At 40.5% G+C, this 60948-nt stretch overlaps 1 protein-coding gene and 1 non-coding gene across 4 annotated transcripts; one reads left to right on the top strand and one right to left on the bottom strand.

Moving 5' to 3' along the window:
• Positions 1 to 2028: 2028 nt before the first annotated feature.
• rela (v-rel avian reticuloendotheliosis viral oncogene homolog A) lies at positions 2029 to 32734 on the bottom strand. Of its 3 annotated transcripts, none has more exons than XM_031899972.1 (11): positions 32630 to 32734; positions 26664 to 26699; positions 17517 to 17671; positions 13445 to 13593; positions 9877 to 9968; positions 9422 to 9556; positions 7481 to 7585; positions 4977 to 5189; positions 4803 to 4880; positions 3425 to 3487; positions 2029 to 3332 (listed from the first exon to the last, which is right to left on the bottom strand). In XM_031899972.1, the coding sequence occupies exons 2-11, from the start codon at positions 26671 to 26673 to the stop codon at positions 2761 to 2763; spliced, it is 1572 nt and encodes a 523-aa protein (XP_031755832.1). In that variant the 5' UTR covers positions 26674 to 26699; positions 32630 to 32734; the 3' UTR covers positions 2029 to 2760.
• A 412-nt stretch (positions 32735 to 33146) lies between these two features.
• On the top strand, positions 33147 to 33220 carry trnai-aau. Its single transcript has one exon. It is a non-coding gene; the product is annotated as a tRNA-Ile (tRNA).
• Positions 33221 to 60948: the final 27728 nt, after the last annotated feature.

Raw genomic sequence — 60948 nt, 5'->3', positions numbered from 1 at the left:
TCATTTCACATCCATTGGGTGGACCATACCACTTGAAATGGATGGGAGGCTGTACCGTACCACTTGATGCGGACGGACCATATCACTTGATGTAGACTGTACTACCCTGCATCACTTGTGTGTGTACACTCCATCAACGTAACCAGTACAGCCCATCTACCCCCCATGTCAAGCAGGGGGAGACCCTATAACTTGTGCAGGGGAGGACAGACCGTACCACTTGAGGTGGGGCCATACCACATTACACAGATGGGGGGGGGCAGACCATACCACTTAAGGCGGATATAGGGGTGGACAGTACCACTTTATGCACACTGGGGGAACCTTCCACATGACGTTATCGGAGGCGAATTAAACTGTACCACTTTATGAGTACTGAAGGGAACCTACCACTTCACGCGGACGGCCTAATATTTGCAACCCCCAGCGATTTCACCTTTCCCCTCTACTTTATGTTTTTTTTTTTAAATGAGAAATGATGGGGACTGAAAAGTGTGTTGAATATGTCACACCAGAGGGTCTAATTTATGAGTACTGGCACATTTGCATCTGGGCAGTAACAAATGACAACCAATAAAATTCTTGTTCTACGTGCAGCTGGCTAAGAAAGAAAAAAATAAAAAATATTATCACTGATTAGTCACTATGGGTAACAACCCAGATACAAATTAGCACAGTTTTTATAAATGAATCCCAATTAGTTTTGTTTGCCATAGTCAGCTTCAAACACCCTTGCCACCATAAGCCACAATTTTTATAAAAAATAATGTGTCTGGCTTGTGTGGTTTTCCTGCCTAAAAAGTCTTGTGTGCCATTGCCCATGGGAAAATGAAAGAGGGATTTGCTGTAAAAAAAGGCGTGTATAATGTAGATGAGATTATAAATTTCCCTTGCTGCTGTTAATGGGTTTTTACTGTTTAAGGATTTTATCTCCCTGACCTTTTTAGGCAACAATCCCAAAAAGTGAATTCATTCTGCATGCTCCTCATGCTCCTGTTCCACGAAGATGATAACTATAACAGAATGGAGCTGGGGCGCTATGTGAGAGGCCATGGTCTAAAGATGAATATGTACAAATAGGAATTCAAAGACTTCCTAAGATTATTAATGAAGTAACATGGGTTTAGGAGGATAAGGTGGGGTTCAGGCTTCTGAGAAAGCTCAAGAGCTGCAAATTATATTATTACTGAAACCAAACTTAAAAAGAAGCATTAATATCAGATTTCAACATAAAGTGCTTGTATTTAAAGGAAACCTATTAAAATGCATTTTTTGCTCAGATACACTTTTGGGTTATTATATTACACAAAAGTTTGTTTAAAGGAGAAGGAAAGGCTAATAAAGAGTTAATCTCAAGCTGCAGGCATACCTTCAGTTGTCTCAATAGTGCCCTTAAGTCTCCCCATATTTCTCCTGTTCAGATGATCAGAAGCCAAACAGGAAAGAAAAATGCTGAGCTGTGTAAAGAAAGTTCCCATAATGCCTCACTCCTGCACAGACACCCAGACCAAGTGTACATGCTCAGTTTGTAAGACTATGCGTCCGCTTCTTGCTGATTGGCTCAGATCCACATTCCTAAGGGGGGGGGGCGAGTGAGTTCTTTGCATTCTTGAGGGAGGGGGAGCAGGAGAGAGGAGACAGTAGAGAGCTGCCTGTCTCTGGCCCAGGAATTACAGACACAAGAAATCTTTTGACAGAGAAGTCAGTGCAGCGTTTCTGTGAGTGCTTGTGGCTGTATTTACATAGACCTTTCTGATAAAGCTTACTTAGTTTTTACCTTTCTTTCTCCTTTAAAAAGATCCTTTCTTTCCAACTTCATAACCTAAAGAGACACTATCACCTCCAACAGCACCGATTAAACAATCACCATCTTAAGTTTAGCCATATGTCTAAAGGGGTCAATCATAGGGCCACCATGGGTGGCAACAAATAGTCCTTCTGCCCCTGAATACAACAGGTAGGGTTCAAAGTAAAAGACTATGAGAATGTTAAAGGGATACTATCACCCGACAAAAAAAAATCCAGGCATAATATGAATAGCTTTTATATTTAATTCTGCAGCCCAAAGCAGGGAATGATTCTATTGGAATGAAGAAGACTCTAAATAGAAATCAATCTAACAGCTATGGGAAGGTTTTAGGATTTACAAAAGGCCAGTTTAGCAAATCACAGCAAATTAAATCTTTGCACCTTTAACCAATATCACACGAATCGGAAATTTTTTATAGATGTGATCGCTCTGCTGTTTGCCAAGTTTAACCTTTGATGTCCACACCTAAAAATACCCATTCTGGATGTCTATGAATGGATAAAAAAAAACAATTATTTACAGGCAGAGAGTACAAGTAAACAGGCAACTTTACTGCGATTCATGTAGGCAATGAGAAGGATTATATTGAACACCCATGAAAAGCAGAATATACAACCAAACTTGCTTATAAATGACTGATGAGCGGTACTCATAAGACAATCCTTTTTTACTCTGCATAAATAGTAGCAGAGGTCAAAAATAACTTTAAAATATTTGATAAAAGTATCTACAGAAGTCTGTTAAGAGGGCAAATACAGGATTACACCACCTGTACTGTTCCTCCATATTCTTCCAAAACCAAAAAGTCAATGTCAGCCTGACAGGGCCAGCACAGTCTGTTATATTAGAACATTTTCTGGAGTCCTACTGCATCTGAACAAATATACAGGATCCAAATTATTTTAGGCAGGTCTCATGCTTAGTCTTATTGCTCACATTAATAAAGCAATTTATTTAATGTTCATGAAAGAAGAGAGGTCAAGGTCTAATAAGGAGGTTATAGACTCTACTCCCTGCTGCATATCAAAAACCCCATTCATTAGGACACTGTCAATTCTTTCTTCACCATCATCTTCAATGGGCCGGTTGCTCATAAGCCGAGCGATGGAATCGGGATAGGACATGAGTGTACCTTGACTAGTCCCAGGCTCTTGTAAACCTGCTGAGAGTGTCCCAGATGTTTGTGACTCACTAAGAAGCTGGCTAAAATCACTATTGTCAATAGAACTCAAACTGGTACAGCGGCTCTCTGTGTCATTTGGCAACATTTCTACTAAATCCAGATTTGCATCGCCTGAGAATGAGGGGTAGTTTAAAAAGGATTCTATGCGGTCAGGATCAGACTGAGGGGGAGGCTGTGATGAAAATCCTAAATTGCTGAAGTCGCTGATGTTGACGGTGGATAGACGAGTCGAAGCTGAAGTCACACTGTCAACCTTCAATACTGGCATGGAAAATGAAAGAGAAGGCACCATTGGATTTGGAACTGAAGGGCTGGGTCTAATGGATGCTGTTATAGGCTCTGGAATAAAATGGACAGAACATATTGAGTGCATGTTCCAAAAGAATGGGAAGTGGTTTAAAGCCATGAACATTTGCAAGAACAGATCTAACCTGACTTTGTTGGCACTATACGATTTGGCACAGCAATTCTGCGTGGGGTTCGTGTCTCTCCTCCTAAAAATTAAACGAATGAAAAATATAAAATGAATGCCTCATCCATAGACAAACATGTTATAAAGGGCAATTCTGTATGGAAATTTTATCATAGACATGCAAGGATTTTTCCATGCATATATTTAATTAAAATCGCTTTAAAAAGACAAACTGCATGGTGATAAGCTTATACTGAAAATCTTGCAATATTTGCATCTGCATTCTAATTTCCCACCACTGCAATTTACACCATTTTCATTTGGGCTTCTGTAACACACTGAGGGCTTAATTATATGTAAGAAGAACCAGAAAAAATGCCTCAAGGGTCACTCAAGGATTCCAAAGCTTTACCCTGGCAGCCGATAAGCACATTAGTATTAAGAAATGGAGAAATGAATATTTGTGTGCTCAGTAGACCACACTGGGCTTAACACTACATGCAGCAGACAAAACTAAACATTTCACAAGTTTTTAATTCATCTGAATGACCATATGGCTTCTATAGTGAAAGTATTTATACAGAACCGACCTGGATTCAGATTTGGCCATAAAAGAAAGAGGGTTTATTAAACATTACTTGAATATGACTATGCAAAACACCACTGCGACCAATGTTTCTATTAAGTTGTGTGCTTGTGCACCAAAATGTTATGGGGACACCACTGATCTGAGCACACCATCACATGCTTGCATGCATCACAACACCACAACAACAGTGTAACATGGTACTTCCTGACCCCACTGTGCTACTCAGCTTTTTGGAGCCGCTAGGTGGCAAAGATGCTGTTTTGGGTGAGTACGGTGGTGCAGTTTGAGAGGGTGACCACTCGCTCCAGCAGTTATAAATTAAAGAAACAGTAGTTTTGCTTCAGAATCACTACTACTGGTGTAGTGTATGCTTCAGAAACCCTACTACAGTTTATATAAATAAGCTGCTGTGTCGCCATTCAAAGCTCAAAAAGGAGAAAGGCACAGGGTACTCATAGCAGATCAGCTCTGTAGAATAGAATGAGATTCTACAGAACTTTTCTGTTATCTGCTTTGTAACCTGTGACCTTTTCTCCTTTTTTTCCCAGCTTGAATGGTTGCCTACATGGCTACATTGCAGCTTATTTATACAAACTGTAGTGGGGTTTCTGAAGCAAACACACCAGTTTTTTTAGTGCAGGGCAACAGTACATAATTTTTTAAAAACCCTTTATTTTTTGGTGTTACTTTTCTTTTAAGTACACGGGTTTCTTTGCTTTTTAACCTAATTTAGTGAAGTAATAGGAAAAAGCTTATCTGAAGGTAATGACATTTTATAATGTGTAAACCTGATTATACAGTTTCTTACCTGCAAAAGGATTCTTCACATAATGCTTGAAACTGTCAAGGGTCCTTTTCCGTTTTTCATCAATATGGTGGGGGTCAACTACAAAAGAAAAAGAAAGGCAAAAACTGTTAAAGAGAAATATTAAGGCAAAACAATGAGGGACAAGAATATGAGAGAAATCAGTCAGACGCATACCTTCATCTGGAAGATACTGAAACTCCATAGGCTCACTGACTTCCTTGTCTGATGGCCGCCTCAGCTGCATTTGCACTTTGACAGACTGACGTATTTTTGTGTCATGGAAAGCAGGTGTTCTGAAGACAATGGCTACCTGGCGGTGAACATCTGCTTGTGAAAATATGCCTCGAGCTTCCCAGTTGCCCAAAACGAATAGCACCTCGATATCTTCTGGGGGCCATAAAAAGATACACAGTTACAGTAGTATATCATCTTTATTGCATAGTAAGATATGCCATATAAATATTCCACCACTACTATAAATTAAAAATGCAGGTCTCTATAAAAATATATTGCACAAACAAGCTCATATGTATATCCCTGCTTCATCAGAATAAACCATTTTCATAACAATATACTTTTTTTAGTAGTATGTGCTATTGGGTACTCCTAAATAGAAAACTGCCATTTTAAGACTTAATGGCCGCCTCCTGGGATCATAGGATTCATGGTGCACACAAACAAGCCAAGGCAAACATACATGCTAGGCCACATCAGCCAATGAATTCACAGAGTTCTGCCTACACTACTTCCTGTTACAGTTATAGCTGCATTATTTCCTGTCAGGTGATCTCTGAGGGAGCACACAGCCCATCACTAAATGGTGGCTCAAGGGAAAGGATGTAAAAGGACAATATTTACTGATATAATATTCCAGTTTGGCGAGATTCTTTAATAGGTCACTTAACATAATATAAACTTCCTTACTTCTTCTGTTTTTGCGCGGCATGCGCAGATGAAGTACAGGAAAAAGCGGAACTTAAAAACAAAAAAAAAACGCTTTTTCACTGTACTACCCCATCGGCCCCAGGATTGCAAAGATAAAATACAGGAGGAAAAGGACAGGAGCACCGGCCTGGGGTATGTGGTAAGTGATTACAATCACTGGGGAGATCTTTCTCTCGATATACCCACCGATATCGAGCTAATGCAATCATTTAGCCCCAGGGCCAAAAAATTGAATTACAATGAAGGGAACAGAACCTGTTGGAGCAAGGACCACATTTCCAACAGGAAAACCATGCCTGCCCAATTGATACCTGGCCAATTTTTGGCCAGATATTGGTTGGGGAGGCCCGTTGAATCAGTCTGAAGGACCAAAATCAGCAGCTTAAAGGAGAAAGAAAGGTAAAAACTAAGTAAGCTTTATCAGAAAGGTCTAGTTAATGAATAAAGGATGTAAAAAATGAATAATAGGATGAGGGCTGTTTAATGATAGAAGACCTGATTAAAGCTGTATAAACCTCAACATCCTGCCCCTCAGTAATCAGCCTCAGCTTCAAACTATAGCAAAATGGGTAAAATAATTTCTTAAAAGTGCAATATCTGATTTAGCCCCAGTTGGATTTTTGCAGGGAGAAATTGGTGTGGACCTAAACATAAGCCAACAAGCCGCTGTCTCTTAGAAGTGGATAAGGGCTGAATCTGCACTATCGCAGGCAAGAAATCTCCCAAAAATACCTTGCCATTGCCTAATACAGCAATCCGGTGATCTGGCTTAATCACAGGCAATTTCCTTACTTTGCATTAACCTACGATTAAGATGGTTGGTGCTCACTGCAGGGATATCACCCTCCATTCATATAGAAAAGAAGTTCATTATGTCATATTAAGCACTATATTCCTCCCCTGTGGATAGCACAGCAACCCCCAGCACATAATTACACACCTTAGGGACCATATAATGACTATTTCCAAATGCTAACAAACTCCCAGAACAAACCCCTGCCAGGTTCACCTCCCACAGGCAGCATAGGGAAGGCAGAGTATGGCACACACAGGCAGCATAGGGAAGGTAGAGTACGGCACACACAGACAACATAGGAAAGGCAGAGTATGGCACACAAAGGCAGCAAAGGGCATGCAGAGTATGGCACACACAGACCGCATAGGGCATGCAGAACATACAGTGACAAAATACTGGCACTGCTGCTACAGTCTGTCTGAGGTGTGAACAGGTGAACAATGTGGGCACTTACAGTTTGAGCCCAAGTTGTGAACAATACATGGGCTTAAAGGTGTGAACAATGCAGGGGTTTACAGCCTGAATCTGAGGTGTGAACAATGCAGGAAGACAGTTTCTCTCAGTACGGATACCATTTAAAGCTTATACAAAAGGTATGCAGTCGCAGCAGCCAGAAAGATGGAGGTCTGTGGGCTGGAAGCAGCCTTCCAGTTGGGTAGCACTGTGTTAGAGCATTTGCCAATACTGTTGCTTAGTTTCTGTTTTTTCTTGGGTCAAAACTACATCAATTTGACCACAAAAACAAAACTTTGAATAAGATAAAGAAAAAGTGTTTTTTGGATTTTTTGTTTATAAAATCCTCCAGAATCAAAAATGTAAGCTCCTCTTCCCCAAGTAAACGTCTTGCACACATCCAACGTTGCGGTAGTAAATTCTGGAAAATGTTAATTGAGGAAAATCGATATTTGTTGACTGCTAATCTGCATACATTTTGTACCTTTTTGTACTTTATCACAAAGTAAGAAGATCTCATCTCCTCCCATGCAACTCCCAGAATTTCTGTTCACTCGGCATATCTTCAGTTCAGCAGTATTAGGGGCTCCTAGTGAAGTAAAAGAAAAAAAACACGAAAAACCGTTACACTCTATAATTCTGTTTGAGTGAAGCAAGTAGCACAAAATACTGCGGGGGTGAATGCTGCAGTCCCTATATGCCCAGTGCATCCACCCCCTGATTAGCAATGAAATGCTCAGTATGCTATAAAATACTTGCTTGCTTCAGAGTTAATTATTCTGATTGGGAAGGATATCCATTTTCAAGTGAAGTTGCAGTAAGGTGCCTATAACTTACCTTTAATACCACTTTAAACGATGCCACTTTAAATTATAGGCATGTATGCCTTTAAGTCACAGCATAGCAAATATATTTCTTCATCTTCCTCGTGGTAGTAGGTATGGAATCCAAACCTTTACATACTGTAGTGATCTTACCCTACCCTTTACATATTGTAGTGATCTTCAGTACAGGTATAAAATCTATTGCCCAGAATGCCTGGGACATGGGCTTTCTAGATAATGGTGTTTTCCCACAATCTGGATCACCATGCTTTTAGGCTATTAAAAAAAAATGTAAAACATTAACAAACCCAATAAATGGTTTTGTCAACCAATAGGGATTTATGCAGGTCAATTAGACCCTTGTAACCAGATACCAGCTGAAATTCCTCACTAGAAAAATAACAATCCCAAACTACAAAAACACACAAAATTAGGACATTATTATTATTATTATTTATATAGCGCCATCAATTTATGCAGCTCTTTACAGAATAAAGGGGGACAAAGGACAGAACATTTAACCTGTACATATAAACAATTCACAAAATGGTATGCAGTTACATTGGATGAGGATCGGAGACACTAGGGGTAGGGCCCTGCTCGCAACAGCTTACATTCATTACAATTTATCTTCAAATTCAATGTCTACATCATACTAATATTTAATTTAAATCTGAACTATGCCTTTAGGACCACATGATTATTTTTAAAAAGATGGTGCATGGTTTTTGTTCCCTATTTAAATTAGAGATACACACAATCCATCATTTTTGGATTCAGGTGAATACAGAATGCACAAACAAGCAATCTCTCTGAATGCTGAACAATAATTTGAATATTTAAACTGGAGAAAAATAAGCTGTCCAAAAAAGTTTCAAAAGTTTTAGTCACATGACATTAAAGAGATACTGACACCAGAAAGTAAATCTTTTTTTTACATCTATCATAACATTGTCTTTGCAAGAACTTTATAATTTTGCCATTAAAATATATGCCTGATGCGTTTACATTACCTATCTGATCCCCCATGTTCCTCTATGAGGGGGCTGCCATATTTGTGCAGCAGGAGTCCGTTAGCATTATAAGCTGTAACCGACAGGCTGAGAAGGGACAGTCAGGTTGGCAAAACAGTCAGGTTTAGGAACTTCAAGTAACAATTACTTACAAAACCAAACCTGTCAGCGAAAAACCGTCAACACGACCTATAGGTAGCTTTTTATGTATATTCATATTTTGAAAAGTAGTTTTTTTGTGTCAGTATCACTTTAAGAGGCATATTTATCAAAATGTGAGTTTAAAGGTTAATACATAAAAACTTACCCATGTTCTATTCATTCCTATGGGATTTTTAGAAGCCAAATTTATCAATGGGTGAAAGTTAGAACTCGTCATTTGATAAATACACTTCTAAAAATCCCATAGGAATCCATAGAATGTGGGTGAGTTTTTATGCACTAAGCTTTAAACTCACATTTTCATAAATCTGCCCTTAAGTGTTCAGATTAAGGATTGACAAATCTAAACCTTGCAAACAGTGCTAGAATTTTTATACATTTTGAAACAAACTCTAGATTCAGATACTATGGAATTTATTTCCTTACTGTTGTCATAGATGGGCTGGGATACCACAAATGGTAAAGGAACCACCTGACCAGCAGCTCGATCAGGAATGAAGACTTGGAAGCACAGGCAAACAGTGTTGAGGTCGTAATCACTCTTCAGCTCCTCAGGAGGCACTGGGATAAAAGAAAAAAAAAATCAGAATGACAATGGGGAAATTGTAAGGAAAGAACCTTTATACTAAGTTTGTTACAACTACAACTACTCTAGCCTGTGTGTGCTTTTAGATCTTTAGCCTGTCTGACTGTTGCACACCAATGTATTTGACCCATCAAATTAAAACTTTATTTCGATGATGGTTTCCCTGAGTGGGTCTCCTTTAAAAAACCCACGAGTTTATGACTCACTGATGGCAGCTCAAGGACATACAGCACAATGTATCAACTGTTTTGCATAAAGAATAAGCAAAGAAAGGATAAAAATAACTCGACATTACCATTAAAAGGGTTATTATTTGTCCGAATACGATGGGCGATGGCATCCTCCACCTCTCTCTTTTTCACACACTGAATGCCAAGGTTCTGGAAGCTTAGTAAAACACACAAACAGTTGACATTGTCGTTTTATAAAGTACAGCATATTAAATCACATATCACATCACTTATATACAATATTCATATTTAGAGTGACAACATTTGCCACAAAACACCAGGTTTCTCTGTGTAAAACAGCATATTTTTTACGCTTTTAGGATACCATTGTCTGCATCTTACTAAAAAATATTTTCAAGGCAAACTCCCCCTTTAAATTATTTTGCATTTTAGATGTTATTTATGCCTTGATTCTTTTATTTTCCCTATGTATTCTTCGAGTTAAACTATTAAGAGCTAATTGTGTGTTTATTTTCCTTCTGTATTTTGAACCTTCAGGCTTTAATTTCTCTGAGCTGCCTAAGCAGCCACAGTGGCTTGCTGTTCACAACATTATCAGTTCCATAATGGAAGATAAACACCCTTGTTTTTCTCACAGCCTTTAAGGTGGCCATACACGCACCGATATTATCGTACGAAACCTCGTTTCGTACGATAATCGGTGCGTGTATGGTATGTCAGCGAGCCGACCGATGTCGCAGGAAGCTGCTGAAATCGGTCGGCTCGTCGATCGCCCAGGTTAGAAAATTTTGATCGGGCGCCATAGAAGGCGCCTGACCAAAATTCTCCCTTCAGAGCTGAATCGGCAGAAGGAGGTAGAAATCCTATTGTTTCTACCTCCTTACCTGCCGATTCAGCCCTGAATGGTGTGTGGCGGATCTGACGATGTTTCGTGCGACCGATGGTCGTACGAAACATCGTCGGATCGCCACGTGTATGGCCAGCTTTAGGCTAATGTCACACATTATCGTAAATTGTAGCTCGCGGATAAAAGTATGTAAGTATTGTTGTACAGGTATGGGATCCCTTATCTGGAAACCTGTTATGAAAGTTCTGAATTACGGAAAGGCCATCTCCCATAAACTCTAAGAAAATAATGCTAATTTTTAAAAATGATTTCCTTTTTCTCTGTAGTAATAATAAAACAGAACCTGTACTTGATCCCAACTAAGATATAATTACCCCTTATTGGGGGCAGAACAGCCCTATTGGGTTTATTTAATGGTTAAATGATTCCCTTTTCTCTGTAATAATAAAACAGTACCTTGTACTTGATCTCAACTAAGATATAATTAATCCTTATTGGGGGCAGAACAGCCCTATTGGGTTTATTTAATGGTTAAATGATTCCCTTTTCCCTGTAATAATAAAACAGTACTTGTACTTGATCCCAACTAAGATCTAATTAATCCTTATTGGAGCCAAAACAATCCTAATGGGGTTAATCACTATTTTAATGATTTTTAGCAAACTTAAGTTATGGAGATCCAAATTATGGAAAGATCCCTTATCCGGAAAACCCCAGGTCCCGAGCATTCTGGAAAACAGGTCCCAAACCTGTACCAAAATCTGCTCTCTGTGCCTGCACCCAGGCTGATGCAATGATTCCAGGTGCAGGTACAGGGAAAGGCTGATGTAGCGTGTTTATCTGCAGGGCGAGATTCAACCCTGTGTGGCAATAGCCTTAAGCACGGATGCCCAAAATGTAGATCTTGAGCTGATGGCCACTAGATCACAGAGATGAAGCATACAAAATAGAACCATACACTTGTAAAGTCTGTGAACCCCTGTTTTAGACACACACCAAAAGCGGTACTAACCTGGCGTAGGAACAATAATAATAACATTTTAGAGAATGCTGATGTTTTAAGAGACATTACTACTAAAGAGCATTTTTTTTTTTTTAATCTTAAAGGACGTCAACCCCCAAAAAATGTTTTTGCCTAATAAATTAGAAACATAATTCTAAGCAACTTTCCAATATCAATTCGTTAAAAATTATTACTACTTTAAAAGTTGTGTAAACGTAATTGCTATTGAAAGCAGCATTTGCCGAAATCCTGGTTGTTACTTTTTAACAAAATTGCATGTGCCAGGCTCCTCCAGCAAGGCAGGTCTGTCACGATTACGCCACTTCAGATGCACGTGACTGTAGGCGTGGCTGTCTAGAGGGTCCCTTGCTCAGTCTCACACACCTGACACACAGGTCAGACTAGCATCACAGCACCCCAAAGACCAACCAACGCTCACAAACTCATACACAACTTGCTGCCACCACTTTCATACTTCTTACACTGGCGATGAGAGATGCCAAGCACACTGGTAGAGAAAGGGTTAATGTAAAGAACCGACACACACACTCTCCTTACCAGCAGTCAAAGGGTTAATCAGCACACAGCATACAGAGGGCTAAGGCACACAACACAGTTACACACTCGGAGGTTAGGTACGTTTTAGAGCATCAAGGACAAACTTATTAAATTTTATATTTAATATTATAAAAAGTATAACAGTGCAAGTTTAAAACAAGATGTTACAACAAAGGACATACGATAAAACAAGTACAAACAGTTTTAAAATAAAAAGGGAAAAATATAGAAGTCCTATACTATACCAAGCAAAGTCCTTCTAGTCCTGGAGGCAAGGGGAAACCACAGGATAAACTTCCAATAGAAATTGGTCCTCCACATAATATCTTCAGAAGAGCTGACTATTTATCCCAGTTTGCAGGGGGATCAGGTAACTGGACACTCCCCCCTCCCTCAGGAATGCAAGGGGTGTCACCATTAGCAGGACACAGTGTGAGTTTTATGGCCTCCTGTGTATGGACTGAGTGTATGGGACTTGTCCAATGATACCAATGTCCATAACTCCTTGTGGGAACATGATGAAATTAGATTCATCAATTCTTAATGATCCCACCGGTCCCATACAGACTAAACATCACCACTGTGTGACCTGCCCCTGCCCAGATACTCCTATCTGACAAACCAAGTGCCCAAATCCAGTGATGTTTGGACCCGTATGAAAGGCCATCTTAAATGAAACATATACTCAGGTTTTGGTACCTCTAGTATAAATAGTATGGGTTCTGGGACAATAAATGTTTGTGAGTTTGGGTTATGGTGTGACCTCCACATCACCTATGATGGGTCCCAATGTGAACTCTAAGTCACCCCCACGTGGGCTTTCACTCCCCCACATGGCATGGCTCTTATCAGCCAGGGATTAGAGTTGGGCATTTCAGGATGCGAGGCCTTTACACATGGCTGGTTCCAGACCCTAGTGACCAGAGGCCTGTTATATATCTCTTTCTGGCACATTTCTGGAAGATTTTGGGATACCTTGGCCTGCTTGATTAACCCTTACAGGCCTATATCATGACAAGGTCTGTCAGTCTGCTGCCTTGTGTTACATTGCTTCAAGTGCCAGAGCCACCAGGGCAGAGACTAGAGAGGACAGGTAGACACTGCTTTTAATAGCAATTATATATACAAATAACTAAAAAAAATAATGAATGAATGAAGTAATGAATGTATATTGCTTAGAATTAAGTTTTGTTTAATTAAGCAAAAAGTTATTTTTGGGGCTGACAATTCCTTTGAACAGAAGTGTAACCAAACCAATCATTACCTGTGAATACTACGATCTGGGGAAAGTTCAGCTTCATAATATCCATCCTTACAGTCCTTTCCTACCAACTCATGAGGGTGAGGTTTGTGTGGAGAATCCTTAGTAACTAGGGATATTCGAATACGCGCTGAGCCCTGGTAATGGTTTATCTAAAATGACCATAAAGAATGGAAGGAATCAATCAGACAATAAAAAAATAAATAAAATAAATGTGCAAATGACAAAAACCATGAATGAACAAATCAAATACTATGATGATGGTAAAGTGATGATTAGAATGATCAATAAGGCTAAAAAATTTTTCACTTCCCTTAATAAACAGCTGGGTAAAGAGCTATGAAAGTACAGCCATCAGTTAAGTCAAACAGAGCCCATAAGTTGACCGCTATCTTGTAGGCCATTACCAACTATGCCAGTGTGTCTTACAGCAGAAAATGAAAAAACATACATTATCTGACAACAATGGCTATTCAGACACTGAAACAATTTGTTCATTTAATGAACAACAAATCCTGCAATAAAACGGTGTTCTTTTTAGTCATTTCGCTTTTTGTTTAGCAGCTCTTCAGTTTGGAGTTTCAGCAGCTATCTGGTTGCTAGGGTCCAAATTATATAGCAACCAGGGAGTGGTTTGAAGGAGAGACTGGTACATGAATAGGAAAGGACCTGAATAGAAAAAAAAGTTATAAAAAGTAACAGTAAAATTGTAGCCTCACAGGGTCAGTGACCCCCATTTAAAAGCTGCAAATTGTTCAAAAACTATAATTGGCCATTCTATAACATACTAAAAGTTTACTTATAGGTGAACCACTCCTTTAAAAGGGACAGGGGTCTTTTTTTCACTCAGGGGCAGATTTATCAAAGTCCGAATTTCGGCTAATTAAAAGTATGATTGGCAAAAATTCGGAATAAATACAATAATTTTGGATGTGTGTTAATTGTGAGAAAATTCCTATTGTGTTTGTACGCAAATATCGTGGCGCAATCCGAAAGTTCTGAAATTTTCGTATCCGAACGATCATAAACGCCGCAAAAAACTTTGACTTTCAACCTTCAATGCATGATTTTGGAAGCCTCCCATAGGATATAATTACACTTTCTGCTTCCTTCTGTTTTAACTAGATGTGCAGAATAAGAAGCAGTCCAACAGCATTATGCATCGCCACCTCACTTCACTGTAGGTCTGCATCAGCGATATTAAGTGTTTTGCATAAACACTTTCCTTTAAAGTAGGGTGGCACAAAAGAAGCCATTATGCAAACGAGCTATGCCAGGTCATGCCAGCTGAGTATCTCTCAGACTAATTAACTGAAACACAAGTGTCATCTGACCTGAATAACAGAGAACATGTGCCAGAAAAAATGTGACACCAAAAATTACACCTAAATTGTGTGTAAAGCCGGTATGCATTGGAACTCAAAACACATAACACTGTTAGTGCTCAAAAGGGGGGGGGGCTGAATGCTGTTTGCATACAAATATTTTGTAAAGTCACGTTAAAACATCTAAATCACAGATAATACACTTATTGCAGGATTTGTATTCATCTGTACAAATTGTTTAAATGTCTGAATAGCAATGTGTCTTTTCAAGTGAGTATTTATGAGCTTTGCACACTGTTTGCAAGTGAAGTCTAAAGGGGGCCATACACAGGCCGATTTCAGCTGCCGATTCTGGTCCAAACCGGTTCGGCAGCTTATCTGCACCCCGATGCCTACCCGATGGATATCTGGCCTCAAATTGGGCAGATCTCGATCAGGCAGGCTTGATTTTCTGTCAGATCAGGGAGCACATCGGCTCGTTGATGCGGTCTCCGATCAGAAGGCGTCTATGTCTGCTATTGCAATTCGATTGTTGGCCCTAGGGATGGCATATCAGGAAAAGATCTGCTCGCTTGGCGACCTCGCCAAATAAGTAGTGTAAGGCTACTTTAACAATGCACAATAAATACAGTGGAACATATTACCTTTAAATGGCTTAAAGCGGTTATTGTTGCAAAAGTTCACTCTACAAAATAAGAAAGGGGTAGTTCACCTTTTAAATTAACTTTTAGTTTGCTGTAGACATTGATACGCTGAGACAATCTGCATTTGTTCTTAATTTTTTTCCCAGCAGGTCTCCAGTTTGGCATTTAAGCAGCTATCTGGTTGCTAGAATCCCCAGCAACCAGGCAGTAGTTTGAATGAAAGACTGGAATACGAAAAAGGAAAGGGTCTTAATAGGAAGACAAATAATAAAACAATAAAATTATAGTCTCAGAGGGCAATAGCTTTTGGCTTTCGGGTCAGTGGCCCCCATTTGAAAGCTGGAAAGAGGGAGAGGAATGCAAATCATTAAACTATGAAAAATAATGGAGACCAACTGAAAAGTTTCTAGGAATAAACATCCTATAACATACTAAAAGTTAATGTAAATTTACAGTGTTGGACTGGGATGCCAGGGACCCACTAGAAAACCTTAGACCATAGGCCTACTCTCCAAACAATTTTTTTCCACTTCTTACTCAATCTCTATATTTTCCTAGTTTTTTTTTATCTTTATATACTATAATCTATTCTTCTATATATTTAGTTGCTTTGTTCCCATAGAAAAATAAGCAATGGACCTGAATTAGGCCAAATCGCTAGAAGCAGCCATTTGCCCAGTGGGCCAACCGGGAATTTTCCTGTTATCCCTGTGGGCCAGTCCAACACTTTAAATGTGAACCACCTGTTTAATGTGGTGATATGTTTTTTTTTTTCTCCAAAGATCAAGTGATACGGAGAGTCACCAAATTCTGTCATGCAGTAATGCCAATCCCAGCACCCATTGCCCCGAGGATGGAGCTCTAGAAGTAAATCAAACCACGCTCACCAGCACACCCTGGCCTTTCCACTCTGTTCCACCTGGTGCACAGTATTTAGAGAGACTTCGGCACTCTCCACCACGATCCAAATAGCACAAAAATACCGGCACAACAGGACTTGTTTAAGTGGGATAAACCCTGCTGATTTTTAATAGTAGCAAACCATGTACATGGTTTGCTACTATTAAAAATAAGCAGGGTTTATCCTGCTTAAAGGAACAGTAACACCAAAAAATTCAAGTGTTTTAAAGTAATTGAAATATAATGTACTGTTGCCCTGCACTGGTAAAACTGGGGTGTTTGCTTCAGGAACACTACTATAGTTTATATAAATAAGCTGCTGTGTAGCCATGGGGGCAGCCATTCAAGCTGGAAAAAAGGAGAAAAGGCAGAGGTTCCATAGCAGATAACAGATAAGACACCATTGTATTCTACAGGGTTTATCTGTTAGCTGCTATATAACCAGTGCCTTTTCTTCTTTTGAATGGCTGCCCCCTTGGCTACACACCAGGGTTTATATAAGCTCTAGTAATGTTTCTAAAGTAAACACAAAACTTTTACCAGCGCAGGGCAGCAGTACATTATAGTTTAATTTCTTTGAAATATATACATTTTTTGGTGTTACTGTTCCTTTAAACAAGTCCTGTTGTGCCGGTATTTTTGTGCTATTTGGCTCTAGAAGCAAAGCAATCCTGGTTACAGCAGCCCAAATAACAACTCTGGCATTACACTTTACCTTGTACTTGATGATAACTAAACTGCAGTAATCCATTTTGCTGATAGAACTATTCTATTTTCTTTTTTTAGTTTCTAATTTTTTATAAGATTTATTTACAAGATAATAGATAACTTAAATACCTCCCAGCATTCAGAAAAATAATGTAACTTCATAAGGATTTTGGCTGGCATATTTTAACAGAATCTGCATAACCATAAAGTCATGTAAAAGACCCACAGTTTTTCAACAGAAATGGATTTAAGCACAAGACTGCTGGGTCCCTTCCCAAAACCTGCAGCCTCATACTTTAAGCTGCAGGCCCTAGTTCAACAACCCCCACCCCACTAACTTTCTTATCTTCAAGGTTCTTTCAAGGCAGACTACCTCCTGCAGAATGCTGCACACCCACACTGAATGTGTTCATTCATGCCATTTTGTGGATGATTTGCTATTTAGTAGAACACAATGAACTTACTAAGAAGATCAAGTAGAAAACTATATGCACTGACCTTAATAGTGGGATGAGTTTTTGTTGTGTCAGTGCTTCGTTCACCTGGAATGCTTCCAGCAGAGCGGCCTTCACACTTGTAACGAAATCGCATCCCTCGCTGTTTTGGCTGTTCTATAATTTCCACATGTGGGTGGGAGGAAGGCATGACTGTGCCTGTGCAATGGGAGTAAAACCAGAAAGAATATATACTGACAAGCTGGAAGCAAACAAACTAATATATGTTAAAGTGGACACAGTCTACTATCTAAAGCAACTGCTGGGATCCCTAATCCACAAAACCCCAGTCTCAAGCATTCTGGATAATAGATCCTATAACCCAGGGATCCCCAACCTTTTATATCTGTGAGCCACATTCAAATGGAAAAAGTGTTTCCATTTGTGGGAGCAACACAAGCATGGAAAAAGTTCCTGTGGATGCAAATAAGAGCTATAATAGGCTATTTGGTAGCCCCTATGTGGACTGGGAGCCTACAGAAGGCTCTGTTTGGCTTTACACTGGGTTTTATGCACCCAAAACTTGCCCCCCAAGCCAGAAATTCAAAAATGGCAAACTACTTTGCAGCCACTGGGAGCAACAGCCAAGGGGTTGGGGAGCAACATGTTGCTCACGAACCACTGGTTGGGGATCACTGCTATAACCTGTACTTTCATTGTCAGCAGTAACTAAAAGGCAACTCTCCCCGAGTTGCCTTCCCCTGCCATCCCACCGGCGAACATGTAAGTCGCCGGCGGGATGGCAGACGGGGTGGCGCGATTTCGCGCAAACCGCCGAAAAAGACTCGCGAGTCTTTTCCGCCGATTTCCCGAAATCGCCCCACCGGCGACTTACATTGTTGCCGATGGCATGGCAGAGGAAGGCAACTCAGGGAGATTAGTCGCCCGCGAACAGGGAGTTTTGCCGCAGGCGACTAATCTTCCCGTGTGCCTGAGCCCTAAGTTGTTCAGTGTCAATAACACACAAAGCTTTCCTATCATTTGTATCTGATAAAAATGCAGCAAGTAAAATGTCCTATACACGTATAGGACCTGTTATCCAGAATACTCGGGACCCAGATAAGGGATCTTTCTGTAATGGATCTACTGTCTACTAAAAAATAATTTAAACATCATTTAAACTCAATAGGATTGTTTGGCCTCCAATAAGTATTAATTATATCTTAGTTGGAATCAAATACAAGTTAAATTTTTTGTATTACAGGGAAAAGGGAAATTATGTTAAAAAATTAGAATTATTTTCTTATAATGCAGTCTATGGGAGATGGCCTTTCCATAATTCTGAACTTTCTGGATAACGGGTTTCCGGATAAGGGATCCCATACCTGTACCACTGGCAGCCACTTCACATTCTTCTAAATGCAAAATAAACAGCCTTATGGCACAGGTAGTGCACTTAAGCAACATGTGCCATGGGAAGTGTTTATCTTATTAAGTAGAATAGGAAGTGGCTGCCATCAGTTAAGGGGGGGGTGGTTTACTTTACTTTCTTGCCTAAATGGACCACAGAGGCAGAAACATTATTTGTGCCACTGCCCTAAATGTATTCAGCTTTTGATTATCCTATGCTCCCCATGTTAGTGAAATACAAAAGATATCATGCCAAGTTGGGGATGGACCATAACTTACTCTCATCCCCTGTCTATGCAGCTCTAATAAACAACATGAATGCTGGGAAGTTTCTGTCAGATGTCACCTTCTCAGAGTTGGTTTTATTTTTAATGTCAACAAAGATCTAGATAAATATATTATTTTGCCCACACAGAATTTGCCATCAGCAATTTTAGGCAAAAACTGCTAAAGCGAATCTCCCTAATCACATCTAGAGGGTTCTTTACTATCAATGAACCTGTAGAAGAATATACTGCTACATACTAAACAGTATACAGAATATAGCCATAACTGCTGCGCAACTATCTAAACAAACGCAATTACATATTAATATACAGGTATAGGAGCCGTAATCCAGAAAGTTCTGAATTACAGGAAGGTCATCTTCTACAGAATTTTCATCAAATAATTCAATATCTTTTAAATTTCCCTTTTCTCTAGAAGAATAAAGCAGTACCTTGTACTTGATCCCAACTAAGATATAATTAATCCTTATTGGGGCAAAACTAAAAAACGAAACTACACATTAATCAGCCCACCTAAAACAACAAAAGCTTGTCATACAGATGAATTGCTCCAATTTTGCCACAGCATAGCAACTGGTTTACATTTTTTTTTGTGGTTTTTCAGTTATTTAGCTTTTTGTTCAGCAGCTTTCCAGTTTGGGGTTTCTGCAGCTATCTGGTTGCCAGGGTCTTGTTTACCTTAGCAACAAGGCAGTGTTTTAAATGATATACTGGATTATGAATAGGAGAGGGACTGAATAGAAAGATAAGTATTAAAAAGTTACCATAATAATAAAATTGGAAGCTCACAGAAAATTGGAAAGCTATAGAAGAGGACTGCAAATAATGCAAAAATTATAACAAATGCAGACCAATTGCATATTTGCTAGGGATGGGACATACTATAATGTACTAAAAATTAACTTAAAGATGAACAACCCCTTTAAGGAAAGTAAATATTATTTGAGTTTAAATTAAGAAATGAAGTAGTACGCTACAGCTCCTCTTCACTTCCTCCCTAATCCTATAGCTTGAGCCATCTGCCCATTGATCAGAACAACACGTCAACTCCTATGATGGCCATCTGTTTAGCCCATTAGGGTTGGGCAGATAACAAGGAGGATCAACCAGTGTATGACTGGTTGCCATTAGGTGGCCATATAGGTTGTGATCCACTCGCTTGGCGACCGGATCTCCTCTGGATAGGCCCACATTAGGAAGGCAATATTGGGCTAATTTGATCGTTTGTCCCTTGGGTCAAGTAGGCCCATCGAGGAAGCCCATACAGGGGCAGATAAGCTGCCAACTTGAGTCCTTTAGACCGTGTATAGTCATCTTTAAAGGCAGCTACAAAGCTGCTCCTGGTAGGAATGTAACTTTGGACGCTTGTGCCCTCACTGGAGGATTAAGCACGGGTGACAAAACATCTAAATATCCTCAAAAGGCAACTTAGGGCTACTACATCATGCTTTTACCACCAATGATTTACATTAATTCCACTTAGGAAGTTTTGTTGCTTGCACTGGCAATTACATGCCACAACGAAACCTCCTGTGTGTCCTTACCCTGAAGAGAGATGCACATGAATGGTTCAACTTTATCTTGATATTATTAAAAAACATTTGGAGATGTGCTTTCCACTGGAAGTACCAACTGACAATTTTAGACCAAAAGTTGCCAAAAGCAACAGCTATAAATCAAGATCGAAACATCCTATGAGGAAGTACAAAAAGTTTACAGTGGTGTCATTTCTGTCACTCTAGAAGTGGGTCACCTTCATTTGTAAACACCAACACTCTCAATGTATTAAAGTTAATGTGCCATAGAGCTAATGGGCTGTATTAACAGTGCCAGAACCGGGCAATGTAGAGTAGGTGAGTAAAGCCAGCAGTAGACAATATACTTAAAACTCAGTAATATATGTAAAACAAAGAATATCTCAATAGTCAAAAACAGCTTTTTACCAATAGAAAAATAACTCCTGGCCAACAGCTTTTACGTGGTAACACTTTGCTTCCTCAAGAACCATGAAGATGATGTGAAATGTGTCAGGCGGTCCTAATAGGGAAGTTGGAGTGATATCACCCCCTCCCAGCAGCCGATTAGCAGATCAATGGGAAGGGAGCAAGATAGCAGCTCCCAGTAGATATCAGAATAGCATTTAGTAGTAAGAAATCCAAGTCTGGCTTAAAGAAACAGTAACACCAAAAAATGAAAGTGTATAAAAATAATTAATATATTATATACTATTGCCCTGCACTGGTAAAAGTTGTGTATTTTCTTCATAAACACTACTGCAGTTTATATAAATACCCTGCTGTGTAGCCCCGGGGGCAGCCATTTAAATTGAAAAAAGGCACAGGTTACTAAACAGATAACAGATAAGTAGCAGATTCCCACTGTATTCTACACAGTTTATCTGGTATCTTCTAACCTGTGCCTTTTCTCCTTTTTTCAATTTAAATGGCTGCCCCCATGGCTACATAGCAGCTATTTCTATTAACTATAGTGGTCTTTCTGAAGCAAACACGCAACTTTTACCAGTGCAGGGCAACAGTACATTATATTTTAATTATTTTAAAACATTTTTATTTTTTAGTGTTACTGTTCCTTTAAGGACTCCTCCAGTTACATGGGAGTAGGAGAAATGATAGGTTACCTGAAAGAAGTTCTAATGTGTAGTGCCGGCCCTTCTGAAAGCTCAGACTCAGGCACAATGCACTAAAATGGCGCCAACACACCAATATTAACAAAAAAAAAAAAAATACATTTGTTGGTTCAAGAATAAAATGTTAAAGGGTAGAGTGAATTATTTGCTACGTAAACAGTGTAATTTACAAACAAAAAGTATACCATAAAAATCATGACAGCATCCCTTTAAGCTCACCATTTTCTCACATATGCAGGCCATATATTGTTTATTGCGGGCTTTTCCTCCCATACTCTTTATTGCCTGGCTTATGCACAGTTAATGCAGCACAGTAAGACAGTTGGTGTTTTCACATGAAGCTAACCCGTTTATAGAGTGACAGAAATTAATACACTGTATAAACTTTTTGCACTTCCTCATTGTTTGGATTATTTCATGAACCCATCGGAGGGGTGAAGTAGATGGGAGTGGCAACACCATAACCGGACTACACAGTTTGTGATTTATTTGATATCACATTGAATACGTCACACTTTTGTGTAGCCAAAGATGCCTAGTAGAGGTATGGGACCGATTATCCAGAAACCCATTAGCCAGAAAGTCCAGAATTACAAAAAGACCATCTCCCATAGACTCTGTTTTAAAGAAATAATTCACATTTAAAATTTTTTTTTCCTTTGTTATAATAAAATAGTACCTTGTACTTGATCCTAATTAAGAAATAATTAATCATTTTTGGTGGCAAAACAATCACATTGGGTGTATCTAATATTTAAATGATTTTTTAGTAGAATTATGGTATACAGATCCAAACTACATAAAGATCCCTTATCCGGGAAACCCCAAAACCCCAACCCCAGTTCTTATACTTGTAGTGTGCCAGAAGAAAGTGGCATACTAACCCACTATCCAAGCATTCCTTAAGGTCCCCATACTTGTTGAGATTTACTCGCTTGGCGATGTCGCCAAGCAAGCGGATCTTCACTCAATATCCCCACCTACGGGTGGGCGATATCAGGAGAATCCAGGGTAATTTGATCATTTGGCCCTGGGGACAAATGATCGTATTAGAACGACGGGCATAGGTAAAGTCGGTCCGGGGACCGCATCAACGAGCCAATGCGGTCCCCAATCCGACTAGATTTTCTAACCTGGCCGATTTCAGGCCAGATATCGGTAGGGCAGGCCCGTCGGAAGTGCCCATACATGGGCCGATTAGCTGCCGAATCGGTCCAAGGGACTGATACCGGCAGCTACTATCGGCCCGTGTATGGGGACCTTTAGTGCCCAGAAGCAAGTTTGTCCCCAAGTCTTGCTGAGTTATGGAGACCCACATGTTGGCATTAGCAATGGGCCCAACAAAAACAAACCTCCTCCAATAAATTTGTAAGAAAACTTATTTATCTGTTGTGTCATTGACACAATGACCAGAATCCTAGAAAACTTAGAATCCCATGAATTGATAAAGACGACATGTGGGAGTCAAATCCCTTACAGCCAGCATATTCTACATCATTGTGTCTATGAAAAGAAAATCACGTTGCAAGAACATCATTATTTATGAAAGATAAGCAATGTTACAGCTGTCACATACATGCGATAATCTTATCTTGCTAACACAATGTGGAGAGAACAAATGGCAAGAATATTTGGAACATAAACACATTACATAGCGTGTCTATCTACTGCCCTCCAGTATTTTGCTGGTAGTATAGCATTTAACGACGTGTGATAAGTGGGTCTTAAAGGGGCGTTTCAGCTTTACACTTACTAAGTAAAGTGATACCCTGAAACAATGCACAATTAGCCTTAATTTTTCACTGAATTCTTTAAAAAAAAAAATGTTTTCAAAAGCTCTCTAATTGGTCCAGAAGTCCTGCTAACTCCTGCAACCATGCAGTGGTTTGAAGGAGAGAATGGAAGGTGAACAGCAAAGGGCCAGAATAAAAACATTAGTTATAAAAAGTAACAATAAAATTGTAGCCTCAAAGAGTTAGAATTTTTTTTTGTTGTAGGTGTCAGTGATCCCCTGTGAAAGCGGGAACTACGCAGAAGAGATAGTAATAAGAGAAATAATTTAAAAGCAATTAAAAATTGAGACATATTAAAAAGTTGCTAAAAATACGCCATCATATAACATAAATTACCTTAAAGGTGAACTACCTATTTAAATCACTAATTATACATTTTGGATAATATAATCTTACGGATTTGTATACACTCTTAAAAGTGCACCTATAAGCAGAAAATTGCTTCCCCCACCAGAGGAGTGGGCTAATGGAGCTAAAAAAAAAGGCTATTGTTTTCCCCCAATCAGAGTGCGGGCTCTATTACCCTGCACCTCTGGTGGAGGAAGTAATTTTCGGGCAAAAGGTGCCCTTTAGCTGCTCGCTTGGCAACCTCACCAAACAAGCAAATCTTTCCATGTACACATCTGGCCAACGGTGACCATACATAGACTGGGCCTATTATCTGGCCAAATATCCATCGTGCAAGTTTGATTCTCCTGCCAGGCAATATCAGGGGAAGATCTGCTAATTTGGAGATCTCACCAAATGAATGGATCTTAAAGGACAATGAAAGGTTAATATAAATTAAAAGTAAGTCTAAAGGCATTCTTATTAAGTACTTACTGCATATCTAAATTCCCAGATCCCTGCTTGCTTCTCTGAGATATGGTGCTGGCAGCCTACAGCAGTGTGAAGACTACAGTGACATCACTGAAATCTCTCTTCCCTTCCTGTAGGCTGCCAGCGGCAGCCTTCCTATTCTCTGAGCATGTATGTAACTTGATCCTGTCTCCTGTTCTGAGCTACACATGCCCACCAGCCAATCAGAAGCGGATCTGGCAGAGGGGAGGGAATGAAACACACGTGCAGTATAAAGCAAGGAGGGAAAGGAAGGGAGAATACCTTTTTAGAGATGGCTGCCTGTTCTAGAAAATGTGAAGTAAGTGTGACTGAGTAAATATTTGATTAGGTGAGCCAAAAGTGTGGCGTTTTTACTAAACAATAGGAGGACTATTGGGCAGTATGCTTTTTAAATTTTGACTTGCATTCTCCTTTAAGGGCTCTGGTACACGGGGAGATTAGTCGCCCGCGACAAATCTCCCTTGTTGCGGGTGACTAATCTCCCCGATATGACATCCCACTGGTGAAAATGGAAATCACCGGTGGGATGGCATACGTGGCGACGCGATCGCCGAAGTCGCCTCTCAAGGCTACTTCGGCAATTTCCGCAAATCGCGCCGCCGCGTATGCCATCCCACCGGCAATTTCCATTTTCGCCAGTGGGATGTCATATCGGGGAGATTAGTCGCCCGCAACAAGGGAGATTTGTCGCGGGCGACTAATCTCCCCGTGTACCAGAGCCTAAAGTGTACAGCCAGTGTACAGATACTTCAGAAAGCCCTTACTCACAAAGAAAAACATCCAAGCCCAGCTAAACTTTTCAAATAGGTATAGAAACGTATTATGGTCTGATACGACCAAGGCTGAACTATCTGCCCAAAATTCTAAAAGGTATGTTTGGCACAAAAATAAGAGCACATCATCACACGAGCACCGTCCTCATAGTGAAACATGGTGGATGCAGCATCATTGTTTAGGGCAGCTTTTCATCAGCTGGAATTAGTGCTTTAGTCAAGGTGGATGGAATTATAAATATCAGTCTGCTGCATAGGTTGCATACTTATATCCAGTGTATATTTTGTTAGAATATTGAAGCCAAAATGCTGACAAATCTGAATGGGAGGAGATATATTCTCTAAGCATCATAACACAGGGAATGGCTTATAATACATTGCAGCACTTCTTTAAAGGAACAGTAACACCAAAAAATGAAAGTGCATAAAAGTAATAACAATATAATGTACTGTTGCCCTGCATTGCTACAACTGGTGTGTTTGCCTCAGAAAGACTACTATAGTTTATATAAGTAAGCTGCTGTGTAGCCATGGGGGCAGCCATTTAAAGGAGAAAAGGCACAGGTTACTTAGCAGATAACAGATAAATCCCTATTATATGGGGCTTATCTACTAGTTATCTGCTATGTAACCTGTGCCTTTTCTCCTTTTTTCCAGCTTGAATGGCTGCCCCCATGGCTACACAGCAGCTTATTTATATAGTAGCTTTTCTGTAGCAAAAACACAATTTTTTTGCAGAGCAACAGCACATTATATTTTAATTACTTTAATACTTTAAAGCACTTTAATTTTTTGATGTTACTGTTCCTTTAATGGACCAGCAACATGCCAATGTCAGTGCTAAAGAGACTTAAGATGGTGGGGGCGTTACTTCACTGGCAGAGAAACGCTACTTGAGACCTAAATTCTGTATAGGTAATAATTTTTACATATGTTTGCATTAGTCCCAGTTTGCCTTGTGTGTTTGTTCTTGCTGTGTCCAGCCATCTTATCAAAGTTGTATCCTGTCCATTACATGCAGTGGAAAATACCAATTCCTTACCTTCCCCCAAGTACAGGTATTATTAAAATAAAAATATCTTGCTTTCTAGACTCAACATAAAACATTTTACAATACAAACTAAGATAGTTTAGTGGCACTTTAAATGAAGGGAGGCAAGCATATTTATGCCCACCCACAGACCAAACAGTCCCATTTGATGTCCCCAAAATAGCAAAGTTGCGGCCCATTGGATGCTCAGTCTTTGTATTCCAACGCACTCCTACTCACACATGGCTTATTCCAGTGAGTTAGATACTGAGGCATTGCATTTGCCAGGGCCGGCCAACCACTGTAAGCGAGCCATTGTGTACATTTGGTAATGGGTAGCACAGATCAAAGTGTTATACAATCCATAGCCATACGCAATCCAATATCACATTTCATGCAGCTATATTACTTATACATGTGAGAATACTTACTTGAAACCATGTCTGTCCATAGGGAAGGAAGAAATCCTAAAGAGCAAAAAAAAAAAAAAAAAAGAAATTTGAGTATTACATTTTTTTTTAACCTTTAAGTTACCTCCCACAACGACCCCAAAAGGGAGACAAAAGTGAAATACATAAAATAAATAAACACTGAGGGGGCCCTTTCCAAAATCAGGCAGCAGTTCTTTTCAAATAAACTTCGTCAGCCAGGGCGCAGGGACAGGGGATGGGGATGCAGGCTGGGTTTGGCTACACAAGGCATATAAACGCAGGCAAAGAAACAGCTGATCTGCTCTTAATAATTCATTGCGGTGTTTGAGTACAGCACCATCCCTGTAAACCATTGCTGGCACAGGATCAATGAACCCAGGCAGAAAAATATTTTTGGATGCTGTACTTTGTTTTTCACAGGCAACAAAGGGCTCCCTCTGTCATTACCCTTAATGGAACACCTGTCAGCATTTTGTGGGGCTAGACCCATAAAAGGGGTGTCTGGATACTTTGGGCCAGTCTACAAGTCTAAACAATTTGGTATGCCAACTGCTGTTCAAACTTTAGAGGTACTCTAGAGCAATTTTAGACCTGATGGTGTACAGCAGTGATCCCCAACCAGTAGCTCATGAGCAACATGCCAACCTCTTGAATGCTGCTCCCAGTGGCCTCAAACCAGGTGCCTATTTTTACATTTCTGGTTAGGAGGCAAGTGCTGATTGCATAAAAACCCAATGTACTTCCAAACAGAGCCTTTTTGGGGGGCTGCCAGTCCACATAGGAGAAAGAAAGGCTAATAAAGAGTTAATCTCAAGCTGCAGGCATACCTTCAGTGACCTTAAGTCTCCCCATATTTCTCCCATTCAGATGATCAGAAGCCTCACAGGAAAAAAAAAAAACACTGAGCTCTGTAAAGAAAGTTCCCATAATGCCTCACTCCTGCACCAAGACCGGTGTACATGGCAGTTTGTAAAACTATGAGGACGCTTCCTGCCGATTGGCTCAGATCCACATTCCTAAGGCGGGGGAGTGAGTTCTTAGCATTCTTGAGGGAGGGGGAGCAGGAGAGGGGAAAGAGGAGAGAGCTGTGTGTCTCTGGCACAGGAAAACGGACACAACAAATCTTTTGATAGAGAACTCAGTGCAGTGTTTCTGTGAGTGCTTATGGCTGTATTTACATAGACCTTTCTGATAAAGCTTACTTAGTTTTTACCTTTTCTTCTCCTTTAATGCTTGTGTTGCTCCCCAACACTTTTTTCATTTGAATGTGGCTCATGGGTATAAAAGGTTGGGGATCCCTGGTGTACAGAAAGGATAAACAATTGCATGCCTGTATTTGCTCTATGCCAATAATAACACTTTGATTCGCTATACTAGTACTTATCCCAAGCATGTTTTGAATCATGTCCAAAAACAAAGATGCTACGCACTGTTCAAACTGATGGGGAACAGTGGAAGCCAAAACAGACCCTTTGTTCCCTTTTACTGATCCTTATGTTATACAATGACAACTGGCCTAGTTGATGCAAAGAAAGCTGTGACAGACCCTCATGTAAAGACTGCCCAAATAAGAATTCTGGTGCTGAGGTGTGCCCATCACTGCCCCATGAGTTCAAACAGGGTGCTTGTCATTATGTAACATTAAAGAAACTCCAAAGGATGTTTCCTTGGTGCTTCATATATTGTGGCAAGACATCCAAGGCAACTGAAAGAATGCATTATGACACACAGAGCCATCTATACAAAAACCGTTCCAAGCAAAGAACACAAGAACAGGTTATGTGAGGTTAAGGCTCATGGCCAACCATTCTTTTTCTCCGTCAGCCTGAAGTTTATGTTTTTTTGTTTTTGACAACTAAAAGCCTGTATTCACTTGAAAAGGCATAAACATTTTTGCATGGTCCCCTCTGTGTGAAAAAGTGACTCATCTACTACTGATTCACAATCTAGTGGTAGCACTAGCTAGACACACCTACAGATAAGGATAAGGTCAAAACAGCTGATGCTGCAGTTGTTAGCAAATAAAAACCTTTGTGGGGGCCTCTTTGTAATTATTAGCCTGTGAGGTACCGGGAGACAATGTAGGCACCACTAACTTATAGAATGTTTCATTTTCTACGGGATATGATCACTACACACACCTTTGCTGAGCAATTTAAGGTCCAATATCCCATTATTGGATATTACTCTAGCAGTGATACATTTTCTTTTTTAACAATGTCCACAAACCATTACCAACTATTATTCTGCTGTCAGCCTGCATATAAGCAAGCTTTAATATTTTCAGAAGTGTAAACCCCTAAGATAAATATTTGTACAGAGAAGTTTTCAACGGGTTTTCAAAATTACAATAGTATTCTATGTTGTATACCCCAAATAATAGTTATTGCAGTTGAGTTTAGACGCAGCATCTTTTTGTGTTTAATGTTTATAGGACAGTAGAAAATGCTAATCTGGCAATAATGTAAATAGCCAGTGGGAAAACAAAACTCTGGACTACTTCAGAACCAAAGCAATATATATACATGTTTTTCCAACCAGCGATTTACATTTCTGCTGGTGGGAAAGCCTTTTCAAGAGATTAGTTGCCCACTGGAGACCAGATTTTAAACAGGTGGCTAATCTTCACATGTGCCATCACCCTTAAAAAACTGAATATTTTTTTTGCCTTGAGTATTTTTGTTTTGTGGTGTATTGTCCAACATAGGTCAATCCTTAGGCGATACAGTTCTCAAAAATTCCGAAGATACACTTTCTGTCATTCTGACCAAAATGGCAACAATCTGCACTTTTTTCAACAATGAAACCTTGTAGTAGAACTGCAGCTGTAGTCAGACTAGTCAAATCAGAATTAAACTAGACAGAGTTATAGCTGGAAAAAGTAAATCACTTTTTTCCAAAACTAATTGGAGTCAACTCAGTGCAAAGTTACTTTAATTGTAATTACTACTGAAAGAAATGTTTGTTTAGCCTTTTATTCTCTGGTTCTGATTCTTGACACAATGAAGCAGAAGTCCAGAGCAGTCAAGTCCCCTGGATTAATCGCGAGTGTCCCGAAAATGCAGCCTAGCCCCCAGTCTCAAGATGGCCTTTAATACCTCCCAAAATGCACAGGCACATTGAGCATTCCATGATGTCACATGAATTTTGCGCATGTGCAATCAGTGAGGGACTGGGACCCCAGGGGCCCACCAGGAAACCTTAAATCATAGGCCCACTCTCCAAACTATTTTTCCCCCCTTTGCTCAATCAACCTCATTATTCTCCTAGTCTCTTTTATTAACATGCTAGCATCTATTTCTCCATCTATTTCTCCCCTTTGTTCCCATTCAAAAATAGGGAATGGCCACAAAGTAGACCAAATGGCCAGGAGCAGGAGGGCCCACTGACACCTGGGCCCACCGGGAGTTTCCCTGGAATCCTGGTGGGCCAGTCTGACACTGTGCGGGATGATGTCAAACACCACCTGCCTATAGGACATCGGCAGCGCGTTCTGTGCACCACAATGATCCCCTGGGAGACACTCTCCTGGAGTTGACAGCCCTGGAAGTTAGTTCCCCTCCGTGTCTGTTAATCAGCAGGCTTTTGCTACACTGTCTCATAAGTTGACTCCAGTAGTGCAGAGAATATAAACAGATAATACTTCAAATAGCAATAAAATAACTTTAAAACAATTGCCAGTTTTTATGTAAGGTATACTAAAAGGTTGTTTAGAATTAAATTCTGTTACATTGTTAAAAAAAATGTTTTGGGTGGAGCTGCTTTCTGAAGTGTGTGTTTGAATATAATAATGGATATATGTTCCCTTTTTAAAGAAGAACTACAGCTTAACTAAAGTAGTAGGCTAAAACATTTGTACATTATATTTGGGGCTTCTGTACCAGCCCAAGGCAACCACAGCCCTTTAGCAAGGAAAATCTGTGCCCCCCAAAAATGTCCCCATTAGCCCCCATCTTATTTTCTGCTGATTCGCTGCCCATGCTCTGTGCTGCTGTCACTTACCTGAGCTTAGGGACTGACTCACAATATACTGTATATATTGAATATAAATGTCCCAATACTAGGCTGATTGGAAATATTTCTGATAATGTGTGCTTATCAGCTCTGCAGCCAGTGCAATTAGCATCATAAATGAATAATTAGCCCTGCAGCATAAGCTTATAGTTCAGCTCAACCTAATTTTCTGCTTAATAATTTGCTACGTCCCCTAAGCCTGAGCATGTGAGTGTCACAGACACTTCTAACAGATTCCAGGAACGTTCAATAAGTTCACTATATAAAATATGGCATTTCTAATCAAATTCATTTTTAGGATTTAGTTCCCCCTAAACCAGTAGGTATGGGACCTGTTATCCAGAATGCTCAAGAGTTTTCCAGATAAGTGGTCTTTCTATAATTCGGATCACCATACTTTAAGGTGCCATGTAGTGATCTTTTGCTTCTTCTTTACACCACTGCCCCTGACCAGTGCAGGCGAGTGAAAAAGTTGACTTTTTGCTTAAAGTTCAACTTATCACTCTACTGTGCATGTACACCTGTCAATAGGAAGGAAGAAGCAATAAAGACTGTGAGAAAACACTCATACAGAAGTACCCAAGGCCGGTGCAGTTTTCTGCTAACAGGAGCACCAGCAGGTTATCAGGTGAGAAATTATAATCACTGAGGGGTGCCTAAAACATGACAGCACTATGCTCAGTTTATAAGGATATTATTTACAGGATATTCATGGCTCGTGTATTATATCCATATGGTGGTCAGTGATGTCATCAGTTATAATCAATGCTTAGTGATGTCATTTGTATTACATGATTCACTGAAACTTGTATATTGTAAGTATGAATTCTATGGAACTCAGGGACTTAAAACAGCCTTATATTTTACAACAGGTTGCACATTATTCAAAATATAAAGGCAATATGTGATGTTATTGGTTATAATCAGTGCATGGAAATTTCAGATATAAGACTGAGAGCTTTAACAAAGCATTTAAGCAATAAATGTTTTCTGAAACTTAGCCTAGAATCTGTAGGCTGCTGTAGGGACACAGGCTGTACATTAGCGATCCCGGTGCTGTGAGTCTAGCGGAACCCATTCCCAATCCATGAACAAAGTAACCCAAAATCTTTAAGCACTGGCCCCCCCGTATCGTCACACACGTCCGTACTGAGATTGATTAAATAAGGAAACATGAGCCAGCCTCCCGCGCGTTTATGACTATTGGGCGATCAGAGCCGCGTACAAACGCACGGCAGCTAAACGCCACTAGGCCGGTCGGTACTAATACGAAAACGGGGGAAATTCGCGATTCCGGAATAATTCTTACCCTCCATGTCCAATGCTGGCCTTTTACAGGGGCTAGCTGCCCTTGCAGTTCCAGAAATGTATAAGATATATTCGCCACCAGTACTCTTTACTTCTCCACTCCACTGTTTCACTATCCCTCTTCTTCTTCCTTCCCTAACAGATATCCGCCCCTTCTACACATTGCTACACATTGCTAGACAATCCCTGGCATAGTCTGCGGAAATACCCAAATGACGTAAGGCGAGGAACGCCCTGGCAAATGCGCATGCGCTAAGTTCACAGGTTTAGGCTTTGCCCTAGAGTTTTGTCCAATAAGTGAGACCTGTAGAAGTTATTACCGTACAGACGCATATACGTAGCAATAAAAGGGTGGAGTCAATGGAAGAAGGGGGCGGGCGACTTAAGGGACGAGTGAAAAGTACATTGCTTTTCATGACGCGCAAACAAAAAGTTTGTTTTGTTGTTGTAGTCGGGAAAAAAAGTTTGTCAGGTTGATGGCATCGTGTTGGGAGCCATTTTATACACATGGTTATTAGGAGACATAAAGCTATCAAATCTCTAATTAGGAGTCTAATTCGCCTCAATTTCTATCTTCTACCCAATTTCCTGACTGTTGTCGGAAATGTCCATTGTGCGGTTGTTGCATTGTAGCCTCCACTGACCCGGGTGTGGGGGCAACAAAAGGGACGTTCTGCGATTATTACTCTTTAGTATTCTCTCAAAAGTGAGGAGAGCAGTCTGGCTCCATGGAACGCATGCCTTAGGTTTCGGGCATTATTCCTTAGTGGGTTTAGGGGCTCGGCCAATGTAAGAGCCTTAGCGCTACACTGCGAACTCCCATTGGTTCTGCTTTCAGCTGCGTAGTTTGTACTTGGCTAATGTAGCGCTGCTGCTTTAGCGCTACGATGCGTATGTGCGCTGTAGCCCATGAGTGACTAAATGTGCCGGGCAGCAAACATGTGGCCTCTGTACATCTATAGAGGGACAGGGTGCACACATGTTTAACTCATATACATATTCTCTTACTCACTGGGCATTTCCTCTGAATAATGTATGAAATACAGGCCTGTATAATATAATATATGGCACCCCTTGTACTACAATTATTTTATTGGTAAAATAACAAATATATAGAGATTTACTCTTTTATTGCGCTGTGTTTTGCGCCTTATGTAAGGTGGCCGGTTAGCTCAGTTGGTTAGAGCGTGGTGCTAATAACGCCAAGGTCGCGGGTTCGATCCCCGTACGGGCCACACACCTTTTCCTAGTATTTAAAACAAACTTTAAACTGCTTTAGTTGCTGTGTAGCATTAAATATATAAATGAAAAGTAATGTGATTTTTTTTTTCCGGGGGGGGGGGGGGGGGGGGGTATATATAAATAATTAATATAAATGTACACTGGCCAGGGGTATGGTTCCTGCCATCCGGAATCTTCCAACACACCAGAGATCCGCTAACATGCACAGTAGAGCAAGTTTTATGGCTTTAAGGGTGAAGATACAAGGGGCAATTAGTAGTCGTGGTGACTAATCCGTGCAGCGAAAATGCTTTAGTGTCTTAATTAAAAGTTGTAGCGACTTATCGCCCCGTGTATCTTCACCCTAAGTCCCAATGTTTTCTCTACTGTAAGTTTTCTTTGGTCGGTGGGTCCCTCCTCGAAAAAGTTAAGGTGGCCACACACGTGGCGATTTGTGATCTTTCGTGCGACCATCGGTCGCACGAAAGATCGTTAAATCCGCCACTAACGTTCAGGGCTGAAACGGCAGATAAGGAGGTAGAAACAATAGGATTTCTACCTCCTGCCGATTCAGCCCTGACGGCAGATTTTGCTCAGGCGCCCGATCAAAATCTTTTAACCTGGCCGATCGGCGAGTCGACCGATATCAGCAGCTTCCTGCGATATCGGTCGACTCGCCGACTTGCCATACACGCACCGAATATCATATGAAACTATGTTTCGTACAATATTATCGGTGCGTGTATGGCCATCTTGAGCCACCTGCCAATGTATGCACTCAAATTGATACAGTAATCTTAGTGCCAGAGATATCCTAAAGCAGAGCTGTCCAACTGGCGTCCCGCAGCCCCCTCTGTGTGGCCCCCCACCTGTCTGGCTGCTTACCTTTGTGTAAGCTTTAAATGGTATCGGTACTGAGATTAACTGCCCCTCACACCTGAGATTCAGGCTGTAAACCCCTGTATTGTTTAAACATGTAATCCCCTGTACTGTTCACACATTAAAATCCCTGCATTGTTCATCTCCTGCATTGTTCACACCTCAGGGCCAGACTGTAAGCCCCCACATTGTTCACCTGTTCACACCTCAGACTGTAGGAGCAGTGCCAGCATTGTGTCACTGTATGTACAGTACCTAGCATAGGGCAGACAGAGTATGGCACACACAGGCAGGGTAGTGTAAGGCAGGCAGAGTATGGTACACACAGACAATACTCTGCCTGTGCATAATTTAGAATCTTCTTATCAGTTTCAAATGATACAGATGTAAAATCTAGTGCAATTGAAGGTTCCTCCATTTGTCTCTATGAGCTACCAATCATCTCATACAGGAACAATAACAACAAAATATTTAGAGGTATTGTATGTATTTCATTATAAAGTAGTGCTATTTAGTACTGGTGTGTTTACTTCAGAAGTTACAAAATTAAGGCACTGTGTTGCCATTGGGGCAACCATTCAAGTTCAATAAGGCTAAGGGGGACATTTATTAATGCATGAATGCTCTGAGCGTATTTTCTGCGACAATTTTGTACCTTGCGCAACAATTTCGTACCTTGCGACAAAATTTGTGCGACAAAATCGTATTGTCATGCCGAGTACGAAAGTTTCGGATTCATTCAAGCTTCGGTATCGTAACTTTCCTTGGGCCAGGTTGGAGCTGCAGAGTGCCATTGAGTCCTATGGGAGACTTTCCTTGGGCCAGGTTGGAGCTGCAGAGTGCCATTGAGTCCTATGGGAGACTTTCCTTGGGCCAGGTTGGAGCTGCAGAGTGCCATTGAGCCCTATGGGAGACTTTCCTTGGGCCAGGTTGGAGATGCAGAGTGCCATTGACTCCTATGGGAGACTTTCCTTGGGCCGGGTTGGAGCTGCAGAGTGCCATTGACTCCTATGGGAGACTTTCCTTGGGCCGGGTAGGAGCTGCAGAGTGCCATTGAGTCCTATGGGAGACTTTCCTTGGGCCAGGTTGGAGCTGCAGAGTGCCATTGAGCCCTATGGGAGACTTTCCTTGGGCCGGGTTGGAGCTGCAGAGTGCCATTGAGCCCTATGGGAGACTTTCCTTGGGCCAGGTTGGAGCTGCAGAGTGCCATTGAGCCCTATGGGAGACTTTCCTTGGGCCAGGTTGGAGCTGCAGAGTGCCATTGAGCCCTATGGGAGACTTTCCTTGGGCCAGGTTGGAGCTGCAGAGTGCCATTGAGCCCTATGGGAGACTTTCCTTGGGCCAGGTTGGAGCTGCAGAGTGCCTTTGAGCCCTATGGGAGACTTTCCTTGGGCCAGGTTGGAGCTGCAGAGTGCCATTGAGCCCTATGGGAGACTTTCCTTGGGCCAGGTTGGAGCTGCAGAGTGCCATTGAGCCCTATGGGAGGCTTCCAAAATCATGCACAGAAGTTGGAAAGGTTTTCCCGCTGTTTACAATCGTTCGGTACAAAAATTTTGTGACTTCCGGATCGCCAATACGATATTATCATGACTATCCCGATTTTTTGTAAGCATTTTCGTGATATTTGCGATCATCAGAAATTATCGTATCCAATCCAAGTTTTACCCATTTCAGGATTCAAACTCGTGATTTGATGAATCTGGCCCTAAGTGTTCTAGCCTGCCGATTATGCAGATTGTGTTAAAAAAATTGTTTACAAAGGGCTTTCTTACAGATTCTATACCTGTACTTTAGCATTGTGATTTAGAAGTGATCGTTAATGATAAATGAAATATTTTAAGAAGTAGGCCTTTTCTAATACTGATAACACATATGAAACAACTCATTTAGCTGTAATAATTGAAAACATTTCAAACATGTCATTTAGCTGCCTTTAGAAGAGTATTTAGCATGAAAAAAATCTATTCAATTTAAAGACTTTAAAAGAATCAGATCACCTTATGCAAAGACAACGTCCAGTGTTGGACTGGCCCACAGAGATACCAGGAAAATTCCCGGTGGGCCCAGGTGTCAGTGGGCCCTCCTGCTTCTAACCATTTGGCCTAATTCATGGTCATTACTTATTTTTCTATGGGAACAAAGCAACTAAATATATAAAAGAATAGATTTTAGTATGTAAAGATAATATCGTATTGGCGATCTGAAAGTCACAAAATTTTTGTATCCGAACGATCGTAAATGGCAGGAAAACCTATCTGACTTTGATCCTTCTGTGCATGTTTTTGGAAGCCTCCCATAGGACTCAATGGCACTCTGCAGCTCCATCCTGGCAAAGTCACGATAACGAAGCTTTAATGAATCTGAAACTTTCGTACTTGTTGGGACAAATACGATTTTGTCACATAAATTTTGACGCACGGTATTAAAAAGTTGCGCAAATTAGCGAAAAAAAATTGCAGAAAATATGCACAGTACAAAAACTTAGAAAAAATATGGGTTTTTTTGTATTTGGATTTAATCGTACTTTACTGAATGCGCCCCCTAGTGTAAAATAATGTTTATTAGGTCACATTTTGCATGTATCCGGTGTTTTCAGTCCTTATTCATTCTTGAGAGAATCCTAAATAATTATATTTGTGCATAATGTGATAACAGAATTTTCACATAGGGAGTGTTGCTTTTACTGTATATACACTCCTTAGTGCTGTAAAGAATAATCTCCTCTCAGTGAATGTAACAGAAGGATAGTGACAAGATTTCACAAAGTCCCTTAATCCTTCTAAAGGCCAGACAGATTCTGCAGGTTACATTCCCTTACGTGTTCACACTGAGAGGGGGATAGGAAAAGAATAAAATATGTTTGGGAGAAAATAGTAAAAAACAGAGATTTATAGGAAAGTAGGATAAGAAGTGGAACACTGTGCAGAACAAAGAGAGAGACAGAGAGAGAGAGAGAGGGGTGCATGGAGAAGAGACAGAAGCTGCCCTTATTCTCTCCAGAGTCACTATCATGGAGCAGACAGCAGGCCATGCAGCAATCCTTAAGGCAACACCAGCAAAACAGGTAAGAGTTCAATATTATTCATTTTTTATTATCCATTATTGTAAATAGAATAATATATCAAATATGCTTTATTTTAGGAATGTATGTAGTGTTTTTATTCTGCATTAAACCTTTCCTTTCTTGCCTCTTTGTTAAAGAGATCCAGTCATTGCCTAGCTACCCCATCATTTATGTATGTGTTATAACATTATTAGCCCGACTCTTATTTCTTTTACTGTTCTAGCTAAATCTACCACTGGCATCTTCCGGCAGTTAGCGTGAATCTCATCAAAATTTACATCTCAAATATTAGGAAATCTGCCCATAAGATACTTTGTATCTACAGAAGCAGTGCTCTGATCCCAAATGGGCAAATAATGAAGAGATCTTTAATTTGATACATTAATACTTCCCAGGCTCCATTGCAATAATCATAAATAGTGATGAGCGGCAAAAAATTCCTGAAAAAGATCTATGCCTGCCGAATTTTTTTGCCCATCACTAATCATAAAAGATCTTCTTGTGTGCCATTGCCCTTAAAGCTGGATGTTCTTAAAATTAATTATTTTGTTTCTCAGGAAAAGGGAGGTATACAAACAATGGGAAGAGGTCTGCCAAAGGCAACAAGATGCTCGTAAAAGGAACTTACAACTGTTGGATGATTTCAAAAGAATAGAAAGACAACTGTCACTTTTGACTGCAAAAACAGAACTTTTCAAGAAAAAAAGGGTAATTTATTGCTCATGTATTGTTACCCTGCAAATCCTGTATTTTCACATTTATTTTCCTTCAAAACACCCTACAATGTTTTTGCATACAATTATTTTTTTTAAATATATTATTAAATAATAATCTATATTCAATCTGCTGTTTTTGACAGGACAACTACAAGAAAGACATACAGAAAGTCTTATCCTTGCCTCCTGAACCTGATTTTACAAGTCATTACACATCCTGTGAGAACCAGAAATGCAATGGATATTTCAGAGATTCTTCTTTAAGTAACTATACAACATTTTTATTTGATATAGGGGTGTCTGGTAGGTACAGCTTCAAAGGTGCAGGTAGCCCTATAGTAGTACTGTTCTATTGGGTACCCTAAGGGCGAGGACAGACAAAGCATATATCCACTTCTCTCAGCCCTCTGCTTTTCTGCCAGGCTGAGAGAAGCGGATCTGCTTCTGTACGCTCCTCTGTGTGTCTGCCCTAAAGGCTATGGCAACTGCCCGAGTGTGGGCAAACAGAGCAAAGCAGATCGGAGGTCAGCCTGGAAAATGCAAAAATAAGCAACAAGGATTTGGGAGAATAGAAAGGATGAACAGATAGAAAGGATGAATAGATAGAAAAAAGTGTCAAAAGAGCAGAGGAAAAGTGAGAAGTAGAACAGATTGTCATAAGACATTCATTTGGGTAAGAGCAGAGAATGGCACATGGGGAAAAAAAGAAAGAGGGAGAGAATAGAATGGAAGAGAGAAAATGAATAAAAGTCGGGAAAAAAATAGAAAATGAAACAAGGAACGGGAAAGCTAGCTTAGATGCGGCTGTAATGGAACATAGAAAAAGAATGTGAAAAGAGAAAAGAGATAAAAATATAAAAGAAAAGGGGCAAAAAAAATTATTAAAATAAGAAGAAAGGAGATCAGAGAAGAAAGCACAGTATAACAAGAAATGAAAAACCTGATAGGTAAAATATTGAGAACACAATGGTTTTTCACATGCAGAAAAAAACATACAACTCTTATACTTTTTCCTCATCCTAGGGGGCTTTTGCCATGCTAGAGGTGCTAATATGCCTTTAAGCTGTTGGTGCATGATGTATCCATATCTGAGTTGCCATTTTGGACATTCAGTACCAGATCAGTTAAACATTCCAGATTCCAAACAGAAATGCCCAATATCGGATTTATGTCAACCAAGAGAAACGTCAATATTCCAGCACTTTAAATATACAGATTCAAACCTTAAGAGAACTGACTCATATCCCATGGTAAGAAATGAAGGCCTGGAAAGATTTACAGACAAGAACACCCAAAAAGTCAGAAAAATCACAAAGAGGTCTAAGGCTCAGAGGGTCCATGGACACTCCTGTCGGTGCAATTGTAAGAGGAAATCGGGAAGATTTGGTAAAGAAGAGCAGAATATAGGACTGTGTCAAATGATGACAAGAAAAGACATTCAGGCAAAAGATTTAAATGAAATCCCAAGTAAGTTACAAAAAATTTACAATTCATTCTATAAATTGGCTGCCAAATGTCCAGCAATGCACACACTGAAAATTCCACTTGACACCTCATGTAAGTGATGATTTGTTGTTTGGTGTCTTGGTGCTTGCAAAGTATATTTATTCACATAGACAAAGAAAATACCTTGAGAAAACTGCACCAGCAGGGGGTTTCAGGTAAGTGATTACAATCAATTAGATTTAACTGGAAATGAGGGATTTGATGCATCCTTTCAATAAATGGTCCAGGTTTAGAGATGTCACACAAGGTCACATGGTGCCCCACAAGCAAATATTAGTGATAGAACAATGACATTCCTTGTGTACAAGTGTATAGAAGACTAGTGTCGGACTGGCCTACCAGGATTCCAGGAAAACTCCCGGTGGGCCCAGGTGTCAGTGGGATAGATGGAAGAATAGATGCTAGCATGTAAATAAAAGAGACTAGGAGTATAAAGAGGTTAGGTGAGGAAAGGAGGAAAAATAGTTTGGAGAGTGGGTCTATAGTCTAAGGTTTTCTGGTGGGCCCCTAAGGTCCCAGTCCGACACTGTAGAAGACCCACCCCTAATGTCATGGCATAAGTGAAATCCAATTTTGTATATATGTTTTACATTTCTATGCTGTGATTTATGACTTAGGCACTAATGTTCACAGTCCATTGTGGTTGCTGATTGGCCAACACGGCACTATGCCTTTTTTCTTTGGAATTCAGTTGCTTTTTGGACAAAATATAGCTACTGCCTATAATATGTAATGGGTTACTATTGTTTTTGGTTGAGAAGAATATGGCTTTAATGTTTTTAAGGGGAAGTGTATTATTTTATGCCTGTGTGGGGTTTGGTGCCCTATAAGGGTTTCTAACTTTTCTGTTTTAATACACAGATTCTATGTTCCCCAGGCATAGAGTCTTATATCTATCTTTAATATATTCATAATATATAAGCTTTATAATATTTATTTTTTATACCAATAATTTTATTGGCATATTAAAAGTCATACAAACAGACAATTATCATAATAATGTGAACAGTTATACATATGAAATTTTAAGTGTCCATAAGGTGTTACTTCAGCATTTAAAGGACAAGTCAACCCAGAATATAATTTTATATATATAAAATTTATAAAAGAAAACATCATTCTAAGAAACTTTGCAATATACATTTGTTACAAATTTGCAATGGTTTTTTTACTTATTTGTATATATAATTGCTATTAAAAGCAGTGTTTGTCTGTCCTTTCTATTCTCTGCCCTGGTGGCTCTGGCTTTGAAACAATGCAACACAAGACATCAGACTGACAGACCTGACTTGCTGGAGGAGCCTGGCACATGCAACATTGTTTAAAAAATAACAACCAGGAGTTCAGCAAATGCAGCTTTCAATAGCAATTACATTTACAAATAACTTTTAAAGCACTGAAAATTTTTAATAAATTGAAAAGTTGCTTAGAATTATGTTTTCTTTTAATAGGCAAAAACTTATTTTGGGGGTTGACATGTCCTTTTAAGGTAAAACAGTAAATTGTACAAATTTTAATAGCAATTCCATAAGCTTTGAAAAGTATGGGGCAACATTCAGATGACCAAAACCTAAAGAGATTCATAAATCAAAGGAAATAAACTAAAGGGCAGATTTTGTTGGTCTACCAGTAAACTGTTACCAGGAAGAAGTGATTATGTTTCATATGCTCAGGAGAGCAGCAGAATGATCATTACTATATCTATAAATGAGCCAATGAGTCCACACCCACAGAAATCTTGCACAAGTATCCAACAGAATACTGGACATTTACTACTTGGATTTTTCCATGCCCTTGCCATCATCCTTGTTGCAGAGATATTATTAAACAGCAGCTGAAATTACATTTAAAATGGGTTTTAATGAATATTGTCTTCCCTGTCACTTTCAGTGGTTTATTTCTTTCTTTTACAGTTCAGATACAGATTTCTTCATCAGATTCTTTCTCAGAAAGTCAACATCAACATTCTACCTCATCTTCCACATCAGGCAAATCCACAGGAAAACTACCACAACATCCTTTAAGATGTAAAAAGTGTGCTCCAACAAACACAATGCAATACTCTAAAGCAGATCATACGGCAGAGAAGAACTGCATTACTTTAGACCACCTAGAAGAAACAACAAAAGGCTCTTCTAGAATAGCATATACACCTACCAAAAAGGAAAATCATGCTCCTAAGCACATGCTAAAAACTAGTGAAATATTTGATATAAATACCATGGTTGCTAGAAGAATAGACCATTACAAAGAAGAGGATGCAATAAGCTACCAGACAGAATGCAGTGATAATATATTTGCTGTACCTGAAAAATCTGGGAGGAAAAATAACAGGTATAGTTCTAAACAAGCTGAGATATCAGGACCTACACCTTCAGAATGGGAAGAGGATACTGCTAAAATAAAGAAACACTCTACAAAAGATGAAGTTCAACAGGACAAGAAAGAGGTAACAGATTCTAAACAAGAGGTTGGTAACAGTTCTTTAAAAATAGCATTGATAGGCCACAAACAGGGTGAAACTGAGAGATCATGCAAGCAGTGTTTTTTTGATGCTCCAGTGTCAGAAACAGAGTCATCATTACATACAAGTCAAGGTGAGATTGACTGTAAATCAGATAGCAAAACAAAACAGAAAGGAAATTATTTACTTGGAACAAGAATATCTGTAGAAAAGAGTGGTGAAAAAAATATAGGGAACCTTCTTACAACAATGATGCAAGATTATGAGATGAGTGTGGAAGATCAAAGTGAAGATGTAGAAGAAACAGATCAAATGGAGGCTTTCAGTAAAAAGCAGTACAAATCTAATTACAAGGGTTCAGTTATGGGTGAAATGAGTGCAATGAAAAAAACTGAGATAATGAGTAGCAGTGATGAAGTGGAGAAAGAAATGGAATATGAGTCAGGAGCTGAAAGTTCAGAAAATAGAGAAAAATATACACTCATAGTAAGAAATGAAGAAAAAAGCACACCCATGGACCAAGATGTTAAAAGAAGAATGATAAATAAACATGGAAAAGATACATCTGAGGAAGATGAGTCTGACAACAACAGTAAAGAAGAGGACAAAGAAAAAAGGGACTCAAGTGAAAATTCAGAAAATGAAATAAATGACAGAATAGTGAGAGTAGAAGTAGTAAGAAAGCAGGAAGGTACAAACAGCAACAAGAATGAGAATGCTAAAAAAGGAGGGATAAATACAGAAGACAAAGATACATCTGAGGAAGATGAGTCCGACAATAATAGTGAAGAAGAGCAAGAAGTAAAAAGGGATGAAAGCGATATATCAGACAGTGAAATGAATGACAGTATTGTGAGAGTGGAAGAAAAAAGAAAGGAGGAAGGTACAAGCAGCAACAAGAATGAAAATATTAAAAAAGGAGAGATATATACAGAAGACAAAGATACATCTGAGGAAGACGAGTCTGACAATTATAGTGAAGAAGAGCAAGAAGAAAAAAGGGATGAAAGTGATATATCAGACAGTGAAATGAATGACAGAATAGTGAGAATGGAAGAAAAAAGAAAGGAGGAAGGTAAAAATAGCAGCAAGAATGAAAACGTTAAAAAAGGAGGGATTATTATGGAAGGGAAAGATACATCTGAGGAAGATGAGTCTGACAACAGTGAAGAAGAAGAAAATGGGGACTCAAAAGAAAAGTCAGAAAATGAAATGAATGACAGAATAGTGAGAGTGGAAGAAATCAGAAAGGAGGAAGGTACAAACAGCAACAAGAATGAGAATGAGAAAGATGAAGGGAGAATAAATAACGAAGAAAAAGATACATCTGAGGAAGATGACTCTGACATCAACAGTGAACAAGAGGAAGAAGAAAAAAGGGACTCAAGTGAGATGTCAGAAAATGAAATGAATGACAGAATACTGAAAGTGGAAGAATTAAGGGAGGAGGAGGAGGACAGAAATAACAGCAAGAATGAGAATGAAATAGATGAATCTGATTCAAAAGATGAATCCTCAGAGGAAGAAGAACCAACAGGCAGTTTAGATGGAACAAGAAACAGCAGGATAGATAAGCTAAAATGTGTGGAGTCTAGCAGGGGAGAAGATGATATTTCTAGTGGGCTATCAGATGAGAAAAAAGAGCAGGAATCTGAAGAAGAAAAATCTATATTTGAGGATGACAATGAAGAAGAAGAAATAGAAGAAGCTTCATCGAATGAATCATGCAGAAGAGAAGCACCAAAGGAAAATGAACCATTGAAAATCAAAAATGTGGATGAAGTATATGATATGCCTTTGCAAGACATGGATTCTACTCTAAGGTATGTTTGTAATTATTTTGGAATGTTATTTAGTAAATGAAATACATATTGCTGGTATTTATCAACAGGAGACCAAATATCCCAAATTCCTTTAGCGTATGTTTGTTGTTGGTATTCAGGCATATTTCCTGAAATTTGACCCATTTATAGTGTAAACTCCTATTTTAGACAACATCTGATGGCTGTATATTAGAAATCTGTCTTGGCATAAAACTTATAAATTATCTCTTCCTAGTTGACAAAGATGTCAACCATTTTGTGAAAGTCTATGACAGGAGTCCACAGCAAGTGGACAACTTTTAAATATGTTGAGAAGCAACACAAGCAAGGGGTGCCCAGTAAGGGCTGTGATTGGTTATTTGGTAGCCCAATGTAGACTGGCAGCCAACAGGAGGCTATGTTTGGCTGCACATGGGTTGGTCTTTATGCTTCAAAACTTGCCTCCAAGTCAGCAATTAAAAAATAAGCATCTTTGAGACCACTGGGAGTAACATCCAAGGGGTTGGTGAGCCACTGGTTGGAAATCACTACTCTATGAATTCAGTGACTGATACCTGACAGCATACAATGCAGTTTCTAATCCAAACAGGAACACGTGTGGGAGTAAAGACACATCTCTGCCCATTTATTGGCTAAATAACCTAGCATACTTGTGTGCTCTTGGTTTGTGTGTGAACACAATGTCCCCTTTACATCACACAGTAGCATCCTGGGAAGAATTTTATTTTACCTGGAAAATCTATTTTTCTATATAAAAACTGTTTCTCAGGGGTAACCTAAGCTTTCAAATCTGTCTATATGTTTGTATAATTCCATTCTATAACATGTATATGGCTCTGAAAACACATTTTATTTTAAATTACCAATTCATCCATTTTCATAATATAGAAAAATATAAATATATATGTATTCTATGTCTAAAAGTCTATATATTCCTGAAAAGTACACATTCTAACAAATTTAAAATTGGTAAATATGCTTTTCTATTCCAAAGGATGAAACTTCAAAATTTAAGATAAAGTTGGTGTATTTGCTTTTCTGCTCAGCACCCACTTAAATGGAAACAGCAGAGGGCGCTCCTGATACACATTCGTGATTGTAGCATCTTAAAGAAAAAAAAGTCGTTAATTAATGAATGTATATATCATCTTCTAAAAGTGATTGCACAGGAATTCCATACATAGCGTTGATCACTACGCAGTGTATGTGGCCATTTTTACAAACTGTCACAGGGTTCTATTTTAGGGTCACCTGAAAAGTTTATATAGGGAAAGTAATAAAGGGTTGAAAGTTTAAATATAAAAATCAGCTTCTCCTTTTGCTTATCTCTCATAAGCTATTCTTAAAAGACATGTATTTTCATGCCACAGGAAAGAAGAGAATTTCTTCCAAGAACCAGGTACCTATGTTTTTAGTGTAATCATGTCTGTATAGCCTTGCCTATCTGAATCTATTCAATATTTATACACTCTTTTCATCCCTTTTCTCTCTCTCTTAGTTGTTTTTTTACAGTGGGACCTAATACATTTAGCTGAGAATATTTTTATGGATGCTAGCCACACACCCTCCAATGTAGGCCTAAATTTGTGTGTGCCAATATTACTGGGCCAGTTCTAAGAATTATTGGTAACTGTATATTGAAGTATAACTACCTCTCTATTTCATTGGCTACTATGAGGCCAATCCAATGAGATGACCTCTAGCTCCTTTTGTTGTCCATACCACTATGCTTCAGTGCATGCCCTCATTAACCATAGCATACCTCTGCTATTAACTATGTAAGGAAGCCAGCTTTAGAAAATTAGGCCCCAATATGTTACTTTGGATGACAGGATATCACATACATGTCTTTTGTGGGGAATAAGTAGTTATCCTTTAAATGTAGCTGTAATATTTTTATAATATACCTTTGACCTTATATACAATACCACTCGCAGTGTGTAAAGTGCAAAAATAGTCCGCAATCAGCCATTTTTTTGCAATGTGGGACATTGCATCAATAGCCCCAGGCCTATATGTTTGTGGATTTTGCCTTCAATCGAGTGCTGCCTGTGTTAGGCAGTGGTTAATCCAAAAGAGACAGGTGGGGGAGGAACACAGTAGGCAGCATTCAGACATGCAAGGCACCCAGTGGGAGGAGGTGCAGCCTGTTTCAGGGTCCAATGTTGGACCAGGCCAGCCTAGGTAACCCGATCAGCCACCTCAATCTCCACACACACGCATGTCTGCTAACAACATGGTGGCAATGGGTCAAGGGGACTATGACAAATGGGTGATTGGGGGACAAGGGTCTAGGCCCCCCCCCCACCATTGTACCATTGGAACGTGCAACTTCTGACTACCCCAAGTTCTGGCCATTATCAATGTTCTGTCCTTACAGCCTGCTCTAAGGTAGGTGCTTTGGACAGGGCTTAGGGTGTGCCTTTTGACGCTGCTCCAGGAGCACTGGATTTATTTTTCTCTAGCAGCCCTTAAAAATATTGCACTTGCGCCCAAGGGACTGGTAAATGCCCCCTCATACCTTGGGGCCAGTAAAGGTAAAAATGCTTTTTATTTGTAGGGCCCAGCATCAGTGGGATATAAGAAAGTATAGTTCACCAACATGTAGTGGGCCTACAGGCTGCCCATAGCTGATCTCTATCAATATGTATACTAATGTTTTATAACAGACCTTACAGAAGTGAGATCCACTGACCCAGTCCAAGAGGACCAGATGGAACAAGAAAAAGAAAGGTATTATTCTGCTAATGAAGGGTAATATCTGCTTATATTTCTGCCATTCTGCTCTTAAATCTTTCATAGTTCTCACTCAGTTCTCTCTCTAATCTTATTTGTTTTACTTAGGCTACAGTTGTAAACTGAAAAATATTTTTATATTATATTCCCTATTTTAGGACCCGCTGGCTTTGTTGCCTTGCATCATTCCCCCTGTTGGAGTTTTGTAATAAAAGGTAAATTGACAATAATTAATCTCTAAGCAGCTTTTCTTTATCCCTATGATTTTTCTGCTATTCAATCTGTTTGTTTATATGTGGCATTATTATGGCTATTGTCTCCAATGCTATCAACCTTTATATAAAACTTTATGTAAACTGACCACTTTCACTGACCAATTTCTCCCATTAGTCCCATCCCATCACAGGCCTGTGACACACAGCACACTGCAATGTAAAATAGGAACCAATCAACAGCTAGGCTGACCTGATAGGGAACTGAAGCCTGTCTTTGTATGTATGTATGTATAACTTTATTTATAAAGCGCCACAAGGGTACGCAGCGCTGTACAGTCTTACAGAATACAAAATTACACACAGGGAGGACAAGTGATATAATAAATAAATACAATAAATACATATATATATAAGTGCCATGTGGTATGAGACACAGTAGGAAGGAGGTCCCTGCCCCGTAGAGCTTACAATCTGAGTCTTTGATTGTATGACTGCAGGGCTTCTGGAAGGGACTGTTAAGACACTCCCACCTCTAATTTAAAACATGGACAGGGACCAGAGAGGATCAATAGCGAGCATAGTTCTCTATGGGTACTATGTAAAAGCACTAGAACAGGTACATGTGCAAGTGAGAATCGACCAGCTATTCCTTTGCTGGATTTTTTGTCCTCCACAGAAGACAATGGCTTTGGTTTTTTGGTCAGTAAAAATGTCAAATAATTAATAGAAAAAAATCACTCAAAACAGGGACCCATGCTGCAGCACTAGTTGCAATGCTGTGAGAAGTCACAAAGAACATTGAGGGCTATGACAGATGAAGAGATGACTCTTTGTCGCTCCCTTGACAAATCTCCTCTACTACAAGCAACTGCCTTCCCACTGGCTATAAGGTAAATTGCCTGTGGCAAAACATATTCATGGCTTCAGCCTTCTGCATTCCACTGAAGTTGCCTCGCAAGAAAAGCTGAAGCAACACATATATTTTCTCACCAATGACTGACATTATTGGTATTTGGAAAGGATTAGTTGCCCACAAAAGAGGAGATTTGTTGGAGATGACTACTCTCCTTGTCTGTCATTGCCCTATGGTTCTGTTGTGGTAGCAGAGAAAAGGACAGGAGTATAACAAACTGGAATCAATAACTCTAGGGAAGGCAACTCTTGTTTCCTGCACTTTAATTGTTAATTATTTCTTCACACATCAGAGACTCAAGTGCCCAGAAGAAAAGATGCAGTGAAGATTCTGTTGATGGTCTTGAAATGATTCCAGTTGAATCTGGGTCTGTTTTGCCTTGTCAGGAAGAAGAGCCATATAATTTCTCGAGGTGAGATAAGTCAACTAGCGGGCTCATTTACAAACTGCAAGTGCAGTAGCGGTGGCACAACTTTTGTCACAGTTGTTGGTAGTATTTATACATAAATTTCCACCCTTCTTGCATTGCTGTATACTTGCACCACTGGGTCCACTCTGCCTACTTTTGCGAATTGCATGCTGTGCACCTATTAATGCAGGGAAATCCTAAAGCTACCTTAACGGTGGCAGTAGCTCCCAAATTCCCACAATGGCAATTGTTAATTGCTGCAGAGTGGCTTGTGCCTACAGAATTAGGTGAAGACCTCATTTAATTGCCAAGTTGCAGTGCATTGTGAGTGAAAGCATGGTAACTGTTGTCTGAAATTCCAGTTTGCACACTGCACTTATGCTCGTAAATAAACCATTAAATTTTTTAACAAAACTGAATTAAACAAGAAAGGTAATTTGTGACTGCAAATTTTCCCCCAGTCATTTGTGTGTAAAATTCCATTCGTTAAAGGCATTTGCACTTCTGTATAGTTGTGCTGGGTGGTGCTCAGTCCTTCCTGCTTCCTGTTCCGAATCAGTTGCACCTATCCAAATCAAGCACAATTGCATCCGATCTGCAACAAAGTGCCAACATAACATCAGGTAAAGCACCCCCTGCTGCATACAACAAGGCTAGAGGAAAACCATGGTAAAAGCACTCAAACCTTTGCCCGCTGCTCTACTGGTCATCAGTAACTCCTAAGTTACTTAGAGTTCTGTGTTTTCCTTTCTCCATAGAACAACAGAATCTCTACCTGAAGGTTGTGCAGGTATGGTTCTTTTAGAACATGTGCCGTAAAATGAATGTTGTGTTGTCTGTTTGTCTATACTCATGTAATTAAGATTAAATCACATCCTAGACAAGTCCTTCTGAGGCATTTTCATGTATAAAGAAGCATGTAACTGTATGGATAAAATACAAATTATTTAATGGATTTAACAGATATTATAGCTCATTAAAGAACCTTGTAATTTAGGCTTATATATTTTACAATGCATCCTTTTATATTAGTGTAGAATTGCCAGGGGACTCTGAAACAAATCCCCCCATGAAAAAATGCTCTCTGTGTGTGGCAATGCTGTGTTTGTGAGGATAGATGGGGAGAGTATGGTTGCCACCTGCCCGGTTTTGAAATGGGCTGTCGGGGTCAAAACCACCTGCCTGGTTTTCCAAATTTGGAAAACCGGGCAGGACTTTCCTATACTGATGCAGCGATTGGACAATTGCTGATTGCGATGTCACCATCCTGCCCAGTGATGTCACTGTCCCGCCCAGTAAGGTACCTGCCTGCCCTCCTGTCCAGCTTTCTAGATGGGCAAAGGTGGCTACCCTAGGGGTAAAGCATGTAGGCAGGGTTGGACTGGGCTGCCGGGACACCGGGAAAAAACCCAGTGGGCCCCAGCAGCCCAGACCCGATCCCCGCAGGGCACTATATCAAGCTGACGGTCTCCCGCCTACCTCCACCGACGCACTAACCATAAATTTAATTTAGAAGTGCTTGGGGGAGGGGTCAGATGGGGGGGCTGTGGGGGGGTTGAAAGACTATGGGGGGGCCAAGGCAGAAACCCCTGTGGGTCCTGCACCCCCCAGTCTGACCCTGCATGTAGGTGTCTTTGAAACGTGCAAGTGCCTGAGAATGCAGCCCACAACAGCATCATAGGACACTAAGGGGACTAAGAACTGGCTGGCCAGTGCCCCCTGAAGCTGTACTGTGCATCTTGCCCTAACTTTCACCAAATTAGTTTGTTATGTAACAACTTTTTTTGTGGAGCCCACCAATACAGGCCGGTGCTATGCCAAGCTTGAGTGCAAAACAAAGCAAATATCCTAAAATGGCACAAAATCCTTATATAGAGGAAGCGAGCAGACAGATACCTTTCAGAATCTAAGGTTTTCTTTTATTTCAGACACTGTAGACTCCAGTGAAGACAGTCCTGAAGAGGATCCTGAAAGTGAAAATGAAGCTGACAGTCAGCAGGAGTCAGACTCCGAAGATGATGTTCATTCCTTCTATGACTAATAGGCATTTTTGGGTGTAGATAAACAGCGTCGGACTGGCCCACCAAGATACCAGGAAAACTCCTGGTGGGCCCAGGTGCCAGTGGGCCCTCTTGCTTCTAAGTATTTAGCCTATTTCATTACCATTAATGACCGTTAATGGCCGTTAATGACCGTTAATGGCCGTTAATGACCGTTAATTTCCGTTAATTACCATTAATGACTGTTAATGGCCGTTAATGATTGTTAATTTTTGTTAATGACCGTTAATGTCTGTTAATTTCCGTTTATTTTCGTTAATGACCATTAATGTCAGTGAATTTCCGTTAATGACCGTTAATGTCTGCTAATTTCCGTTAATGACTGTTAATGCCCGTCAATGACCGTTAATTTCTGTTAATGACTATTAATGTCCATTAATTTCCGTTAAGGACTGTTCATTTCCATTAATGTCCGTTAAAATTTCCGTTAATGACCGTTTATTTCCATTGATTTCCATTACTGACTGTCCTGTTCCCATCACTGTGAGAAGTGAATCAACAGGCAGTGTACTCGCCTTTAATCACCATAATGTATAAGTTTTGAACTTGTTTAATGATGATGATCAAAACAAGCTAGAACTGTAGGTACAAACATTACAATGATATCAGAATACATTCTGGGTATGTAAAATACAAATGAAATACAATAGAAGCATATATAAACATCATAAACTGATATGCATTATACAGTCCTAGTGAGGCCAAGAGGTGGCTGCTAAGGGAGAAATAATGAAACTACAAACAAATGCACATAACAGCAAAATACACAGCATATAATACGTCATCAACGTAAAAGTCTCTTTCAACAAATCCTCCAGCATCTGCACCAAACTCTTTTTCTTCTTCACGTGCAGTGCATTTGAGGCGAAATATAGCTATTGCTGGTGAAGGGCTGTTGTCAAAAATATGCACTTTTATCCGCCATTCAATGATATCCTGTGCATGGCCATTATACTTGTAATCTTTAAAAGATTCTGTCTTCAGGTCTGACTACGACACAGTGAAACATTTGAGCAATGTCGGCCACAAAGGCAATAGCATCTTTCCGAAAGCGGAGCAGCACTCCACGGAGATTGGTGTTGAGGTCTGGGCCCTTCAGGAAGACATCGTTAAGAGATGTTCCGCAGCACTGAGCAATTGAATTGAAGACCACCCTATTCTGCAGAGCTTTTGGGTGATAAACTTCGAAGAGGGACAGATACCAGTATTCTCCCTCTCTACTCAGGGGTGGAGCTACTTCTGCATGACCATTCTGGATCACTTTCTCCATGAATGCAAAGTAATGTTCTTTCAAATCAGGCTTCAGGACCTTTGTAGAGACCTAAAATGATGTAAAACCTGGGTCTAGTTATTTGGCAGGAGCTGTCTTTGTGGTTTAAAAGGCAGAGGGGCAACCCAGCTGTTGTCGTTGTCCCTGTAGATGCCTCACAACATTATTTCCATGAAGGCAAGCTCGCTGAGAGATGGAGCCATCTCCGTCTGGAGGATGACAATCCTCTTTAGTTCTTTCAAAGGCTCTGTGCAAAAAGGGATTTCTGGCCATCATCTAAGGTCTGGCTTGTGGACCACCAAGGCATACATTGCCTACTCTTACCCATCCCAAGTCTAGTCTAGTCTGGGCGAAAGGAGAGTCATGTGGCCCATTGATCTGGTCTCTTACTTTGTGAATCCTAATGATGTCCCTGCCTAGCAAAATGAGAATGGGAGCATTAGGATCAAGCTTGGGTATCTGACTGGCTAACGGTCTCAGATGCATATGGTGTAGTGCAACCTCAGGGTTTGGGATCTCTGTCCGTTCATCTGGGACAGTCACTTGTCCGTCTAGGGATTCTAAGTGAATGCTATGCGCCCTCCTCCCAGTTGTGTTAATCACACCTGCACAGGTTCTGAGAGAATAGGGAACTTGGTGGCCCTCTGACCCAAAAAGCTCAAAAATCTCTGATCTGGCTAACGATCTGTTACTTTGATCGTCTTGTGTACAGTTTGATCTCTCTTTCCCTATGCCCTGTAGGAAAGACATTGACTAAGCAGATTTGTGAGCATGACTGACCCTTATGGTTTCCTCCACAAACCTCAGTACAAATAGCTGTTACTGTTGCTGCTGTACTACTTTCCTGTCCCTCCCCGCCATGCTCTCCCTCAACTGGAGCTTTCATAGACCATGGCGCGAGACCAGGATGCAGGGCGGACACATGTCTATCACTATTGCATTCTGCACAGCTGATGATCTTACCACAGTCCTTTGCCACGTGTGAAGTAGATGCACATAGGAAAGTCTTTCTTTCTTCCAAGGGGTTTGTCCTGAAGCCACGACATTTAAGCAGAGAGTGGGGCTTGTGATGCATGGGACAACCTTGGGTAAGACCTGTCATCTTGGGATTGGTGGACTCTGTGATGGTGTAGCTAAAGGGATGACAGTCTTGCACACTAAAACAGTTCTGTGAATGGCATTCTTGTGAAGGTCTCCCTCTGGTTTCTGGCCATGGAAGCTTTGAGGAGCCAGAATAAACCCTGGGTCCTTGCACCTGTTTGCTTGTTCACAAAGAAAGAGAATGGTGGGAAATGCACATGATGCAGCTCTTTATAATTAGAACCCTGAGTCGTCCACCTCTCTTGCAGGGAAAATGGTAGATTTTGCACAATGATGTTTATACTTCGAGCTGTATCAAGAACAGCTTAGCCTGGAAAGTCACCTTCCTGCATTGCAGCTTGGAGTTCCATCAGCAGGTCTCCTAACTCTCTGAGCCTCTGATGATCTTTGTGGGAGACTTTCCCAAAGCCATCAATTCTTTTCCACAGTGACTCCTCTATGATCTCAGGAGCCCCACAGCACTAGTCAAGTCTCTGCCACGCCATTTACAGACCCTTCCTAGAGTCATTCACGTACACAGCATGTATGCGTTTTACTTGTTTACCTGATTTGGAGCCCAGCCATTTCACCAGAAGATCTATTTCTACTTTATATGAAAGATTTAAATCTATTACAGCATTTCTGAATGGAGCTCGCCAGGCCCTATAATTCTCTGGGAGATTATCAAACTGCACAAGTCCCTTAGTGATGATGTCTCGCCTAGCCATGAATCTTACCAGATTTGACATGTCTTGGTTGTGAGCTGGTAAATCTGGGTTGTGGCAATTTGGAGGTATCAATCTGGTTGTCTGGTGGGCCGGTGTAAGTCCCTTCTTTTTGTGGAGATAGGGGATAACTTTGGAAGTCTGTAGAATCTACTTGGTAGTGCAGAGTGTCATGTTGCTTGTTGCTGGTCGCAGGATTTCCCATGCTCAGGGCCGGAACTAGGGGTAGGCAGAGTAGGCGCCTGCCTAGGGCACAATCACTGGGGGGTGCACTTTAAGAGGGAATTTAATTTTTTTTTAAACCTAGTTTTCTTGGCAGCCTTGGCCTTTAATAAGCCGCTCGCGGCCCACTTCAACCCACCTCTGGCATGTGTGTAGTTCTTACTGTAATCGGTAGCCGGCCTGGGACCCGGGAGAACTCCCCACCCCTCCCATTGCCGGCGCTATGCCTGCTGTGACGCATGTGTAGGTGCGCACATAGGCGTCCCTGCATACACCTGCGCGTCACGTCATTCAAAGGACAGAGAGAGCTGGCACATTGCAGAGATACCTAAGCAGAGCAGGAGAAACGACTGAGTTCTGACACATGCAGGGAATTGGCTGCTTCTTCAACAGTACAGATGGGGGGCAATATGAGGGATTGGCTGCTTCTTCAACAGTACAGATGGGGGGCAATATGAGGGATTGACTGCTTCTTGAACAGTACAGATGGGGGGCAATATGAGGGATTGGCTGCTGCTGGTACAGTACAGATGGGGGGCAATATGAGGGATTGGCTGCTGCAGGTACAGTACAGATGGGGGGCAATATGAGGGATTGGCTGCTGCTGGTACAGTACAGATGGGGGGCAATATGAGGGATTGGCTGCTGCTGGTACAGTACAGATGGGGGGCAATATGAGGGATTGGCTGCTGCAGGTACAGTTCAGATTGGGGGCAATATGAGGGATTGGCTGCTGCTGGTACAGTACAGATTGGGGGCAATATGAGGGATTGGCTGCTGCAGGTACAGTACAGATGGTGGCAATATGAGGGATTGGCTGCTGCTGGTACAGTACAGATTGGGGGCAATATGAGGAATAGGCTGCTGCTGGTACAGTACAGATTGGGGGCAATATGAGGGACTGGCTGCTGCTGGTACAGTACAGATGGGGGGCAATATGAGGGATTGGCTGCTGCTGGTACAGTACAGATGGGGGGCAATATGAGGGATTGGCTGCTGCAGGTACAGTACAGATGGGGGGCAATATGTGGGATTGGCTGCTGCTGGTACTGTACAGATGGGGGGCAATATGAGGGATTGGCTGCTGCAAGTACAGTACAGATGGGGGGGGCAATATAAGGGATTGGCTGCTGCAGGTACAGTACAGATGGGGGCAATATGAGGGATTGGCTGCTGCTGGAACAGTATTTTGCTAGGCAGGGACATCATTAGGATTGGCTGCTGCAGGTACTGTACAGATGGGGCAATATGAGGGACTGGCTGCTGCTGGTACAGTTCAGATTGGGGGCAATATGAGGGATTGGCTGCTGCTGGTACAGTACAGATGGGGGCAATATGAGGAACTTGCTGCTGCTGGTACAGTACAGATTGGGGGAAATATGAGGGATTGGCTGCTGCTGGTACAGTACAGATTGGGGGCAATATGAGGGATTGGCTGCTGCAGGTACAGTACAGATGGTGGCAATATGAGGGATTGGCTGCTGCTGGTACAGTACAGATTGGGGGCAATATGAGGAATAGGCTGCTGCTGGTACAGTACAGATTGGGGGCAATATGAGGGACTGGCTGCTGCTGGTACAGTACAGATGGGGCAATATGAGGGATAGGCTGCTGCTGGTACAGTACAGATTGGGGGCAATATGAGAGATTGGCTGCTGCTGGAAAAGTACAGATTGGGGGCAATAGGATGGCTGCTGGCATTGGTACATGGGGGCAATCAGGGGGTAGATAATTTTATGTGGCTTGATGATAACAGCATTTATTAGTTCTGTCTGACTATCTGGGCTGTGACTGGGCATCGGGTGGGGCAATACATGTGACTATGCTCTGACTGGGGGGGTGGGGCGCTGATTGAAGCCCTTGCCTAGGGTGCCAAAATACCTTGGCCCAGCCCTGCCCTGCCCATGCTGGTAGACAACTGCGACAGTTTATAGTCGCTGTGATTTCTCATCAGAGGGGCATTGGGGAGTGTGCCTGCAGTGAATGGAGAGTGTTGGTAAGTGGCATTCTGCTGCTGGGGACTTCTCTGCAGTGGCAGGCCTGTGCTGCTGTATGGACGCATGTCTCCTGCCTCTGGGACTGGATTAGGTTGGCTGAGCATCTGGGAATGTTCTTGTACATAGTCTTGAGTTCTTTGTATAACAGTTTCAGGCTTTACGTCAAACTGGATGTCAGGTTCATTACTGTCGTCATAATCGGCCTGTATTGCAGCCTCTAACACTTTTGCTTTTGCAGCTGTTGCTGCTACTGATTTTTTCAAACTCAGCACTTCCAGTGAAGCTTCTAGACATGCCTTTTCTTTCTTTATCTCTGCTTCTTGTTTTTTTCTTTCTTCTTCTCAGCAAAGGCTATTTGTGCTCTGATGGCCTCTGCTTCAGCTCTGGCCAGTGCTGCTGACTAAGTTACGTAATGACTGTTAATTCCCATTAATGGTCGTTAATGGTGATGGGTGAAATGTTTCGCCAGGCATGGATTTGCGGCGAATTTCCGCGTTTCGCCATTGGCGGATTGTTTCACGAAACGAATGATAAAATTAGCCGCAGAAAAATTTGCTGCATGTCCAAAAATTGTTGCCGGCGTCAAAAAAGAATAGTCACGGGCGTCAAAAGAATAGCCGCGGGCGACAAAAGAATAGCCGTGCGACAAAATTATAGCCACAGGCGACAAAATAATAGCTGCGCGCAACAAAAGAATAGCTGGGGGCGACACAAGAATAGTCGCGGGCAACATTTCTTTTTGCTGCACAACATTTTTGCTGTTTCGCAATTTTTTTGCCGTTTCGCGGATCTTTTGAAAGATTCGCAAATTTTTCAGCGAAACGGAACAGATTCGCTCATCATTAATCGTTAATGTCTGTTAATATCAGTTAATGACCGTTAATTTCCATTAAGGACAATTAATGACTGTTAATTTCAGTTCATTTACTGAAATTAACGTACATGTACATACGAGTAAATTACACATTACTCATACGTACATGCACCATATGTGCTTCCATTTTCCTCCACAAGATGTCAGTGCAACCCACGTATTATGACTATAAAATGAACTGTATACAGCTGTGTAGTGATAAGCAAGATTTTTTGCCAGGTTTTACCTTAAAAAATGGCCATAGACATAGGCCATAGAAAATGTTTGCAAAAATAGTTGCACTTTATGGTAAAAAGTCACTGCAAAAAAACACTTATTGACTTTAATGCATAATGTGTTTTGCTAATTTTTGCCATTTTACTAATTTTTTGGTGAAGTAAAATGAGACAGATTAGCTCATCACTACAGTTTTATCATCATCAGTGCAGAATGAGTTTTATTTTTTTGATTTATAAAATTCCAACCATAATGTTGGTGCCTACTGACAAAAATGTCCTGGTAAAGGGATAGTTCTTCTTTAAAAGGACCTTTAAGTGTGGTGTAGACAGTAGTATTCTAAGACAATAAACAATATGCCCTTTTTGTGGTTCTTAAATTACATTTTTTGATCTACAGGTCCAATACTTGAAACTTGACTGCTACATAGTTGCTAGGGTTTAATTTACCTAGCAACCAGGCAGCTGTTTGGAACTTGCAAAAATTAAAAAATCTAACGTCTATTTCTGACAAAGTTTGCATTAATATGTCAGGCTTTTTTGTGTTAATATTGCGTACTTGTGCCATTCTGAGTACAATGTAGCAAACTATTTTGGTTTGGTTTGAGCATGCGTATTTTTCAGTTGGCTAAATGCTTACAGGATTCAGAAAATACTCCTGTATCAGCCAGTGAGCAGTATATTTAAAGAGATACTGACACCAGAAATGAAACCATTTTTACATCTGTCATAACATTGTCTTTGCATGATATTTATAATTTTGCCATAAAAGTATTTGTCCAAGCTTTTACATTCCCTATCTGATCCCCCATGTTCCTCTATGAGGGGGCTGCCATATTTGTGCAGCAGGAGGCCGTTAGCATTAGAAGCTATAACTGACAGGCTGAGAAGGGACAGTCAGGTTGGCAAAACAGACAGGTTTTGGGATTTCAAGTAACAATTACTTACAAAAGCAGCCCTATCAGTGAATAATGATCAACACGACCAATAGGCAACTTTTTATGTAGATTTATATTTTAAAAAGTTGGTTTTTCGTGTCAGTATCACTTTAATAATAGCTAGCGTAGCTACTCATTCAAAATGTTACAATTGTTGTAATTGCAGTAAAGCAATGACATATATGGGATCGATATATGCTAATGTGACTGCTACACATTACTAAAGGTAGTTCACCAACCTGGACCTGACACAATTATTTTAGTTAAAAAATGGTAGTGATTTTTCTGCATTTTGCAAAGAAAAAAACATGTGAACTTTTGTGGCATTCTGAAGCCAATTAATGCATCTCTGTTTATGAGGGCACTGGGTGCTTAACTATAGAGAAAGCAGACGTCACAATCGCAGGGGTGCCCAGACTTTGGGGTCTGCTTCCTCTGTAGTTGTAAAGTCTTCCATCCCCACTTGCAAGTAGTAGAATTTCTGGAAAAGGAAGACTCAAGCAGGCAGTGGGGGGTAGACTGAAGACATTGGTGGAAGGGCCACGTATGGATCACTGTGCATCAGGCCCCTCAAGATCAAGGGTCTCATTGTCTGAACACTGCAGATAGTAGGGCTCATTTACATCTGCAACACAATGGGCAAATTGCACTTCTCCTTGCAGTGGGTTGCATATAAAACCACTTTCATTAAAGGTACCCGCATCAATATTGACGATGGTCACCCTAGGCAAGGGCTTCAGTTGGTGCCCCCCATCCTGCATTACCATTTCTCACCTTAAGATTTTATTTTTAATAAAGAAATCTCGCAACACCAGTCTGTACCTGTGCCAGCAGTAGCAAATCATGTTGTCCCTGTGCCAGCAGCAGCCAACCATATTGTCCCCAATCTGTACCTGAGCCAGCAGCAGGAAGTGTCAGCAAATAAGCAAGAAAAAGAAAATAAATATACGTGCCAGCAAGAGAAGGGTGGGGAGCGCTATCACAGTACAGAAAACCAGACAGAGTAGGTTGGGACAGGCGGTTTGTTAAAACAAAAGACCAGTAAAGGCCAAGCAAACCAAGAAGAAAAAAATTCAAGAAAAGGGGGAAAAAATAAAAATAAAAAAAATATATATATATATGTAAATTTTCCCCTTAAAGGTACGCCCACCCAATGATTGCACCGTAGGCAGTTGCCTACTCTGCCTACCCCTAGTTCCAGCACTGATATTGACGCTTGGCGCCATTCAGTCCTTCCTGCCTCCCCATTGTGTCTGCAATGATGCTGGAATTCTGGGAAAAATGCTGCATAGTGGGAAAAAACGTGGCAGTTGCAATTGAGATTGCACCTTGCTTCTTGTGCTTGTGAATGAGCCTTAGTGAGTAATTATTTTAGGTCCCAGGAGACCTTAAGTGATATCCACAGTTGGTATCAAAATTTTTAACATTGCTAAAGTAAATATTTTGTAAATACATTGAAACATCCACTTGTTTGCCTAAAGTCACCAAACAAGTAGATCTTTCCCCAATATGTCCACCTTGAGGTGGTGATTTCAAATTGTTCTATTCAGGCCTTCGGACCAAACGATCAGATCACATTGACAGAATACAGGCCATTGGGACAAAGATCGCATCAGTGCCCCCATGCACTCCTCATCCTAATGGAGAGAAGAGAGTGAAGAGCGAGAGTTCCCTGAGTGATGTGACTATGGAACTAAGGTATTGTGATTATGAGTTAACCCTGTTATTATCTAATAATGATTATAATTGTTATGGAGGACCATAAGATGTTTATACAAAATGCTCACGCTGGTACCAGTATTAAATGTATATTTACTAATGCAAGGAGTCTAAATGGTAAAATGGAAGAGCTGGAGGTACTGGACCACAGAGACCTTATCCGCACACCCTAACACTCCAAAAAATTTTTTGTCCGGTGCACACTGCTAGAGGGATCGGCACCCTCCAAATACACTGTAGCAACAAAAAAAGCAAATGGCACTCAGGACTACAAACAAGGGTAAAACCCTTTTAAAAGTTTTATTGCGGAGGTGCAACGTTTCGGGGCAATGTGACCCCTTTATCAAGCATGCTTGATAAAGGGGTCACATTGCCCCGAAACGTTGCACCTCCGCAATAAAACTTTTAAAAGGGTTTTACCCTTGTTTGTAGTCCTGAGTGCCATTTGCTTTTTTTGTTGCTACAGAGCTGGAGGTACTGGCATTGGAGCAGAAATATAATGTGATTGGCATTGCTGAAACATGGTTGAATGAGTTGCATGACTGGGCAGTTAATATTGGGGGTTACACATTGTTTTGAAGGGACAGGGACAATAGAAAAGGAGGAGGGGTGTGTCTGTTCGTTAAGCAGGAATTAAAAGCAAATATTATGGAGGAAGTGATGGGGGTAAATGAGGGACCTGAAGCCTTATGGGTTGAGCTTCTCACAGATAGTAAAGAGTCCACTGTATTAATGGTAGGGGTATGCTATAGACCCCCTAATATAAGTGAGGAGGAGGAGGCCCAGCTCCTGTTGCAAATAGGCTGCTAGTTTGAGGCAAGTGATAAAAATGGGGGATTTTAATAACCCTGATATTGACTGGAGCCATAGTACTGCCAGGACAGTAAATGGGAACAAGTTTATAAACCTACTGCATGACAACTTTATGTCACAGGTTGTTGAGGAGCCAACCAGGAACCATGCTATACTGGATCTAGTGATCTCTAATGATCCAGAACGTATAGCAAATGTGCAAGAGTTTAAACCCCTGGGTAACAGTGACCAAAATGTTATTTCATTTGATGTTTCGTTCAGGAAGCAAATATACGCTGGTACAACAAAGACCCTGGATTTTAGAAAAGCAAATTTTAGCTCCTTAAAGGCAGTGCTTCAGGGCATAGATTGGGGCATTATGTTTTCTGCTATATGAAAGCTTTTAAGAAATACAAGTCACAGGGGACAGAAGCTGCATTTAATTAATATAAACACTATAACAAGTGCAATCCGGAAGGCAAAGATAGAAAATGAGAACATTGGGGCAGAGGCTAAAACTAACCTCAAAAAGTTTTCTAAGTATATTAATAGTTAAAAGATGCGGGTTGAGAGTGTAGCCCCATTGATTTATAGTAATAATCTTGTTACAGAAGATATAGAAAAGGCAGATGTGATTAACCAGTTCTTTTCTTCTGTGTATACAGTAGAGGAGCCAGAGGGCCAAGTCCCACCCAATAGCTGCACTGTTGCCTCAGCTCCAACTAGTCAGTGGTTGACACAGGATATGGTGCTTAAAGGGTTAAGATTAATGTGAACAAGGCACCTGGGCCAGATGGAATACACCCTCGGGTACTGAGAGAGCTAGGGGCCTCTGTTTCTGATATTCTCAGACTCGCTTTCATCAGGTATGGTACCTAGGGATTGGAAGAAGGCGAATGTCATTCCTATGACAGTAAGGGAGTAAGATCTCAGCCTGGCAATTATAGGCCAGTAAGTTTGACATCCGCGGTGGGCAAGTTATTTGAAGGATTGTCAAGGGATTACATACAATTTTATATACTGAATAATGGCATTATGAGCAATCAACATGGCTTTATAAAGGACAGGTCATGTTAGTTGTTTAACTTGTTTATAAATGACTTAGGGGAGGGTATTATGAGTAAT

The sequence above is a fragment of the Xenopus tropicalis genome, chromosome 4, assembly GCF_000004195.4.
Source record: "Xenopus tropicalis strain Nigerian chromosome 4, UCB_Xtro_10.0, whole genome shotgun sequence".
Taxonomy (NCBI): Eukaryota; Metazoa; Chordata; class Amphibia; order Anura; family Pipidae; genus Xenopus; species Xenopus tropicalis.
This window is presented reverse-complemented; position numbering and strand designations above follow the sequence as displayed.

What these genes read in the sequence shown, in the direction of transcription:
- rela (XM_012960785.3), bottom strand. An exon ending in CCAGATCGTAGTATTCACAG is followed by an intron (nt 9,969 to 13,444) that starts GTAATGATTGGT and finishes TGTTTTACTAAG; the next exon opens with CTTCCAGAACCTTGGCATTC. An exon ending in TGTGAAGAATCCTTTTGCAG is followed by an intron (nt 3,488 to 4,802) that starts GTAAGAAACTGT and finishes TTTAATTTTTAG; the next exon opens with GAGGAGAGACACGAACCCCA.